At 41.9% G+C, this 72,089-nt stretch overlaps 2 protein-coding genes and 2 long non-coding RNA genes across 4 annotated transcripts in view; all 4 read left to right on the forward strand.

Annotated features, from left to right (window-relative positions):
• The first annotated feature begins 20,991 nt into the window (after positions 1 to 20,991).
• Positions 20,992 to 41,697, forward strand: LOC117518539 (collagen alpha-1(II) chain-like). Its single transcript, XM_034179688.1, has 17 exons — positions 20,992 to 21,025; positions 21,494 to 21,547; positions 23,560 to 23,667; positions 25,055 to 25,108; positions 25,665 to 25,718; positions 25,800 to 25,844; positions 32,750 to 32,803; positions 33,007 to 33,051; positions 33,174 to 33,227; positions 33,496 to 33,540; positions 33,645 to 33,698; positions 34,554 to 34,598; positions 34,728 to 34,781; positions 34,884 to 34,920; positions 35,125 to 35,178; positions 35,272 to 35,379; positions 41,643 to 41,697. The coding sequence occupies exons 2-15, from the start codon at positions 21,545 to 21,547 to the stop codon at positions 35,130 to 35,132; spliced, it is 660 nt and encodes a 219-aa protein (XP_034035579.1). The 5' UTR covers positions 20,992 to 21,025; positions 21,494 to 21,544; the 3' UTR covers positions 35,133 to 35,178; positions 35,272 to 35,379; positions 41,643 to 41,697.
• Positions 41,698 to 43,533: 1,836 nt separating this feature from the next.
• LOC117518540 lies at positions 43,534 to 57,228 on the forward strand. The gene is made up of 4 exons (XR_004563014.1): positions 43,534 to 43,578; positions 43,856 to 43,900; positions 44,791 to 44,844; positions 57,181 to 57,228. It is a non-coding gene; the product is annotated as an uncharacterized LOC117518540 (long non-coding RNA).
• A 119-nt stretch (positions 57,229 to 57,347) lies between these two features.
• LOC117518080 (collagen alpha-2(IX) chain-like) lies at positions 57,348 to 64,734 on the forward strand. The gene is made up of 11 exons (XM_034179144.1): positions 57,348 to 57,395; positions 59,372 to 59,425; positions 59,541 to 59,594; positions 59,718 to 59,762; positions 59,869 to 59,913; positions 60,710 to 60,817; positions 63,844 to 63,897; positions 64,058 to 64,111; positions 64,293 to 64,346; positions 64,426 to 64,533; positions 64,624 to 64,734. The coding sequence occupies exons 2-11, from the start codon at positions 59,393 to 59,395 to the stop codon at positions 64,732 to 64,734; spliced, it is 666 nt and encodes a 221-aa protein (XP_034035035.1). The 5' UTR covers positions 57,348 to 57,395; positions 59,372 to 59,392.
• Positions 64,735 to 64,786: 52 nt separating this feature from the next.
• LOC117518543 overlaps positions 64,787 to 72,089 on the forward strand; it is a 14,855-nt gene continuing 7,552 nt past the window's right edge. The window contains exons 1-2 of the long non-coding RNA XR_004563015.1: positions 64,787 to 64,896; positions 65,344 to 65,394. This is a non-coding gene — a long non-coding RNA (uncharacterized LOC117518543). The remainder of the gene's footprint in view (positions 64,897 to 65,343; positions 65,395 to 72,089) is intronic.

Below are 72,089 nucleotides of genomic sequence, written 5' to 3' on the forward strand. Positions count from 1 at the left end.
CATCTCAAAAAAAGAGTTTTATTTTCGTTTTCGTTCAGTTTTCGTCTGCAAAAATATAATTATGACGAAAAAAAATGAAAATATTTCGTCAATGAAATTAACACTGGTGTTAGAGCGCTGAACTTTAATTTGTACCTCTGTTACTGTGCACGTCCAGACTGCTCAGGGTTTTTAATGGAAATACATTGCAATCGGACGGGACATTTTATCCGATGTGAGCGAAAAATCTGTTATATACGGTGTTTATTACATGGAAAACAATACAAAAACTTTGGGCCTTTTTTGGTCCAGTGACTGTGAATATCTGATTTATACAATGATGATTTAGTTGAGTTTTGCTGTACATGGGGCTGAACAATAAATTTACCTCTCAAAACTTTGACGATGATGTTTGCTTCCATCCCACATGGCTGACTTTATTTTCCCAATTTTTTTCTTCTGTTCAGATCTGAAGGGAATCTGTACATCTTGAAACCCGTGTTGTGTATATTTGTGTCTCCAAATGCACGACAACCCGTCATTTTCAGTGAATAAATAAATAAAATAGCTGGATTTACATGCAGACAGATTAATAGCAAGTGCTATTTTGGAACCAAGATGGCACCACAAGTTTGTTTGTTTGTTTGTTTGTTTGTTTTTGACTCATCATGTCGCCACTCTCAATGAAGACACACTTGTGTAATCTTGCTGAATACAGTAAGTGACATCACTGCTCAGAACTGACTGACAGGTTTCCTGCTGCTCCTCTGATTGGTAGAATGTACTTCACACCTGAGTTCTATGCAAACTGCCAGCTGAACAATAGCACCTCTAGGTGCAAAGATGTGGAACTCCAGGCATGGTGAGGCTGCTGTTGGGAAGGATCTCACAAAGGCTTACAGTAAAGGCTGACACTCATCCACCCCAGCTCATCTCACACAGCATCGCCTTGATTTTGCGAGCTTCGTGTCACATTCCTCACCTGGCCTGCAGTCCTCCACTCTTTACCCTGAGAAAAGGAGATGGAAGGCTCAAGAGAAATTCAAAAGCAGCGACCAATCAGTCTTTTGGTGGAAACTAAGCTGTTATGTCATCAGCTTTTTAACCCATCTGCTGTCTGCTCTGTCAGTTATATTTGCAACCTTTAATAAACAGTCTTCTCAACAAAATGTTGATATATCGATATCTTTGGAAGGTTTACATTTTCTGGACCAAAATTCAATTTTGCAAAAATAAATTAAATACATGCATATATACATGCATCTTCACCCGCTTATCTGGGATCAGGTTGCAGGGGCAACAGTTCCAGCAGGGGACCCCAGACTTCCCTTTCCTGGGCCACATTAAGCACCTCTGACTGGGGGATCCCAAGCTGTTCCCAGGCCACTGTGTGGAGATATAATCTCTCCACCTAGTCCTGGGTCTTCCCCGGGGTCTCCTCCCAGGTGGACGAGCCTGAAACACCTCCCTAGGGAGGTGCCCAGGAGGCATCCTTACCAGATGCCTGAACCACCTCAGCTGGCTCCTTTCAACGTGAAGGACAGCGGCTCTACTCAGAGCACTCCTACGGATGACGGAGCTTCTCACCCTATCTCTGAGGGAGACATCAGCCACTCTCCTAAGGAAGCCCAGTTTGGCCACTTGTACCCGTGATCTAGTTCTTTGTCATGACCCAACCCTCATGATCATAGGTAAGGGTAGGGATGAAGATTGACCGGTAGATCAAGAGCTTCACCTTTTGGGTCAGCTCCCTTTTCGTCACAACAGTATGGCAGAGCGAATGCAACACCGCCCCTGCTGCACCGATTCTCCAGCCAATCTCACACTCCATTGTCCCCTCATTCATGAACAAGACCCTGAGGTACTTGAGCTCCTTCACTTGGGGAAAGACTTCATTCTCTGCCGGGAGTAAGCAGTCCTGCTGAGAATCATGGCCTCAGATTTAGAGGTGCTGATTCTCATTGCAGCCGCTCCACTCGGTTGTGAACCAATCCAGTGAGTGTTGGGTCACTGGTCGATGAAGCCAACAGGACCACATCATCTGCAAAAAGCAGTGATGAGACACTGAGCCCAACAAACTGAAGACCCTCCCCCAAACTACGCCTCAATATCCTGTCCATGAATGTCACAAACAGGACTGGTGACAAGGTGCAGCCCTGGTGGAGGCCAACCCCCACTGGAAACAAGTCCGACTTACTGCCAAGAACCCGAACACAGCTCTCACTTTGTAAGTACAGAGATTGGATGGTCCTGAGAAGGGACCCCTTCACTCCATACTCCCATAGCACCTCCCACAGTATCTCCCGGGGTACCTGATCATGCGCCTTCTCCAACTCCACAAAACACATGTAGACTGGATGGCATACTCCCAGGCCCCCTCCAGGGTCCTTGTGAGAGTGAAGAACTGGTTGGTTGTTAAATAAATAAATATTTGGTGCTGTAATAGGTACAACAGTATTTCCACATACTTGTTTTTTCAACTTGATCTAAAAATACCAAATCTTTCTGCAGTTAGAGTTTACATATTAAGCTGCATGACTGACTGAAGTTCATTCAGAGAGCTGGCTTGATGTGATCCTGAAATACCCATTTTGAAAAATGTTTTGTATAAACTTCTCTTTTTGTTGAAACATTTTCACGTGTTTATCATCACTGAATATCTAAAGTAAAAAAAAACACAAATTTTCCTGAAATTTTAAAATGTTTTCTGTTATTTGTTGCAAAGTAAATGATTTTTTTTTTCTTAGTCAAAACTAATCAGTATTACCTTTTGGTTACTGTAAAAAAAACACCCTTTAGGTCATGATAGTTAAAATTACTACAGAGTGTTTTTGCAGATGGCAAAGATAGAAGAGATGAGTTTTCCAAAGTATAAACATCCAAAGTCCAAGTCAACAGTAACTGTTCCCCTAACCCGTCACCACGCCCACCCAAATAAAGTCTCACATCTGCAGTGATCTGACAGTCTGACCCACACGGGGGGGTTTGCAAAGGACTCAGTGCAGCATCAGATGTGAGGCAACCTGCTGAGGAATACGTGGTGGACGCTGATCTAAGCATCTGGCACGACTGGAAGCAGAGGGATGCACCAGTGTGCAGTTTGTGTTCGCACCTTGCCACTGGATTTCATCGTGGCTCTGGGCCGTAAATATGTGGTCAGCCAGGCTGGGATCAGTCCTTCAGTGAAGGGTGTGTTTTCACTGAGACAACCAGAGAGCAACACAACACCTAGACGAGGCCACAAGTAAAGTTTATCTGAAACCATGCAGGAATTCTCTGTGCTGCTGCTGCTGCTGCTGCTGAGTTGTGTAAGTTGGAATCATTTATCAGTCTAGATAATGTATTTAAATCTTGCTGAGAGCATATTGGAAAACAGAAACAAAAAGAGACATCATCTGTATTTTAATTTATCAATAAAATATGACAAAAATGTTTGCAAAGTCCTGATTATAGTTTGTTTCACTGTCGCCATGATGCTTAAAGACATCATTAGAAGTATTTTTGACACTTAGGCATTTCAAACACTGTGTGCAATAGAAAATGTTGCTAAAAACAGAACTGCATAGAATTTTATTTGTAATTGTACAAAATGCAATGAAAATCTGTTTCATAGCTCTTCATATAAAGACAGAAAACACACTCTAAAACACTAAAAATGTCAGTTTAAAAGTGCAGGCAACAAAAAGTGACCAGTGAATATAAAGTCATAGGTTCAAACTCTTGCAGTTAATGAGGGGGGGTCACAGAGTCTACAGCTTTTGAAAAAAAAAAAAGTTTCCCGTTCTGTTGGTTCTGTGTTTGATGGCTATGTATCTCTTACCCAGGGGGGGGCAGACAGTGTCCAGGGTGGGATGCATCTTTAATAACGCAACCAGATTTCTTTTGCAGTCGGTCAGCATACCATATTTTGTGGAGTATAAGTCGCACGTTTAAAAAAAAAAAATGCTTCTTGAATAGAAAAAAGTCATATATAAGTTGCACTGGAGTATAAATCGAACTGGGGCACCTTTTTTCTGTATTATCGTCTCATTAATTTTAGAACTTTGTGCATTGTTGTGGTGTACTTTTCATTATTGTCATTTATTATTTTATTATTAGAGTTTATTTCATTTACTGCTTTGATTCCTGGAAAAGTACGATATAAGTCATCATAATTATCATTATTAACAACAAATGAATTATTTTTTTGTTGGTGCCCTAGTGGTTAAATGTGCTTGTTTTCAGTGTGGAAGGTTCCTAGTTTAAAACCACCCCTGCCCATTCTCCGTGTAATGTGAAGTTGCGTCAAGAAGGACATCTGGTATAAAACTTGTGCCAAATCAACATGCAGGTCTACCTCTGTCCTGCTGTGGTAATCCTGCGTGAAACAAGGGAGAAGCTGGAAGGCCTTAGTTTTACCAGTGTATAAGTTGCAGGACCTCCTAAACTAGTAAAAAAAACAAAAAAAAAACACATATTCTGAAAAATACGATAAATGTCCTCTGAGGATGGCAGTCTGAACCCAACCACATGCTGAACTGCCCTCACCACCCATCTCGGAACCTACTGCCTATTCTGTTCAGCTCAACTGCCACACCACACTGTACAGCAAAAAGTCACCAGGTTTTTGATGGGTGCACCATACAAGTTTACCAGCAGTTGCTGAGGCTGTAAATAGCCATATTAATAATACAAAGTTCTACTCATATGTCACACATTCGTGTTGAGATTATGGTTATGGATTATCCACCTCGTGTCTGCTGTGGCGACCCCGAGTTCAAACAAGGGAGCGGCCAAAGGGAGGTCAAACCAGAATAAATATGTGAATCAAATTTTCAAAATTTGTATGTGTATTTTAATTTTTTGTACATCATGATCATCTTTACCACTGTTGCCTCACAGTGAGAAGGTCCCAGGTGAGCTTCCCACCTAAACAGCCTGAGCAAATATTGTACAGAAACAACACGATTACATGTGAAGAAAACTTTACTTACCCAAGAACCTGAGACCCGAAGACTGCACATTCTCTCACAGTGGAATCCTGCTATGTATAATTCAGACACATGCCAGTAGGGGCGGTCCTGGAGGCAGGCCAACCGGGCAGCCGCCCGGGGCAACATCGCGGGGGAGGGTGGCACGTCCACACGGCAGTGTGGATGCTGAGCGTCCACAGAGTTCAATAGTGAAGCAAAGAGTGCAGCGCAACGAGATGAGTCATTGGATAAATGCTGGGCTTTGTCCCGCCCATCGGACGCTCAGCATCTCTGGGGGTCTATGGGGCAGTGGGCTGGCCTTGGCTGGCCCGGATGCTCAGCTTCTGCATGATGATTGGATGATCTGTCTGAGGCTGAATCCCTTTTTGATTGACAGCAAAATGAGCGAATCAGCGATCTTTTGGTGTAAACATCCGTGGGAGCATTTTTTAATTTTCATTCCGTTCTGAGTTGAACCGGAGACTTTCCGAATCCTCTTAGCGGCATTTTCATTGTTAAAAACGACTAGCGACAAATCGAGCTTCTATTTCTGGTGTTTGTTTTTTTTTGTAGCTGCTTGTGTTTGGAGACTGACTTCTATCACTTTTTCTGACTTCTATCACAGTTTCTGTCCCTACCGAGCAGCGGGTGCTGCTGAACTCCTCCACCGTCACAAAGCACTCACAGGCGGACACACTTCACACTAGCCTCGCGCCAGTCCCGTAGCAAGCTGCACATAATGGCAGACAATTTGAATGTTGTGGACCGGATTTTGGCGAAGCCATTTGATAATCTTCCTTACGAAGAAGCCATGGCTGCTGTCATGGCTTCAGCTCTCTGTGGTTTGCAGGCCAAAGTTAAAGCAATAGCCCCCAGTGCAATGTTTGTGCATTGCTATGCACACAGACTGAATCTGGTTCTGTCTCAGGGGGCTAAATGCTTATCTGAGTGCAGAATATTTTTTGCATCACTCTCTGGGTTTGCCACATTTTTCTCAAAATCCACAAAGAGGATGTCTTTTCTTGAGTCTGCAGGCTGCTCAAGGTTGCCCAGAAATGCTCCTACTCGATGGAATTTCACATCACAGATAGTGATCACTTATTTATATGGTGCGACTTTAATTGGAGGTTTAAGTCTTGTTCATTATGGTGAATGGTACTCTATGATAATGCAAAGTGCACTCTGTTGGTAAAACTGAATGACGTGCAATATTGTGACCATCGGGTGGTGCTGTGGGGGGGGTAGCACGCAGGGGGTTTCGCCCGGGGAGTAAATCACTCTAGGACCGCCACTGCATGCCAGAGCCTACAGGTAGCTTCTGACAGACAGAGAAAACAGATTTTCTGTAATCAAATCAAATCAAATCAATTTTATTTATATAGCGCCAAATCACAACAAACAGTTGCCCCAAGGCGCTTTATACTGTAAGGCAAAAGCCATACAATAATTATAGAAAAACCACAACGGTCAAACGACCCCCTATGAGCAAGCACTTGGCGACAGTGGGAAGGAAAAACTCCCTTTTAACAGGAAGACACCTCCAGCAGAACCAGGCTCAGGGAGGGGCAGTCTTCTGCTGGGACTAGTTGGGGCTGAGGGGAGAGAATCAGGGAAAAGACATGCTGTGGAAGAGAGCAGAGATCAATCACCAATGATTAAAAGCAGAGTGGTGCATACAGAGCAAAAAGAGGTGAATAAAAAGAAACACTGGGTGCATCATGGGAACCCCCCAGCAGTCTAAGTCTACAGCAGCATAACTAAGGGATGGTTCAGGGTAACCTGATCCAGCCCTAACTATAAGCTATAAGTTTTAAGCTTAATCTTAAAAGTAGAGAGGGTGTCTGTCTCCCTAATCCGAATTGGGAGCTGGTTCCACAGGAGAGGATCCTGAAAGCTGAAGGCTCTGCCTCCCATTCTACTCTTACAAACCCTAGGAACTACAAGTAAGCCTGCAGTCTGAGAGCGAAGCGCTCTATTGGGGTGATATGGTACTAAGAGGTCCCTAAGATAAGATGGGACCTGATTATTCAAAACCTTATAAGTAAGAAGAAGAATTTTAAATTCTATTCTGGAATTAACAGGGAGCCAATGACGAGAGGCCAATATGGGTGAAATATGCTCTCTCCTTCTAGTCCCTGTCAGCAATCTAGCTGCAGCATTTTGAATTAACTGAAGGCTTTTCAGGGAACTTTTAGGACAACCTGATAATAATGAATTACAGTAGTCCAGCCTAGAAGAAATAAATGCATGAATTAGCTTTTCAGCATCACTCTGAGACAAGACCTTTCTAATTTTAGAGATTTGCGCAAATGCAAAAAAGCAGTCCTACATATTTGCTTAATATGCGCATTGAAGGACATATCCTGATCAAAAATGACTGCAAGATTTCACACAGTATTACTGGAGGTCAGGGTAATGCCATCCAGAGTAAGGATCTGGTTAGACACCATGTTTCTGAGATTTGTGGGGCGAAGTACAATAACTTCAGTTTTATCTGAATTTAAAAGCAGGAAATTAGAGGTCATCCATGTCTTTATGTCTGAAAGACATTCCTGCAGTTTAACTAATTGGTGTGTGTCCTCTGGCTTCATGGATAGATAAAGCTGGGTATCATCTGCGTAACAATGAAAATTTAAGCAATGCTTTCTAATAACACTGCCTAAGGGAAGCATGTATAAAGTGAATAAAATTGGTTCTAGCACAGAACCGTGTGGAACTCCATAATTAACCTTAGTCTGTGAAGAAGACTCCCCATTTACATGAACAAATTGCAATCTATTAGATAAATATGATTCAAACCACTGCAGCGCAGTGCCTTTAATACCTATGTAATAATAAATTTATGCATGACACAGCTTATAGACATGATAAAAGGAGCAGAAAAATAAAAATGTGTGCTGTTATTATGTTGCATTTACAGGAAAATAGTCTTCTTCATATATCTTGAGAAAGTGGATGACCTGGTTCTCTGCAGAGAGAGAGAGAGAGCGAGACAGTACTGCCAAAATTTTGAACTGTCATCTAAATCCTTGATTACTTGCACAGCACCTGTTCTCACTGCAATTATTTCCCCTCTTAATTTGTATGAGGTGTTGTTTATGCTCCCTCCCTGTATTGCACATGGGGTCACCTCTCACAGCATGTGTGCTCTGACCCCTCAAGTCAGTTAAACATACACAAATCCAAGACCCAGTCAGATCAATACCAATACCAGGCTGAGCCCAATACCAGGATTGATCTGGGGTGCAGTGTATACCTGATCCTGTTAGATCTTAGAAGATAAGCAGAGCAGGTCCTGAAGAGTCCTTGGCCAGGAACTGCATGTTTCTCCATGTAAACCTGGAGTTGACTCAAGAAGTTCATCAGGTGTAAAACTTGCTCAGGTGACCCTCAGTACCAAGGAGACCTGTGAAGAACTCTACACCCTGAATGCAAGTGGAAAAAATATTTTTCTTCATGATGGAACAGTACCATAACCGAGTGTCAGGCTGTATGGACATTTGCCCCTGTCCATTGCACATTGGACAGTGCACCTAACCCGTTACACTCTTCTTGCAAGTGGTGAGCCCTTATGTAGGTGAGACCATGTTGTTTTTTCAGACCGAGCCCGCTCAAGACCCACAGTTGTAAACCCAGCCACCAGGCCCTCATTGTTGGGATGTCACGGCTGACAGGCTTATACACTGCTGCATGGGAGTTGGGGACAGTACCTCTGCGGTGGTGGTTTCCACTTTTAAAAAAGGGGACCGGTTACAGAAGAATCATACTTCCCAGCCTCCCTGAGAAAAACTTATGCCAGGGTACTACAAAGGACCATTAATCAAACCTCAGATTCAGGAGGAACAATGCGAGCTCCGTCCTGGTCGTGGAACAGTGGAAAAGCTCTATGTTGTGTCTGCGTCTGACTGCCCTGTCTATGCCTTTCGTTCCTGGTTTGTGTTCTGTCCTGTCTGTTGCCCATGCCCCCTTTGGTTTTCAGTGTGTGTGCGTGTGTCCTCCCTTGCCTGTCATTCGTATAGTGTCTATACCTTGTGTGTGTGTGTGTGTGTGTGTGTGTGTGTGTGTGTGTGTGTGTGTGTGTGTGTGTGTGTGTGTGTGTGTGTGTGTGTGTGTATGTGTGTGTGTGTGTGTGTGTGTGTGTGTGTCCTCTCTTCCCTGTCGTTCATATCGTGCCTGTGTCTTATGTGTGTTGTACAACTCCAATTCCACTGAAGTTGGGACGTTGTGTAAAATGTAAATAAAAACAGAATACAATGATTTGCAAATCCTCTTCAACCTATATTCAACTGAATACACCAGAAAGACAAGATATTTAATGTTCAAACTGATAAGCTTTATTGTTTTGTGCAAATATTTGCTCAATTTGAAATGGATGCCTACAACACATTTCAAAAAAGTTGGGATGGGGCAACAAAAGACTGGGAAAGTTGATGAATGCTCAAAGAACACCTGTTTGGAAACAGGTGAGTATCATGATTGGGTATAAAAGGAGCATCCCCCAAAAGGCTCAGACTTTCACAAGCAAAGATGGGGCGAGGATCACCACTTTGGGAACTGCGTGAAAAAATAGTCCAATAGTTTAAGAACAATGTTTATCAATGTTCAATTGCAAGGAGTTTAGGGATTCCATCATCTACAGTCCATAATACAATCAGAAGTTTCAGAGAATCAGGAGAACTTTCTACACGTAAGCGGCAAGGCCGAAAACCAACAATGAATGCCCGTGACCGTCGATCCCTCGGGCGGCACTGCATTAACAACCGACATCATTGTTTAAAGGATCTTACCGCGTGGGCTCAGGAACACTTCAGAAAACCATTGTCAGTTAACACAGCCCTTCCCTATATGTACAAGTGCAAATTAAAACAATACCATACAAAGCGAAAGCCATACCTCAACAACATCCAGAAACGCTGCCGCCTTCTCTGGGCCCAAGCTCATTTGAAAAGGACAGACGCAAAGTGGAAAAGTGTGCTGTGGTCTGATGAGTCCACGTTTCAAATTGTTTTTGGAAATCATGGACGTCGTGTCCTCCAGACAAAAGAGCAAAAAGACTGGCCTGCCTACAGTCCAGACCTGTCGCCCATTGAAAATGTGTGGCGCATTATGAAGCGCAAAATACAACAACGGAAACTCCGGACTGTTGAACAACTGAAGTCGTACATCTAGCAAGAATGGGAAAGAATTGCACCTACAAAGCTTCAACAATTAGTGTCCTTCATTCTCAAACACTTGTTGAGTGTTGTTAGAAGGAAAGGTGATGTAACACACCTTGAAGAGACCCCATTGAGAAAGAGACATCTTGTCTACCTTCTTATTCATTGTGATCTTGCCCTGCAGAAAATAATTAATGGACGTGAAATAATTTACTCCTTTTAGATCTCTGTCAGGTTTTCTGGCTGAAGACAGTGAACACAGACTTACAGCAAACAAGTAACAGTCATAGTGAGTATGCCTGTAATGTTTCTCCTTTTGTTAATCTTGTCCAGCAGGGAGGAGCCACAGATGAAGTAACCATTCAGATGAATAGCCAGTTTTTATCCAAACAAGAATATCCTTTGGGAGACAGGACTCTGCCGCGTACTACCTATGATCAGATCACAATTAAAATGGATGCAGTGGACCTGTCAGATGTTGACGTGGGATCTGGGTTAACAAGCAAAGTTGGTAGGTGCACCCAGAAACCAACAAAAAGCTCATCTAGCAACTACAAACTGCAGCCTGTGAGTGAGGAAGAAGTACAGAGCGGATCTCTAACTGAAAATGAGTGTTTTTCACTCTCACAAGCTGATACATTCAGGACAACAAAGAAGCCACGTGATCCAGGAGATAATGTCACAATGAGACAAGACTATCATTCCTCCAGTGCAACCAAAAAGGGCTTCGGAAAAAATGACAAACCTATGCTCGAAAAAGTTGAGACAACTACTTTCAGCTCAAATATGCAGCCTGAAGATCCTGCAGCTGGGGTTGTCTCATCTGAATCAACAGTGGGACATGATGTCACATCAGAAAAACCTCTGTCTACACTTCCTTCGCCTACAACCACAGAATTAGGGCTCCTGGGGTCCAGGAGGGTCCTCTCTTCTGAAGCAGGAAAATCAAGGGACAAAATGCAGAAAGCGCCATTTAACATCTCAGAAACAACAGATGCATCACTTGACGCAGCAGCAGAGAGGTCTGATCCCCATAAGGCTCTAAACTCAGGTGTGATAAATAAGATGGAAAATGTTTCAGCTGGAGAGATGAAAGTAAAAGAAGAAATAGAAAGCAGGGTGGATACTGTTTCTGTAGAAACAGAGAATCTGCTTGGCAGTGGGACAGAAGAAGCTGTGGAGGGGAAAGTGGAAAGAGACACAGCAATGGAAGAAGTCATCTTTGAATTAAATAATCAGTCATCAGTGGAAAGCATCACTGAGTTCAGTACTAAAAAATCCATCAGAACAGACACTGAACCCACATGGCAGACCGATCAGCTGACAGGCAGACATCAAGGAGCAGAACAGGCTGGGATCAGAGGTCAAAGGGTAAGATGACCTGACTGCACTTAATCGCAGATAAATTTACTCACATAGTAGTTTTTGAGATTTTTAAGTCTTGACATTCGTTTGTATGTAATGGTGTAAACCTTATCTTTTTTAGGGGTTGCAGGGTTCACCTGGGCCACCAGGACATCCAGGACCAAAAGGAGACAAAGTAGGATTTTTTATTATTATTTATTTATTTATTTATTTTTTACAAAAACCTTGTTTATTTGCTAGTACAAATAGTGTCTCAATGTTTGGTCATATTGTGCAAACTGAGATTTTTCCCCGTCATTTTACACATGTTGATGTTACAAATGTTGATTCAATTTAAAGATTGTAAAAGTTCCTCAATCCAGTCTCTATGCATGCACAGCCATTGCCTGTACATACTCTGGACAAACGCTCCATGGAATCACCCACGTGTGTTCTAAAGTTTTGATGCTCAAATGGTGCAACTCTGGAGTAACAATGTGTTAGATATAACCCAGTCTCATGGATTGTCGTCATTCAGCAGCACGAAATATACATTAATCTATTGGTTCGTCATATTGTCATGAAAAGTGCAAAATTTTCGTCATGACAACACAAATTCATTCTAATTTATTCTGTGATGGCTGCATGTAATTAAAAGTGCAGCACGGGGGTTGGGGGTGGCTATGGTTAGGGTTAGGGGAAGGAGTAGGGTTATAGAATTATCTGTTTAGAAGTATCCGGAACCTGGTCCTAACTGGTTCAAGGTCTCAACAGAAGAGTTAGGTTTCACTTCCATCACGCATGTGCAAGTTTCAGATAAAGGGAGGGCTTCCCTCTGTCTGTGGGGAGTCAGTAACATTAGGTTTGTGAGACTAAAACCCACCCACTGTACTGCCTACACTGTTTTGTATAAAAGCATTTTGTCAGCCATGTTTGAAGTCTTTCAGAAGATGGAGTCCATGTGGGCTGTGTCTCTGGGGACCTGGGCCTGATTTTCAGCATGACTTTCAATAAATTCAAACTGAGGAATATAATGATTTTGTTCTTTGTAAGGGGCAGTATATTACAAAAAGAACTGGGAGGAATTACAAATGAAACTAATACCACAAAGCTAACGATTGCTGCTAATGGTGCTAACATACAAAATAAACAACACAAAAATTTCACTTGACAGAAACACTGGAGCACAAACTTCTTAGCTGGTCCCTTCATTTATGGGCCATGTTAATTTATGAGCCATGTTAACTCAGAAATTTGTAATAAAATGCTCAGAAAGGACAGACAAGGTCACTCCACAGCAATGAGCAGCGAGGGTCTGCGAGGGTCTGGACTTGGCTCAGCAGCACGCTATAGCTGTCACAAAAAGTGGCCAATCCCCTAATTATTCATAGATTTATGCCTTAAAATATCTTAAACTGATGAGTTCCATTCATTTTCTACACCTGCTTACTCCAACTGAGGATCATGGGGGGCTGGAGCCTATTCCAGCAGTCATAGAGTGTAAGATGGGGTACGCCCTGGACAGGACGGCAGTTTGTCAGACAGACAAACACATTTACACTCACATGCACTCCAACAGTCAATTTCCATCTCACCTAACCCGCAGGTGATTAGATGAGGGAGGAAACCGGAGGGAACCCACACACAGACGGGAAGAACATGCAAACGCCACACAGAAAGAGCAGGAATCGATCCCACAGCCTCTTGCTAAAAGGCATCAGTGCTAACCACTAAGCCATCACAGCCCAGTCTCATGCTTTTTGTTTTCGTGCTCCCTAGCCATAACCTAACCCTTTCCCTTTCCAGAACCCTAACCATAACCCACACAGAATGTGTCACCCCACATTTCACGCTCCTGTCACGAAATGAATTCATACTCCCGCCAGAAAAATGCAGCACTTTTAGTGAGAGTTTCAAGAACCATAGATTAATTTACTTTTTGTGGTGAAATAGTGTGAGATTGGGTTGGCCACCATGTTAAACTGAGAAGTTATTCAAAAAAAAAAAAAAAAATCAGCCCATACAGTTGTTATGAATGGACTGACATACCTATAGAGACTAAACCCGTTTTGGGGCCAGGCTATAAACATGTTTATTTCTGCTCTAAAGATGGGCTTTTTAACATAGGGTCAATGAGGAGCAAATCCCTTTTGGAGCCAGGCTCAAGTGTCCATTCAAGGAACCACAAGATATTCTTGTAGTTCTTGATATTCTGTCACCTGGCCACATGGATCATCGACTACCTCACCAACAGACAACAGTATGCAAGGTTTCATGACTGTGTGTCTGATGTGGCAGCATGCAGCACGGGGGCCCTGCAGGGTACAGTGCTCTCTCACCCTTCCTCTTCACACTATACACATAAAACTTCAGCTACAAGACGGGCAGTTGTCATCTCCAGAGGTTTTCAGATGACACAGCCATTGTTGGACGTGTGTCTGAGGGGAACGATCTGGAGTACAGGGAGGTTATCACCAACTTTGTGGCCTGGTGTGAACGGAACTACCTGTGCATCAATGCCAGCAAGACAAAGGAGGTGATGGTCGATTTCAAAAGGAAGGCTCCTCAGACTGTGCCTGTGAACATCCACGGCTTGGACATAGAGAATGTGGGTGTTCACCTTAACAACAAATTGGACTGGACACACAACACAGATGTCCTGTACAAGAAGGGCCAAAGTCGTCTTCACCTGCTGAGGAAACTGAGACCCTTTGCTGTGTGCAGGGCACTGCTGAAAACCTTTTATGACTCTGTGGTGGCATCAGCCATACTTTACATTGTGGTCTGCTGGGGCTGTGGAAGTTCTGAGAGGGACAGGAAGAGACTCAATAGATTAGTCAGAAGGGCTGACTCTGTCCTGGAATACACTCTGGACCCCAATGGTGGTGGGTGAGAATAGGATGTTAGCTAAGCTGATATCAATTATGGACAGCCCCTCTCACCCCTTACATGAGACTGAGGCAGCCTTAAAAATAACAATAAGATCAACTTTATTTATCCCAAAGGAAATTATTTTGCCAGAGTACCGAAACAGTGACAGTAAACACTTAACAATTTTTTTAAAAGACATTTACACAAGATGTTCGACAATATTGCACATGACTCTGAGTAACTGAATAACTCTGTTCATTACGTATTCATCCTGCAGAGGGGGGAGGAATTATAGTCTAATAGCCACAGGTACAACAGACCTCCTGTTCTGTGGTTCATAACCAGTTCCTTCAGTAATAGATTGCTGCACCCTTGGTGCAAAACAGAATTCCTCCATAGGTCATTTATTCCAACTGCACTCAGACTGTATAATACGTCAAAATGTTTCTAGCACCATAACTCAACTACATGTACCATCGCCTTTTGTGCTTTATTACATGCACAACTGTGCAATTCACCCTGTGGAATTTTACCATATCTACGTATATATACTTATACTCACTATATTCTATTTTTCACATAATCTGTTCACATCAGTATTGATGCACCCACCAGCAAACATTGCAATATACATCAATCACCTTTCTTTAATGCAAATATTATTCTTTACTACTCTACCACTGCAGCACCAAGTGATTTTCCCCACTGTGGGATCAATAAAGTTTATCTTGTCTTATCTTTGCTTCATTTAACTGGACCTCAGGTTAGGGTTTGGTATAAGCCATCCCTGCTTAAACAAAATTTAGACTTGAAGTATTTTGGTTGTGACATAGTCACGGAAGTCCTTTTGGGGATCTCTGTCTGCTCTGTGTGACACATCCACAAGTCTGCTTCTCTCATGTCCAGGCCACCACCTCCCCATATAACACAGGATTATCAGAAAATGCAGTAGATTCAGTAAAATCATGTGACCTCTTGTGGCAGTGAGATGATTTCTACATGATGTGGTATATTCAGTGTAACCTGCAGCTTTGCGTTTAACAAACCATCATGTATTTCTTGTCAGGGCGATCCAGGTGTTATAGGCAGGACCGGGGAGACAGGATACAGAGGTCCTATCGGCCCTCCTGGGAAGCCCACCATCATTGTTTTCAAAACATCTGAAGAAGAGTGGGAGACTTTTAAGGTTGGCTCCTGTTGTGGATCTGCACAAGTACTTGAATACTCTATATCTGGTTGCGTTTATGCTGCTGCGTTCATTGCGCCTCCGTCATTTCAATGCATCAGTATAGCGACTCACCAATTATTGCCTCGTTTCTGCTTAAAACGGCCTTGTTTCTGCTTAAAACTGACTTTAGAATGATTTAAGAGGTTTTACCTCATCATCTGATGGTTAATAATCACATTATTCCATTTGATCACTTTGGGTGAAGAGATTCAGTCTCAGATGAGTCGCTGAGGTCCCAAATGACGCATGCACAGTGAAGGCAGAGCAGACAAATTTTTAGGGGGGGTGGGACCATTCGGTCTGCAACACTGGTCCACCCACAACTCTAAAATAATTATCTTTCATTATAGCCAGGTTAAACATGTGGCATTACCCAGGACCCAAAAGACATGGACCTTTACTCTTCTGCAAGATGTCAACATCACCAACACCTCTGTCCAGCAATTTCATATTACTCCTGTATACAATATTTTGGTCAGTATTTGCTATATCACTAAAAACTAAAGTGCAGGATACTGGGCTCGTTAGCCTTTCTTAGCAGCCAGTTTAGAAGAAAACAAACAAAGAACAACTCCTCTGGAACAGCACAGACTGTAATATGAAACAGATGAGAGTCCATAGCTCCCCCTGGATGATACACCAGTCCATTGCAGGTTACCCCCAGCCAAGGTCAGTACTACCAATGAAGGGCTCTGTTTTGACAGCAGGTGGGTAATGGGTGACACACATGGTTTTGGGGTGCCAACACATTAATATTTACACAACAATAATTCTCAGTGCAAACCAGGACACTGTGTGCAAAGGGGGTGCATTAAGTCATCACATTATTCATGAACGTGTTGTGAACATAATGTAAATATACATAACACTGGATGTTGCTATGACAGTCGAATTTGAATATTGCATCTTTTAAAAACTATTTCATCTTCTATATCTAAAGGGTTCACTGACCACTGTGCACGGCTATGCACGTAGGTACAATTGTTTCAAATGACCTTTGATATGGACTTCACACACAAATTCCCGAGTGAATAGAAGTCTGAGATCCATTGCCTGCAGTACTCTTTAAAGCAAGTTACAAATTGCTAATTCTGTCTTAAACTGTTCTTAAGCTGTTGTGCTCTCTGTTGCGTGTGCCTTTGTGGGCATTGACATGCACACTGTTTGCTGTGATGCCAATGGAGTGACCTTTTTTCTATTAAGTTTGGAGTGTGCGATTCATGTTTGGGTTGTGTTTTACTATCAAAGCACAGGTAGTTCACATATTAATGATGTATTGTTAGCACTGCAGTCTGTATTTTCATTTCAAACCATATTATCAGCCTTTGAGCTCAAGAGAAGAGCTTACAGAGTCATGAGCTAAGTGGATAGAGGTACTTGATAATACTGATGCCTTGTAGAAAAATGAGTGCTTACAGTCTTACTGAATGGTTGTAAGATAATGATGACAACCAGTGAGCTAAAGCAATGACTGGCTGTGTTTAGTACTTGGTTTCTTGAGAACATTTGGGTACAGCTGAAATTATTTTATGTCAAACATAAGGGCCCCCACACACATAGTGCGACAAGTTTGGTCGACATGCACACGAAGCAGGAATTTTATGCAAAACGTGTGGAATCGTCGCTGCCTCTAACACCTACTGCTACAACTATTTGCGCACACCAGCGGCTGAAAGACAGAGTGTGCGCTGTGTGAACCCATCGCACCCTCTCACGGCAGGTGTCGGCGAAATTCCAGGTGACACACACGAACATCTAACACCTCTCGCATCGCACTGAGAAAATGTGTGGCCAGTCGCACCCTTGTCACAACAGCAGACTGCAGGTGACCACTGCCATACTGCTGTGAAATTTGTCTAAGTTCCACACTAGTGTGACTTTGCAAACACACACACTGACACGTGGGTGCAAGCGAGCGCATGCACGGAGCGGACATTGACAGGCTGCCAGGTTGAAACAAACCGTCAGATCAGAACACGCAGTGGGCAATCTGACCATCACGTCACCCACATGAGCGCTGTTCCACATGACGTGGTGTCAGTGCTGTGGTGCGCCGTCCACAAGACACACATGTTGGGCAGAGCACACGTGCAGGCCAGTTGGATGCACCTAACCAGTTGATGTGGACATGATCAGAGCCCACTGCTTCTCATTCACGTAATTTCATGACTGTATGTCAGTGACCATGGGTCATCTACAGAGGAATAGGTCCATATTTGTGGGTGATTCTTTAACTACGGGCACTATTGGCCTTGTAAATGTAATTTCCACCACACCATTGCCTTACAATATAAAGCACCTTGGGGCAACTGTTTGTTGTGATTTGGCGCTATATACATGTGCTCTGATGTCACTGTTTATCTCCATAGAAACTACCCAAACAATCTTTCATACAAACTGTTTAAAGGGATATTACAGTGTTGTGGTGGAAATTACGGCAATAGTGTGGGACAACTACATTTTGATTAAAAAAATCACAACAGTTGTATGACACTGAATACCCCAATTATGTTTTGATTATTTTACTGATATTTTATTCAGAGATATTTTAAAACATTAGAAAAAACGTTTCTTTACCATTCATTTTTATCATTGAAGATCAAAAGTCTGGGTGTGGGACAAGCACAAAACGGCAATATTTGCATATAATGATGCTGAAAAAAGGTGAAAAAGTCATCATAGACTACTAGAACAAATTTCTTAACACACTTTCATTGTAAAAATAACTATAAAAGTGTGAAATTTCCCCTTTTTTCTGTTTTTCATACAATATGATCAAAGGACATAATAAGTGCCCGTAGTCTAAGAATCACCCTTGTATTGCTTGCTTGATAAATGCGGTGTTTTTATATGGTGTGTGATTTAATTTTTTTTTTTTTTTTTTGGAATACTTCCATGCCCTTCCTGATATAAGGCAGATTCCCGCAGCTTTCAAAGAACAGCTGTGTGGTAAAGTTGCTGACTGTTAATCAGAGATTTTGGAAGGCACGGGTTCACGTCCAGTGGGTGGTATGTGTTGTTGTTGTTTTTTTTATTCCACATAAGTGGCACGATATGGTCCCACAGGTATCGGCTGGTTTTATTTTTTATTTATTCCACATAAGCGGTGCGATATGGTCCCACAGGTACTGGCTGTTTTTTATTTTGTTTTTTGTTTTTTTTTCCACATAAGCGGCGCAATGTGGTGCACCTCGCACTGTTCCTGCTTGAAAGACACCATCGCGTGCATGAACTCTCACACCGGGATCGTGCATGCCTGTCTGTCGGTGCAATGTTTTGTGGTGCGCAAATTCAAATTGTTTTGCATTGTTTCACCGTATTTGTCCAAACGTTGGCCAAACTTCGCACTATGTGTGAAGTTACTTAGGGAGACTCAGAAGGAACATAATATTTGCTTTTGAGGGAATGTTGGCTTTGACACTATGACCAAGTGGTATCACCTGTCACACCTTGACAATTTAGCCAGTGTATGCCGACCATATTAAAAACACTGGCATGCGCTGCCTTACATCTAATAAGTTCTGAGTAAGTTTCGTTAAGAGCACACTGGTATACAGCAAGTACGTAGAAAAATTTTGAGTGTGCACAATGGTTTTGATGTATGGCTGATATGTCCCGCATATGTGGGACATAAGTTGTCGGCAAGTTATGCAATTGTTGACACACGTTTCTTGTAAGTTATTCGTAAGATGAAATACATCCACTGATCCTGTCCATTGATTGGCTGAACAACTGAAAGCTGCAGTCTTCATGCGAATAGTTCACAGGGGAGGTGATGGTCTAGTGGTTAAGCACTGGGCTTGAGACCAGAGGATCCTTGGTTCAAATCCCAGCCTGACCGGAAAATCTCTAAGGGGCCTTGGGCAAGGTCCTTAATCCCCTAATTGCTCCTGGTGTGTAGTGGGCCCCTTGCATGGCAGCAGCCTGACATTGGGTGAATGTGAGGCATTATTGTAAAGCACTTTGAGCATCTGATGCAGATGGAAAAGTGCTATATAAATGCAGTCCACTTATTTCACACCTTCAAATATTATAACCATTCACACACTGAGTAAATATAAAGTCTTAATCTTGCCTGTTAGTTTCAGTCGGATTCATCATCACAGCCTGACAAAACTTATAAAGCGTCCTGATTTTGGAAAACAACGTCTGAAAATACTTGAGTTACTTGTCGTGGCTGAAGAAACATAGCATTTTAAAAGAAGTCCCTCTGTGTTTTGTGCGTTTTTCAGCCTGAACCAAAGAATGCCAGCACTTTGTGCCACAACAAAACAATTAAATTATTTTAAATGCAGAAAGAGTCACAGCATCTCATTCATTCACATTCACAGCATTTAGACTGCAGTCGATTCTTCAGCATTGTGCTCTTGCATGGAAAGAAAATTTAGTTCAATGCGCCAAGGAAGATGACGAACATTTATTTACACTGCACACAACCCTGCTCTCTCTCTTGCCTTCCACCTACTTCTGCACTCTGCTCACGGCAGTCACAACCTTTGATAGGGGCGCACGGCGCCCTCTGCAGTACATATAAATCATTAATTTAGACACCACATGTGTACACAATGAAAATAAATCCCATGATTGAGATGATCCACCAAGACAAAAATGAAATTCAAAAAATATTAAATTACTCTGGCCTCCGTGTGGAGGGGAGAGGCCATGCGACAGCATATGCATGCTTGACGATGTGCTTGTCAATATTTACGTGTTCTACCTGCCAAACAAAAAGGTTCTGTCGGCAGTAGAAATGCAAACCAAACCAGACTTAAACATTCCGACCTGTCCATACCGTGCAGTACCGACCTGGACAGCTCGGTGGAAATGGGGCTGTCAGCATACCCTGGCCAAATCGTCAAGGTGTGACTGCTGCAGAATTTATTCAACATATCCAGCGTAATCTTGGCATTTTTCATACGTCAGCTTACACTGGCTAACTCGTCAAGGTGTGACAGGGCCCTAAGGTTCCTAAAGGAAACCCATGTGTCACCTGGCTGTGTCAGATAAAGATTTATTGAGGGTCACCTGTTAATAAATTCTGTAAATTGGTGAATAAAAAGTAAAGTTTTTTTTTGTCTGTTGCTTCTTGGCAGAAAAAAAAAATCTACAAGAACTTGGTTTCAGTTTGGTCGGTAGGTATTTGTTTGAAAGCATTTCTTACTACAATCATAGTTTTGATCACTTGTCTTCTTTTTTAACCAGTTTTTCAGTGTTTACCGTATGTTTTAATCATGTTGCTTGTGTAGCTGTAAGGTGATTATTTGGAAACCTGCTTGTTTTAAATTACAACTACATGAGATGACAAGAACACTATCCAACTGTTTTGTTTGATTTTTTTTCTTTGTTTATTTGTTTGGGTGGTTTCTGAGATTCAAATAATGTGCATTATGTGACAATGTGTATTATAGTTTATATAACACACTGTCCTATTTTGTCTACAGAAACTTAAAGGACCTGCAGGGCTTCCTGGCCCTCCAGGAGATGATGGCCCAACTGTAAGTACAGTAGAACCGAGACCAGAAAACTTTATGACTTAATGGAAAGTCAAATATCTGTCTCACTCGCTGTGCCATGGAGCACCCAAATGCAATCAGTCTTCATAATTCCTCAACCTCTGAACTTGACTAATAACTGAGTCTTTCCTCAGCACTTTATCATGGATCTGTTTGCACTTTGCTCTTTGTATCACTGCACCACTTGTTTATCAGTGTTTTTAGATGCCGGTATATTCTGTTTATTCTTCATGCATGACATCTGCACACTGCATCCCTATTACATACATCACTTTAACATCATTGTTACAAATTTATACTTTTAATTGCACTACCTGCACTGTTGCTTTGCGTTATTGTGTATTTCTGTCTGTCTAACATCCTCTTGCACACTGTGACAACAGCAAAACCAGGGAGAAGATATTACCGATGGACCATAAAAAGACTTCACTGACTGACTTTTTATTCCAGGGACAACCAGGAGTTACTGGGAAGCAAGGACGAAAAGGAGTTCAGGGAGAAATGGTTGGTATCTGACTTATTTCTACCAGAGTGTGCAGTGAAGATTTCATTGCAAACCTGGCATAAGTTCCAGCAGCTCAGAGTCTGTGCCATAACTCCTGTATGGAGCCTCACAGGTCTACAGTTTATTACAGAGATATCTATTGGCTCACTGCACCTGGCACAAACACATAATCTGTCAGGCAGGCCAGAAAATCCAGGAGCAGACAGAGACTGAGGCAGAATTAAGGTCGGATTCATTATTATACTGTGAATACTTCCCAAATGGTGGGAAGTAATGGTGAAGAGAGAGCTGAGTAGGGGGGCAAAGCTCTCAATTTACCGATCGATCTACGTTCCGATCCTCACCTATGGTCATGAAATTTGGCTCATGACCGAAAGAACGAGATCGCGAGTACAAGCGGCCGAGATGAGTTTCCTCCGCAGTGTGGCTGGGCGCTCCCTTAGAGATAGGGTGAGGAGCTCGGTCACTCGGGAGGAGCTGGGAGTCGAGCCGCTGCTCCTCCACGTCGAAAGGAGTCAGTTGAGGTGGCTCGGGCATCTTTTCCGGATGCCCCCTGGACACCTCGCTGGAGAGGTGTTCTGGACACGTCTCACTGGGAGGAGGCCCCGAGGAAGACCCAGGACACGCTGGAGGGACTACATCTCTCGGCTGGCTTGGGAACGCCTTGGGGTTCCCCCGGAGGAGCTGGGGGAGGTGTGTGTGGATCGGGAGGTCTGGGCGGCTTTGCTTGAGCTGCTGCCCCCACAACCCGACTCCGGATAAAGCGGAAGAAAATGGATGGATGGATGGATGGATGGATACTTCCCAAATGCTCTGTCGACCTCAAACCAGCTGAGAGATATAATTCTTTCAGCGTGGGTGTCCTCCCAGTTGGAGGTGCCTGGACCTCCCAAGGGAGAGAAACGGGCGGCATCCTCACCAGGTGGCTGAATTATCTCAACTGGTTCCTTTTGCTGTGAAGGCCCAGCGGCTGTAATCTGAGTCCTTCCCAGATATTCCGGCTTCTCATACTCTTCCTGAGTGTAAACCCAGCTACACTGCAAAGTGTAGCTGGGTTTACACACTTGTTCTTTTAACACTTTCTTTTTAACACTGGCATCGCTTTCTCTTGTTCTGTGTTTCATTGTGTGTTTACCAAACAAGATGACTCACTCACTGTAAATCAATTTTACCCAAGGGTATAATAATAAATTGAATCTTCAATCTTGAATCTTGAAGGAACCTAATTTCTGCTGCTTGTATCTGCAATCTTGTTTTTTCCGTCATTACCCAATTCAGTTAATTTTTTTTTTTATAGAGCCAAATCACAACATACGTCACCCCAAGGCGCTTCACAAGGTCTAACCTCACCACCCCACCCCGTTATCCAGAGCTCATGTCCCTAGGCGAGGATAGGAGCATAAATTGGCTGCTCAAACAACAGCCAAGCCTTCTGGCTCAAGTCTTTCTTCACCATGACTGTCTGGTACAACGTCTGCATTTCCTCAGGCCCAGCACTGATCCATCTATCGAGCTCACGCTCCACAAAAGTACACAAACAATAGGTTCAAATAAAGTCTGTGGATAAACAGGGAACAAACAATGATGTGAATAAACAATCACATTGTAAATGAAAACATGGAGAGACATTTCCACTATACACTATGTGGTCCTGTGGTATTTGTACTTCCACGACCAAGCCCAACAGCCAAAGGATGAGAGTAATCAAAGGTGTGACTTTTATCAAATTCATGTTTTTTTTTTGTTTTGTTTTGTTTGGAGTTGTTGTTGTTTTGTGTCATAATGCACAAATGAGAATTATAACTTATAGAATGCATTTAAAGGAAACTGATACAAACTAAAACTGATTGGATGAATTAAAACTGTTTATAATACATAAGCCAATGCTTCAAGTTTAGTGTCTGCAAAGTCAGACAGACCAACAGAGGTGAATGTATAGCCTCTGCTCTCATCTATTGATTCCTGTAATTGTGATGGTTGTTGCAGTGTTATATTTTGTGCTGTACTCCAGGGTCGTGTTGGACCACAAGGTAAGCCTGGTCCCCAGGGCCGACCTGGCAGAGATGGGACCACAGGTCAGAGTGCTGAACCAGGCCATCCAGGTTTATCTGGACAAAAGGTGAATCTGTTAAATCAATTCTTGGCTGTAATTTTTACGTCCGCCAAGGACGTAATAAAATAACCTGCGTTTATTTGTCTGTCTGTCTGTCCATCTGTCTGTTAGCAGGATACCTGCATGGATTTTGATGAAATTTTCCCCACAGATAGATATTAGGCCATGGAATAACCCATTAAATTTTGGCGTTGATCCGGATCTGGATTCTGGATCAAGTTTCACTTCATATAGGCTTTGAAGGATTACTGTTAGCAGAATTACGTCAAAACTACTGCACAGATTTTGACAAAATATTCAACACAGATACATATTAGGCCATGGAAGTCTCCATTAAATTAAGGAGGTGATCTGGATTCTGGATCAAGTTTCACTTTATATAGTCTTTGAAGGATTATGTCAAACCTATTTCCCAGATTCTCACCAAAGTTTCACCACAGATAGATATCAGGGCATGGAAGACTCCACTGAATTTTGGAGGTGATCCAGATCTGGATCGGGATTCTGGATCAAGATTCATTTTATGTAAGCTTTAAAGGATTATGTCAAAACTACTCACGGATCCTCACCAAATTTGCACCACAGATAGACATAAAGGCATGGAAGACTCCATTAAATTTGGGAGGTGGTCTGGATCTGAATCCAGATTTTGGATCAAGATTTCACTTTATACAGTCTTTGAAGGATTATGTCAAAACTACTTCAGAGATTCTCACCAAATCTTCACCACGGATACATATTAGGCCATGGAAGACTCCATTAAATTTTGGAGGTGATCGGGATCTGAATCCGGATTCTGGATCAAGATTTCACTTCATATACACTTTAAAGGATTACAGCAAAACTACTTAAAGGATTCTCACCAAATTTGCACCACAGATAAACATTATGGCATGGAAAACTCCATTAAATTTTGGAAGTGATCCAGATCCGGATTGGCGACATCACAAATCTCTGTTTGCTCTTGTTCAGATATGCATTTAATATGGGTTTATACATCATTTCCATCTATATTTGTAAATGCAGTCAATAGGATTTTGATCAAAATGGAATTATATATATATATATATATATATATATATATATATATATATATATATATATATATATATATATATATATATATATATATATATATATATATATATATATATGTGTGTGTGTGTGTGTGTTTGCATACTTGTGTAAAAACCAATAAACTAAAATAAGTGGAGTTGACTGCTTAAGAGATTACCACATTTCATTGTGTTAAATGTCAAATTTAGATTATTTTTGCAAAGAAAAAACAATTGGTCACTTTCTATTGATTATGAATTGTTGTGTCTAAGATTTCAATAATGTTACTCAGTCATAACTGGAATGCCATAAACATAATCCATATTTTTGCCTGTAGGGTCCTAAAGGGTACAGAGGGGAGAAGGGCAGCAAAGGGGACCTGGGTGAGTGGGTAAGAGAGACCTGGAACTTTAATGTTATGAGACATCAAATATCTGGAGTCCTTTTAACAGCTATACATCTGTCTGCTGTATTCTTCATTGATTTATATTTTTATTTATTCATTATTTATTAACTTAGGTTTTATTGTTGTTTAATTTAAATTTAAATTCTCCCTTAGCTGTTTTGTGAGTTTTGGCATTTTGGCCATATGGCGTGTTTCACTGTGAATGATAGAGCACATACAGTAGTATGAGTGCTGATGGCCCCCAGTAGCTGGAGAAGGCCAAGGGGCTGGTCATGCTTAACCTGATTGTGGCAGTTAAACAGGGGTTCATCCACAACACCAGGGTGTTGTGGATGCGGGGAACCAAGGTACCAGTACATGCACCCACACGTGACTCCATAGATAGATAGACATGCAGCGTAAAATTTATGCTGTTATGTGTACCTCAGTTAAACATTGGTATTTTATTTAGATCCAATATGATGCTTGTACGTCTGTCATATTGTGGAATTTCGGCACTTCCTCTGAGTTCATCAGTGAAGTCACATTATTATTCTTTTAGGGATATCAAGGGGAGGCTGGAATTCAGGGAACCAAAGGGCCAAAAGGAGACAAGGTTAGATTAAACATCTCACACAAACTTAATCTGTTGTGGCATATATATTTTTTCTACTTTCTTTTTCTTTGTTGTAACCAGGGATATAAAGGAGACCGTGGGCTTGTTGGGTTACCGGGCTACATGGTAAGTGCTTTACTACAAAACTACATATTATTGAAGCTTCTTGTTGGCTAATCTGCATTCATGTTGGACAGTTAAGAGCTGAAAGGTCAATTTACAGAAACCAATTATTTTCATGTGTACAGGGCTATTTAACATAACAGGCAGCAAGATACAGCTTCTACTTCATTAGTTGCGACCAAATACTTTTTTACTTTCATAAGATGGCAGCCAGTCACCAGTGTGTCCTCTCTGGGTTTTTATTATTATTAATTAATTCATGTTCTATAACCTGGACTAATAACTGTCCATTTAATTAAACAGCCAGATTCCCCTGGTCCGCACCAGTTCTAAGTCAGCTGCTAGGTGTCAAGTACCTCTGGGTCTTGTTCACGAGTGAGGGGACAATGGAGGGTGAGATTGGCTGGAGAATCAGCACAGCATGGTTGGTATTGCATTCGCTATGACCTACTGTTGTGACGAAAAGGGAGCTGAGCCAAAAGGTGAAGCTCTCGATCTACTGGTCAATCTTTGTTCCCACTCTCACCTATGATCATGAGGGTTGGGTCATGACCAAAAGAACTATATCACGGGTACAAGCGGCCGAAATGGGCTTCCTTAGGAGGGTGGCTCGTGTCTCCCTTAGAGATATGGTGAGAAGCACGGTCATCCGTGGGGAGCTCGGAGTAGAGCCACTGCTCCTTCGTGTTGAAAGGAGCCAGCTGAGGTGGTTCGGGCATCTGGTAAGCAGTGGTGGGCACAGTTCCAATAATCCGATAACACATAATTATCGAAGATAATGTTTTCATTATCGGATTATCTTTTTAGATAACTTTAAAAACCATTATCGGACCAATTATCTTCCGATTAACTTTTGTCCGATAACTTTTAGACCGATAAACAAAGCTTAACAGCGACAAGCATTTCTAAAATTTAAAATCAGTTTAGCATCTACCTGTTTTGTAACAGATATACAGTTATACCATCTGCAAACAGAAGAGAGCTGCTTCTATGAAAAACGTCTCTATCCTCTGCAGACAAAATAGAAGTGGTCAAAAAAAAACCATTTCCTTTAATACCATACCAATATGCTGGCAATATCACCTAAGTCATCCAGAGGCATACATTTTTAACTTATGGTTCAAATTTTAACCAAACTAATTTTGGACAAGTTATTTAAAATTACTGTCGTGTCTGAAGTTTTATAAAGTGAAAATATCAGATATATGTTTTAGTTTTAAAGTAATGTGCTAATTTTTAAGGTTTTGTGAGCACATGCTGAGCCCAGCGGTGCATTATGGGTAGGATGATGTAATCTCACATTCACGACAGGACACATGCATTTCAGACACTATGTTCAGGCTCCACGGACAACAGCATTAAACTCTAGTGCCTAAAACTCTCTTGAATATATTCTCTGGGTTTATAGACGTTGTTATTGTATTTGCGTTTGTTAAATTCCACGCATTTTAAATGTAGCAGACAGGGATTATCTGGAATTTTGTTTTCAAGGCCTCTGCTGCCATCTACTGGCCAGTAGTGTTCATGGCAGTATTCGCCCTAAGTACTAAGCATCTGGGAACCAGTAGACGGCAGTGTTGTATTTGTTTTGACCCCGGTTATATCAGATGATTGTCAAATCAATTTTTTGGCTGTGCAAAGTTTTTTTTTTTTTTTTTTTTTTACAAATGAAGTTTAAAAACAAAACAAAACAACAGCAAAAAATAATAATAATAATAACATTACAAGACAGCTCTGCAGTGTTTGCACAGGCACAGTGCAAGCGGTTGGATGTTTGTAGCTTTTCAGCAGGAGAATAACCTCATAACGGCCGACCACAATAATATGAAACAGGGCTGATTTTCATTGGACCATATGATCCGCGATCAGGAGGTGGTCCTGAGATGTTAAACGCAGCTTGTTACTCCATGTACACCACACGATGCAGGACGCGCGATTAACCTGAAACTTGGTCCAAAAAATTCCTGCTTGAAAAATCATCTTGCACAGTGTAAAGCACGTTTTACAACATCATAAAACGTGCGCACATTCTCTCCACATGCAAAACATTTTGCGATGACACTTCCAGGGCTCCGTAAAAATGCCTGTTTTTACAAATAAAAAATGGACACCAACACACGACAGACGTCACATTAACGTGTTGGTTTACATAATGAATGACTGAACCAATCAGTGTTTAGCAGAGGCACTTTTACCCAGAATCCTTTGCGATTTGTCTGTGTTTGTTACAAAACCTCAGAATTAGTGCATTATTCAACATTAAAAGATATATGCTATATTTTAACTTTGTACAAATGACAGAATTGACATTAATGGAGTTATTCTATCGGTATTAATGTTATTTATAAATCAAAACCATAAGTCAGCATGACTTTATTTTTCAAGACCTCCGCCTGACCGGAGCGTTGTAATTGATAGAGAGCTTAATTTTTTGGTTATCTGTGCCTACCATTGCTGGTAAGGATACCCAGGGCCGGATCCAGAGTGAAAATCTGACAGATGCATTTTTGCCCAATGATAAAATAAAAATTGTACGTGTCTTGTTATTCAATAATCTTCATTCTTTTATTTGTGTGCAACATACACTGTCACACTTCTTTTAATATATTTATTATACTTGATGGACCATAGTGAACACTTATTTGTATAAATATGATGTCCTAAAAAAAAAAACTATAACAAAAATTGACTGTAAACAGGATCAAATTTGTTGCCAAAATCTTTCAATTATACCTGAATCAATATATGATTTTTTTTTTCAGTTGATAAAATCAATAAAAATATGACTGCATATATTCTTAATAATACTGAGATACAGACAGTTCACAGAAGACATTTTCCATTGATACCAATCAAAATTAGAAACAGTCCAGCAGGTAACAATATTCATCATGTCCATGACTAAATATACTAAAACAAATACATCACAATTGTACACATATCACAGTTGTGATATGTGTACAATGTGATATATGTACAATTGTGATGTATTTGTTTTAGTATATTTAGATTTTGTTGTGATTTGGCACTTTATAAGCCGATTAAATTGAAATTGAATTGAAATTGAACTTTTTATTGAGTCTTAAGGTAAAGAAATATGAAATTGTCACTGGATCCTTAAACTATGGACATAATAAACTCTACATGGTGAATCCTTGATCTCTGGACATAAACAGGAATAAACAAAATCTGTAGTTTTTGTCAAAAGCATTTCCTTTCAGACATTATTGGCATGAATGTCTTTCCATATATCTGAGCTGATTCTTACAGCTGCTGTGCTTCACTTCAGGAATTTGTAAAGAAATACAGCACGTTTAATTTTGGGAGGAAAAAACGTTTTAGTCGATTGTAGTTTCTTGTCTGTATTACAACGTTTGGAAAGAGGTGCCATTTAGCGGCAATTCATTTTGAAGTTATTCCGACCGGACTCTGATCTCGGCAGAGAGCTGCTCAGTGTTTCGAGCTGTGTGAACGGAACGGAGGACGATTCTCGTTTCTTGACACCAACAAGACAAGAGTCCCAGTTAGTGACTTTAATACACACAAAAGTGACTCATGATATTTTAATGGCTTTGCGAGGGGTTAAGAAGCAGACTTACCGCTTCTGAAGAGCAGCGAATCAAAGAACCACGAGCCATTGAATCGAAGCATTGCTTCAATGGTTCACGGCTTCAAAGTGGAGTCGCGCTGCAGAAACGGTTCATTACAGAGCCGCTGCAGACCAAACCCTGAATATCCGACTTTATTTGTACGTCCGTATGACTCTGAAACTCGGAAAAATCCGTATAATTTACGGACTATAGGTTGACATGAAAACCAAAGCTGTGTTCTGGATTATTCAAGTTTTCAACCCCAAATCAGAAAAAGTTGGGAAAAGCTAATTAAAAACACTGATTTGTACATTTACTTGGGCTCTTATTTCATTGCAGACAGTATGAAAACCAATATATTTCATGTTTTGTGTGGTCAGCTTCATTTCATTTGTTGATATACTTGTACATTCATTCTCATTCATTCTCGCTTAAGGCCTGCAACACATTCCAAAGGAGTTGGGAAGCTAAAGCATTTACCACTTTGTAATGTTGCCATTCCTTCTCACAAAACTTGTTTTGGCATTGAGGAAACCAAGTGATGAAACATTTCAGGCGTTATTTTGTCTTTCATCCTGCAAACACATCTTAGGGTGTGCAACAATACGGGGTCGTCATTGCATTTTTTGTATTCAAAATTTCTACACTTTCTCTATTGGGGCCGGGTCAGAACTGCAAGCAGGCCAGTTCAGTACATGTACAATTTTCAATTTAATTTAATTCAGTTTATTTCATTTATATCGCACCAAATCACAACAAAGCTGCCTCAAGGTGCTTCACACAAGATCTAACCTTACCAACCCCTAGAGCAAGCACACAGGCAACAGTGTACCTACTGGTACAAGAAACCTGTACCTACTTCATCCACAGCCATGCCTTTGTAATGTGTGCAGAATGTGGTTTTGCATTGTGTTGTTGAAAAATGCATGGGTGTCGAAAAGATGGTGTCTTGAAGACAGCCTATGTTTCTTTAAAATTTCAAAGTACTTTTCTGCATTAACGCAGCCGGTCTGCTCTGTGTCAGCCTGATCCCATCAGATCTCAGAAGCTAAGCAGAGCAGCATCTGGTTAGTACTTGCATGGGAGACCTCTCTGGAACACCAGTGGCTGTGTGTATTTCTCCAGATAAAACTGGAGTTGCGCCAGGAAGTGCATCCGGCGTAAAACGTGTGCCAATTGCCAATGCGGATCGGGCTGTATCCGCTGTGGCGACCCCGAACAAAACCGGGAGCAGCCGAAGAACAACAACTTTTCTGCATTAACACTGGCATCACAAAAGTGTAAATTATCTTTCCAACTAGTGGACAAATGGCCCGAGTGCTGTCACTCACCCACTCATACACCGATTCACTCATCCACTTACACCCTTGCAAGCACTGACCTGAGCAGGACATAGCGGCAGCAGGATGGACATGCATTTTCCACACATGATGGACTGTCAGCACCGTGCCCACGGACACAGCACGGCAACGGTGATGTTGTCAGCAAATGGAGTGCACGGGACAGCTGTGCTTCTTGCTGAGTGGTTGGATCGACAGCACGTGGCACGCCACAGGACAGCTCATGACATGAGATATTTCAATGCTGCAATGAACGGGGCATTTTTGAGCCAGTGTCATCAGCTCAGGCAGGGCAAGAGGGGCTTCCCTGGTCATTTTCTGTTCTGCGCTGTGAAATGCATCTGAGGCTGTACCGGAGGCGAGTTCACATGTATATTCATGGTGTCATGGGCTGGCGAAACAGTTGCACCGTCATTCCTCTGACAGAGTTAGATGGTAAATATGTCATAATCTGTTATGTGTCGACGCAGATTGAGGAGCGAACCTGCGTCAGACAGGACCCAGCACTAAAAATAACCAAGAAGCGGTTCCATCAACAAAAAACAATTTATTTTTCACCTGTGCCTAAATAAATCATACAAAAAAAAAACCCCAACCCAATGTCCTTCAAGAGGAGTGACTGCTGGCACGCTCTCCAGTGTTCACGGGGAGAGAAGTCCGATGCTCCTGGACTCACTACCATCAACAGACACCCCCCAGGTGGACACGACAAACTGATTCTCTGTTGAAGCACAGAAGATGTGAGGCACGTTAGCTATTATAGCAATTTCTTTCACAAAACACATGCTATCAGCAACACATCAAGGTTTATACTTTTTATCTTTATGCACATGAGCAGCTTCTCACAATAAGTGGAGGATCACTTATCCTGCACGCCACAACAGTGAGAAGCAAGCCACACCATTCTCATCACAATTTCACGTATACTATGTAGCAAAACATCAAGTTATTATCTACAATTAATCCAACAGTTAATTACCTTTACTGTGTGCTGACAGCATGTGTCCTCACCCTTCCTTGCTTCACAGGCTTAATGTGTCAAACCCAGGTGCGGTCCTCAGCGTCTCACAAACGAACATCACAAGGTCGAGTTCCCGGCAGTTCTGCTTGGCTCACACCTGCCTTAAAAGCAGAACGCCATCCAATTATCTGCTACAGCTGAAAGTCTTTAGGGCTGCACGTGAGCACCAGTCCCAGGTGCCTCACATGATGTTGACGAGGGTGAGGATTCTTCAGCCAGCACCTTCTTTTCCACAGACAAATCAGCTTCCATGCCACCTGAGGAGCAAAGAAAAGAATACAACACCAAAACCTCCAGCCACACCCCCCGACACACAACATAATCTGTGTATTACGGGACATATCAACATTTCCTTTGCACTCCCTGGCTGGGGTCCAGTGGAGGTGGACTTAAGTAGCACATGCCGGCATTCATTTTTGATCCTGTTTTGACGCCATCAGAATATGTACATTGTGGTGAGATGGCGCTCAGACTGCACATAGACTACCGTCGGATGGTTCTCCCACCTCAACGGCGCCCAGACTGTTTTGAACATGTGCAACACACTAGGGGAGCCAGATGATTGGGACCGACTGTGTAGACTGCTCTGAGACTGCCGCCAGACGTTTTCAGACTGCACCTCAACACTTTTCGGATGTGGGCCGATTCTTCATTTTGAGGCCATTCAGCCTTATTCGTACTATGTGTGACATGGGTCTTAACAAATGAGATTAACCATAACAAATTAAGTTAACCATATAAAACATGAAATAGCTTTTGTTCATACTGTCTGCAGTGAAACAGAAATCAAAGTAAAAGTAGGGATCACTACTACAGGGTTTTTTTTGTTTTGTTTTGTTTTTTCTTTGGTTGTGGTGGGGGGTGGGGGTGGCTAGTCCATGCCGTCCCATATTTTTCTGACTTGTGGTTGTACATTTACGGCTTCATTTCTGCATCTGAAACTTGGTGTGTTCACAGGGACGGCCTGGAGCCAGAGGTTCTGCTGGATTTCCAGGACCATCAGGACCTCCAGTTAGTGACACATTCACTGGGTGACATTTTTACACAGTCACTAAAAATGTATTTCAGCTTGTCCAGAGTCACTGTTTTGTTTTTTCCTTTTAATTAAACTGGATCTCAAGCGTAACACACTGCAGGGGGTGAATGTGGGATGTCGCCATATATCAAAAGTTGTAGCCTGCAGTGTCGCTCATCAAACTACTGATTGTTCTCAGGGGGAGAATGGTGTTACTGGGTTTCATGGACCACGAGGCATGGCTGTGAGTTACACGAAACACCACACAAAATCCTTCTACTTAATTTTTAAAAGTTACATCACATTTTATAAACAGCTACTGCCCTTTTTAATAGTTACACTGAATAATATGTGTTGTCTTTTCAGGGTAAAATGGGCCCCAGAGGAATAAAAGGTTTTATAGGAGTGAAAGGACCCCCTGTAAGAAAACAAGACAGTTATACAATAGTTTTTTTCCCTCTGTCATTCCATTTTATTACACATAACTTAATTTCTGTAGTTATTTGTTTTGGTTTCTTTGCATGTGTGGATTACTTGGTTGTTACTGACATCTGGTGAAAATTTCATGTTAATAGCAGTTTTAGAAATATATTTATTGATGAAACTAGTGACGTGTTCCCACTTATTTTACCTGATGTAGATAGTAAATACAGATAAGAAATATTAAAATAATTGTTTATTCTGTCAGGGTCAGCATGGGGACGTGGGGCCCAAAGGAGCAGCTGGAGCACAGGTGAAAGATACAAATGTGCATTTCTTTTAATAATAAATGACAATGAGCAGGTTTTTATTGTAGTAGTTGTCAACTTTGCATACTTTACATTTTTGGGAATTTAGGGAGATCCTGGTCCTGATGGAGTGATTGGGTTCCGTGGTATCCCTGGCCCTCAGGTAGAGCAAGATTATATGAAACATCTCTCTCTCTCTCTCTCTCGCTCTCTCAAGAAGCAGCTTTAAATGAAGTATTATGAATAAAAAGTAGATCAACAAGATTCACTCTGTATTTTTCCCTCCTGAAATGTGTATGGAGTGTCATCAGATAATATATATTGTACAAATAAGTTATGTAAATGCTGTGTACTCTGGACTGAATTTTATTGTGCATAGAACTTTTCTGTTACATCACTAGTGATGCAGCACCATGAAGCTGTGACTGCTGAGTCAATACTCTAAAAGTTCTACTGTGCACTGTTTCTCCATTCACAGCCTCAGAGGCTTTTAACTTCTTCAATTGTGATGGGTGTCTTGGTGGCTTCCCTCACCAGTCTCCCTCTTGCATGATCACTCAGTTTTTGCAAACCATCTATGTCAGTCAGATAAGCCATAATATGCTGTTCTGCTTATATTTTTTAAAGATTTATGTAATTGAAGTCCAAGATATATCCAGTGACTTGGTAATGTTCATGTATGCATCCCATGACTTCACTTAACTCTTGAGTGTAGAAGTGATGGCTTGTATTGACACTATTTAGTTTGTCCAATTATTTACTGGCTCTGAAAATGGCGGAACTGTATATAAATGGCATTCTTCATTCATAGTAATATGATTTTTTAACCCCTTGAATTAAAACCAAATGACTACACAGATTTATTCATTTCAACTCCATTGTTGTAATGTACAGAGGCAAAATGGTACAAATTGTGTCACTGTCCAAATGCTTATGGAGTCTGACTGTTAATTAGACTTTTATCATTTAATGACTTTGTATTATTAATAATGGGGAAACTGCACATCTTTTCCACCAGGGAAATCCAGGACTGGATGGACCACCAGGTCTTAAAGGAGAGCCTGTAAGTCTATAAACAAGAAAATACAATCAGTATCATACTGACAACAGATCAGTAACCCAAAAAAAAAGACATGTGTGATGCATCTGCAGCCACTCATCCATCATTCACTTTATCTTTGTATTTTACCAGGGTGATCCAGGAGATAAAGGTTGCACTGGAGAACCTGGACTATTTGGACCCATTGTAAGATCAGTGCTTTGCATAATCAGAAGTGAAGAAAAGCAGTTAGTTGTGTCCTCAATTTGTGTTAAGGTGATGATATTTGAACTCTCTCTCTCATTTCAGGGAGCCAATGGAAAACTAGGAAAGCCTGGACCCTCAGGTGATCCTGTAAGATTACTTAAAGCAATTCAACTATTGAAGGTTTTATAAGTTTACATTGTTTACTGCAGTTCTATCCCATGATATTTATCCATGTCAGTCATTTGAACAAGCTGGTGATTTTATTGCTTTAGTCTGTTTGTGCTTCCAAACTACTAAGTTAAATGTGTCAGAGGTTTTGTGTGTATGCACATTTCTGCAACAGGGGGTTAGTGGCAAGCGAGGTGACAAAGGTAACCGAGGACTTCAGGGAGACATGGTGAGTTTGGTCCTGTATCTGTTCAGCTGACGATCAATCACTTCACTTAACAGGTTAATGAATCATTCAATATCATTTTTTGTATGTTTGCAGGGACCTCCTGGGTCTCCAGGGAAAAGCGGATTTAAGGGCCGCAGAGGCCTGTCAGGAGTAGAAGGACTTTATGGACCAACAGGATCACCGGGACCTCCTGGAACCAGTGTGAGTGACATTATAACTGAATAGCAGACATTTTATTAAGGTCAGGCTTTAGAATATTTGATGGTGCTACACATAGCTGTATCTTTCAACTTATGGAGCTGTTTTGGGTACCATTTGGGAACTATCCATTCAGACCAGCAGTTTATCCTTAGCCAGGTAGGTAGCAATTCAATTTTTTCAATTTATTTTCATTCATATAGCGCCAAATCACAACAGAGTTGCCTCAAGGTGCTTCACACAAGTAAGGTCTAACCTTACTAACCCCAGAGAAACAGTGTAAGGAAAAACTCCCTCTGAGGAAGAAACCTCAAGCAGACCAGACTCAAAGGGGTGACCCTCTGCTTGGGCCATGCTACAGACATAAATTACAGAACAATTCACAAAACTAATATACAGGAAATGCTGTTGGTGCACAGGACAGGAGGGTCTCCAGCACAAATACTACACCCATCTCTGGATGAAGCTGCACCTTAAACAGAGAGAAAAAACAGAATCAGACATCAGAAAGACAAGAAATACAGTATAATTTGTCAGCATTAAACAACAAGAAAAAGAGAAAATACTAAGGTGATCGCCGGCCACTAGCCCTAAGCTTCACTAAAAGACCCAGAATTTAGGTAAATTTGAGGCCACGGCACGCTCCGTTTCCTAATAAAAAGAATTTAAAAGAGTAAAAAGCGTAGAACTATACTATGCCAGTATGCTAACCATACGAAAGGGAAAATAAGTGCATCTTAACTCTGGACTTGAAAGTCACCACAGAATCTGACTGTTTTATTGATGCAGGGAGATCATTCCACAGAACAGGGGCACAATAAGAGAAAGCTTTATTCTTATTCTTATTACTTCTTATTCACCCTAGGGACACTAAGTAGACCTGCACCCTGAGAATGCAAAGCCCGGGCCGGTACGTAAGGTTTAATTAGGTCAGCTAGGTAGGGAGGTGCCAGTCCATGAACAATTTTATAGACTAGGACTCACTGGGACAGGAAGCCAGTGAAGGGATGACAAAATGGGTGTAATGTGGTTGAACTTTCTGCTTCATTTCACAAATCTGGCAGCAGCATTTTGAACCAATTGGAGAGCCCTAATGCTGGATAGCGGTAAACCAGAAAATAAAATAAAAATAAAAGAAAATAAAAAGAAAATAAATAAAAAATAATAATAATAATAATAAAATAGGTAGCCACCCCCTTAGCCTTGTTTCATCCCTTGGTCTTTAAGAAAAGTTGACCTTGTGGTGAGTGATAATCACAAAAAAAAAAAAATGCCACATGTCCATGGTTTCACAGATGATATGTCAACACAATCCAAGTATCATGACTATAATTCTAAAGTGTTACAGTGGTGTAATTTCACAATGTGCCTATTGTAACATGGTAGAGTTTCTTACTGTAATACTATAACAGTATTGTCCCACTGTTAAATTACATTACGCAGCTGTGGCTGCCAGACTAATTCTGTTAAAAACAAAAAAAACCAGTATTAAAATTCTGTGAGATTTTTCTATTTTGTTCGGCATCACCACAGGAGGTTCAGTTTGAGATCCAGGTGTTGCTTTGGGTTTTCTAACAATGCTTCTTCTGTTCAAGTAGAATGGGATGTGGCCAGCTTTAAACCAGGGATATTTTGTTTGAGCATCAAGCAAAGACTCTGGTTACTGAGAAGTAAGCGTCTTACACTGAATTCTACTGAGAACAACGCTTGCCAATTAATCACCGGGTATGAAGAGCAATATAATCTAGTAGATGTGGCTATCCAGGTGGGAAGTCTTTCCTTTTTAGAGAGAAACAAGTCATTTCTACCAGTCTGTTGGAATTATACCTACCTGAAAAACTGAAGCAGACTGCTCATCATTTTAGAAGATCTGCATCTCCACTCACCTAAAGGAGTTCAGCAACGATACCAGAGATCCCCACAGTTTTACCCACCCTCTGCTGTTTTACTACCTTTGCAAGCTCAATCTGTTGTGTGTTGGGGGGTGTGGCTGGACATTTTGGTGTTCTTTTCTTTTCTTTGCTCTCCAGGTGGCATGAAGACTGATTTGTCTGTGGAGAAGGTGCTGGCTGAAGAGTCCTTCACCCTCATCAACATCATGTGCAGCACCTATGAATGGTGCTCACGTGCAGCCTTAAAGACTTTCAGCTGAAGCAGATAATTGGATGGCGTTCTGCATTTAAGTCATGTGTGATTCAAGCAGAATTGCCGGGAATTCGACCTTGTGATGTTCGTTTGTGAGACGCTGAGGACCGCGCCTGGGTTTGACACATCGAGCCTGTGAAGCAGGAAGGGTGAGGGACACATGCTGTCAGCACACATCAGAGGTGATTAATTGTTTGACTACTTGTTGATAGTAACTTGGTATTTTGTTACACAGTATATTTGAATTGTGATGAGAATTGTGCAGCTTGCTTCTCACTGCTGTGGCGTGCGGACAAGTGATCCTCCACCTGTTGTGAGAAGCTGCTCATTTGCATAAAGCTTAAAATACAGACCTGAATGTGTTGCTGATAGTGTGTGTCTTTTGAAGGATATTAGTTGTAACTGCTGACTTACCTCACCTCTTCTATCCTTCGCAGAGAGTCGGTTTGTCGTGTCCACCTGGGGGGTGTTTGGCGGTAATAGTGAGTCCAGAAGCGCCGGGCTTCGATCCTTTTGGGCGCTGGAGAGCATGCCAGCCTTCACTCCACCAGAATGACGCTGTTTTAGTTTCTACACTTTATTATGCACCAGAGGGTGAAAAATAAATTGTTTTTGTTATTGGAACCGCTTTCTGGTTATTTTAGCGCTGGGTTACGTCAGACACAGGTTCGCTCCTCAACCCGCGTCGACACATAACAGTAGTTCCCGGCCATTCCATAATGAACCCAGCGGCAGAGGCGGTTCCTTTTGCCAGAAAAGTTCAAGAACACTTGGAGAAAATATGGGAGCAATTACAGCTTCTCGCAAACCAAAGTAAACAAACAGACACCCGTGTTACGGAGCTTGCAGCGCAAGCCGTTCCGCTTCCTGCTGCTCCAGCTGCGGCACCATCGATACCGGTGCAGATAACTCCGTCACCCAGAGATTCAGTGTCCGAACCGAGTATTTGTCATCCGGAGCGTTATGCGGGAGACGTTGAAGCCTGTGCTTCGTTTTTGATGCAATGTTCTCTGGTTTTTGCTCAGCGACCGGCTTCCTTCTCTTCTGATGGGAGCCGTGTTTCATATGTGACAAATTTGCTCCGAGGTGACGCCTTAGCTTTGGTCACAGCGTTGTGGAGTAACAACTTGCCATTGTTAGGATCCTTTAAGGATTTCTCCCGGGAGTTCCAACTGGTTTTTGACCATCCGGTGAAAAGGTATACCGTTGCCCAATGGTTGCTGAATCTCAGGCAGGGGAGGCGGAGTGCGGCGGAGTATTCCGTGGACTTCCGGATTTTTTCTGCTCAGTCAGGTTGGAACGCGCAGCTTTACGAGGAGTGTTTGTAGATGAGTTAAATGAGTCATTAAAAGACGAGCTGGTAGTCCGTGATGAGCCAAACGATTTAGATGAGCTAATATCGTTGGTGATTCGTCTAGATGATTGGATGAAGGAGCGTGGACGCGAGAGAGGGCGGCCATCAGAGCGGGTTTTTTTCGTCTCGGGGCTTTCCCCGACACAGATCTGGGCCGCCTCTTCTTCGCCCCACTGAGGCTCCTCCGACGGGACCTCTGGCTCCTCTTACTGACGAGCCCATGCAGCTCGGACAGGCAGAGACCACTGTATTGCCCCAACATATAAGCGTCAAGAAAAATAATGGTGACGTATCTCCAGGTGTTCTGGGACAGGCAAAATAACACACACACAAAAAAAAGAAAAAAAAAAACTTGTATGGGTTAATGTTTTGTTTTCTTTGAATAGGGGTTATAATTTGTTTGGGGAGTCAGAGGCGTGTCTGGTGGAGTGAATGTTAGGCGGTTGGAAGCCCGTCTGGGCTCACTTGATTGTTATTTTTTATGTGTTTTTAGGTACTTTCTGTTTGGGTTGTTGGGTCGTTTTATTTTGTTGTTTTTTATTTCCCTACATCCCTAACCCCAACCTCACTTGCCCCAAGACCGTTCGTCTTGTGGGTTGTGGGGTGGTGCAGGTTGGTCACGCTGAGCGTTCTCAGAAGACCTCTGCACCTGGGGGGGGGGGGGGGTGTTAGGGGTGTTTTTCTTGGTTTGGTTAGGGCCCGGTTCCACTCCAGCCTCGGTGAGCCTTTGTACCGTTTGTCATTGGTGTTGCCGGGGTGTGGTGCAGCGGAAACATACCTCAGTCGGAGGGGTGGGCCGATCTGTTGCCGTTCGCCATTTCGGTAGTTCCATCCCTCCCGAGAGGCTGGGGTATGGTCGAGTTGGGGCACCGGACGTATTTCCGGTTTTCCGCTGCGCCTTGGGGTTGGGGCTGGGTTAGTTTTTCCTGTTCCCTTCCCCGGCTTAATGTTTTGAGCCGTTCGCCAAAATTGAGCCGCCGAGGGGCTCTGGGAGGGACCTGGGGTCTTTCGGGGTGCCGGGGAAGGTAACAGGGTTTACGGTTGTTTTATTTGCCCCCGGGGTTGTTTCTGGTAGTCCTCCGGGGGTTGGATTTTGATTTTGTTTTGTTTCCTTCCGGGTTCCACCTCCAGGGTTGATGGGACAGTCCTCTGGGGGGGAAATTGACTTGTGGGGCCGACTAGCCAGGTGTAGCCGGGTCTGGGGTTCCGGGGTTGTGGGGAGGGTGCCTCCTGGGGTTTGATGGTACGGTCCTCTGGGGGGCGCCGTTTGCTCCATGTATACCTGGGGACCTTTGTGGGATTCCGGTTCTGGCTATTACTCCTAGAACCGGCGGTAAAGGCCTTCTGGGGGGGGGTTGGGCTCTGCAGGTCGTTCTGGGGGGGTTGTTTGTTATTTTTCTTTTATGCATTTATGTTTGTATTGTGTTTGTGGGGCTGTGTTGGGTTTTTGCGTTTGGGAGTTTTTCTTTTCTTCCCGGGGTTAGATGGGACGGTCCCCTGGGGAGGTTTTGGGTGGGTTTTATGTTTTTTCTTGTGTGTTGGATTATACTAGGGACTGTTTTGGGGTTTTTGTTGATGCCAGCCGGCCTTCCAGCTGCGGTGCCCTGTCCTGCTGTCTGTGGTGGACCTTGGGAGCGTTGTGCTGTCTGCTTCCTGACGAGGACCCCGGAGGGAGGTGCTGTTCTCGGGCCTGGTCTGTTCGGTCGCCGGGAGGCTTCCCGTTGAAGGGGGGTACTGTTGTGTGTTGGGGGGGTGTGGCTGGATATTTTGGTGTTCTTTTCTTTTCTTTGCTCTCCAGGTGGCATGAAGACTGATTTGTCTGTGGAGAAGGTGCTGGCTGAAGAGTCCTTCACCCTCATCAACATCATGTGCAGCACCTGTGAATGGTGCTCACGTGCAGCCTTAACGACTTTCAGCTGAAGCAGATAATTGGATGGCGTTCTGCATTTAAGTCATGTGTGATTCAAGCAGAATTGCCGGGAACTCAACCTTGTGATGTTCGTTTGTGAGACGCTGAGGACCGCGCCTGGGTTTGACACATCGAGCCTGTGAAGCAGGAAGGGTGAGGGACACATGCTGTCAGCACACATCAGAGGTGATTAATTGTTTGACTACTTGTTGATAGTAACTTGGTATTTTGTTACGCAGTATATTTGAATTGTGATGAGAATTGTGCAGCTTGCTTCTCACTGCTGTGGCGTGCGGACAAGTGATCCTCCACCTGTTGTGAGAAGCTGCTCATTTGCGTAAAGCTTAAAATACAGACCTGAATGTGTTGCTGATAGTGTGTGTCTTTTGAAGGATATTAGTTGTAACTGCTGACTTACCTCACCTCTTCTATCCTTCGCAGAGAGTCGGTTTGTCGTGTCCACCTGGGGGGGTATTTGGCGGTAATAGTGAGTCCAGAAGCGCCGGGCTTCGATCCTTTTGGGCGCTGGAGAGCGTGCCAGCCTTCACTCCACCAGAATGACGCTGTTTTAGTTTCTACACTTTATTATGCACCAGAGGGTGAAAAATAAATAGTTTTTGTTATTGGAACCACTTTCTGGTTATTTTAGCGCTGGGTTCCGTCAGACGCAGGTTCGCTCCTCAACCCGCGTCGACACATAACACAATCAAAAACTTGATGGTTCACAGGTGACTGGGGAAGCAAGCACGATAACCTGGCCTTCACAGCACTGTTGCTCAGCTCCCTTCACAACACTGAATTTTCACCATATATCCACTGTGATAGTTTGTGAAGCACAATAACCTTCTATCTTTGTAGGGTTTTGATGGCATTATGGGGGAGCAAGGGAAGCAAGGAAGAGATGGATCAAAGGTGGGTTTGAAAATATTTTTGGAATGATGGCTTGCTTTTCTGTACACAGTCTCTGTACTGTATATGAAAATATGGGGGAGGGGTCTTTGCAGGGAGACCGAGGGCCTGCTGGTGTTCCAGGAATATGTGGATCTCGAGGTGACAAGGTAAAGCATGGATACTGAATGAGAAAAGTCATGTCTGGAGTACTATATGTTGTACAATATGCACTATGATGCTGAAAATTATATTGTACCAGGTCTAGATGGTACATTCAGGTTAATTCAGGGGCCTATCTTCCACTTTGCACATAGTAGAGCACAGCACATTGGTAGAGTGATAATAGTTTCCAACTGACACAGTTCTTTAAACAGTCTGTACACTTACACTCATGTGGTCAGTTGTAGAGCTGGTGGGTTCATATTCAGCAGAAAACATTTGCATCTTTGAGTAGCAAAAACTTGGGCTAACATCTGGTGAAGTCTATTACATGTATTGAAAAGGCTTGAATCATATGTCTATACTGTTTTCTTCCTCCCATTGGTGGGTAGATGAACAGGACGTGGGGAGGGCTTCATCTTTCACAGTCATCTGTCAGAAATCTTACGAGGAGCACCTGGTTGTGGCTGGACTATGGTGAAATTATGTTCTTTGCACTTCCAGATTATGGCCCCAACAGTACTAACTGGAACATTTAGAATGTTAGAAATCCTTCTGTAATCAGTGCCATCAGTATGTTTTGCAACAATAAGGTTGTGAAGATCTTGAGAGAGCTGTTTGCTTTTACCCATCATGAGAGGTTTCTTTTGGGACACCTTGGTTGTGAGACACCTTTTTATAGGCCATCATTTGCGACTGAACCAGCTGATATTATTTTGCTCTGACAAGGGGCAGGATTTCTTTTTAATCGCTGATAGATTTCATCTGGATTAGAATGGATATTATGTCCTAATCATCATTGTTCCTGTCAAAGGGTCGAGAAGGCCAAACAGGCTTTTCTGGATCACCTGGTCCTGTTGTGAGTATGAATGTACACAAATTGGTTGTAAATGTTCTCATTTGCACACCTGCTAAACTGAACACTCCATTTTAATACAATAATTAAGTTAATGTAACTCAAACTTTGAAAAACGCTATAGTCACTATTTCCATTAATTAAACTAACTCAAAAATGAATTGTTGTCATCATAACTCAGTTCCTTTAAGTGCATTTAAAGTTTTGGGGCATTTAAGTGTTGGTGATGTATTTCCAGTGTATTCCCTTCACTCATTTTAATTGACTTTATGTAATGGAGGCCAGCAGGTATCACTGTGCATATGTAGTTAATAAACCTCACTCCCAACAGCTCAAAATAATTCTCTGGTCACTAGGCCAGAGCCCTGGGTTTTAGCCTTCTGGTTAGAGAGTCCGACTTCCATGCCGGAGATCGTGAGTTCGCGTCCTGAGGGGAGCAAATGGGCAAAGTCATAAGAATACAAGGCAGAGTCAACAAGTAAACCAAAGAATGCATCAAAAAATCTAATCCAAAATGTAATGCAAATTTTTTAGGCAGAAATGTATGTCACTTTTTATTGAAAAACATAAACTAGATTTACATAAGTTCAATTAAATATAAATTAAGTTACTAAAACTAACAATTGCATTTTTGAAAATTATTTTATTTAAGTTTATTTATGGTTTAAGGCAATCGGTTTCCTCAAATGGTTTGAGTTCAACTAACTCATTGAGTTTTACAGTGTATGGTAAACTCTTATCCTGAACAACACTGTTTCTTGAATGAAAATATAATATTTATTTGTTTATTTTATTTCATCCATGGAAGTGATCTGATTTGTCTTCTGTTGCTAGGGATTGATGGGAAAGTCTGGAGACACAGGGCCTGAAGGAGAGCCTGGTATTAAGGTTCCTAATACTTTTTAAACTTTTATCTGTTTTAAACATGATTTCATGCCTTGCAGTATAATACATATTTGAATCTTTTGCGTAGATTGATGATACAGCCTCTTTTACTAGAATTTATCTGACGTTTCTTCCAAAGAAATACATTTTAAATGTGAATTTTATTTTCATGACTTTTTAAAATTCAAAAGCAATACTGTGTGATTGTTCATGTTCACTGTCATGTTGCTAATAGTGTGGATATTAATAAGGGTATGTGTTTTTATATGTGCCTGTGTAGGGGATGCTTGGAGTTCCAGGGGTGACTGGACGTACGGGCACAAAGGTGATCAGCAGTAAAAATGATATTGTCAAATATTTAACTTAAAATTCAACTGTAGAACAGTTCCCTGACAACAAGACATTCAGATGACTGTAGTAACTTGTTACCACCAGGTAATTTTTAAACTTTGCTTGGTGTTATCATGTGATATCATTGATACCAAATATACAACATATTTGTTAGGCCCAGGAGAGCAGAAATCTATCTCAAACCATGTTTCAATATCTTGTCTAGTTTACGAGATGTGGTTGTTAACTGACCTCTGATTTGACCTTTGACTCTTGCAAGAGGATGGGCCACTGAGTTTATCCGCTAAGTTTGACCAAATTTGCTGTTTGTGTTTTGAAGATATCACCACAGACCATTAGACAAATAGACATGGCCATCCCATAACCTCTTTCCCTTTGGTCACAAGGCCAGAGTCCTTTCGTTGATTTTAAATATTTGGCAGTTATATATCAGTAATATTTCTCTATAGTAATTCTTTAATGTAAATAATTAATTTGCAAAAACAGACTAGTGCCATGTAGTGAACAATTTTTGAATGACTATAGTAAATCCAGAATATTTCTAAAATGTTTCATTTTAAATACTCTGTGCAATACGATGATATGTGTTGGTAAAATGTGGACATCCACTTTGCCGTCTCCAACCATTGGTGTCCTGAACACTGAAACACCTGCATATTGGATTATGCACAGAGAAATGTGTCACAGGACTTAAGGATCCTCCAAAGAATCCACCAAAAGAACACACACACACACACACACACACACACACACACACACACACACACACACACACACACACACACACACACACACACACACACACACACACACACACACACACACACAAATCTCACACTGTGTACTGTGTATTCTATATTTAAGGGACCCCAAGGATATATGGGAAGCAGAGGACAGGATGGCCCTCATGGAGCTCTGGTAAGAAGAAACAATCACGCATGTCAGTGGGCTGGACAAGACCTGTCTGGTGGCAGAGAAGCCATAACTTTAATGCTTTATTGTGTTATCCTCTGCAATTTTGTATTGCTTATTTTAAGTACATGTATGTTACTGCTAAATAAATCAACTCAAATCCAAAGACACACACCCCCAAAGTGCTGCTGCACATCGTGCCATCACAGAGACATGGCTATTCCACCAAGTCAAGGAAAGATTTGAGCGGAGACTGAGGAGTGGAGGACAGTATAAGTGGATGATCACATACTGGTCAGTCCCGGGAGGAGAGGACAGTGGATCCAGCAGGGACAATAAAATTGAGGAGATGCAGCTCCTGAACATCATTCTGCAAGTCAGTTAGTGTGCTGTCCACACTTTTCTTCCTGATTTTTTTCTCCTTTGTGGGACCACACTAAGCTTGTTTTATGAATTATTAATTATTTATTATTGTTACTTTATTATTTATTTTATTATTATTTACAGGACTGTGCCTTCCGTGGCTACAGTATGGGGTTATTTCTGCAGCCTCATTTCACATAATAGCAGCCCACAGTCATCCTGAGCACTTTCTTTGCAAACGTGTCATCATTTCAGCCACGTGAGTGGTGCTCGACATCTACAAGAGTGACACACGGCATTCTCGCACAAATGTGTGCACCTGCAAAGGACGCACAAGATCCACTTAACGTTCACAAGAATGCCATGTGGCATTAGAGGAGCACTCGCACTATTTATGTGGACTACTGATTTTTTTATTTTTTTTTGCCCTATTTTTGCTGCCGTATAACATTCAGCCAACATTCAGGCAACATTCAATAATGTGTCGTGTCAATCAGTGAGATTCCACCTGAAAAACTGGCACTAATTTGCATGATTTGTCACAAATTTGTTTTTCTAACTACTCCCCCCCAACAGTCGCAGCCCAGTGAGATATTTACCTAAAGGAGTTGAGAAGAATATCTTGGAATGGTTTTCATGAAGATAGATATAAAATAACTGCATTATTTATGGAATGTAACAATGAGAACAGCAAATCACAAATATGCAAAACAGAAGACTAGAGATCTGTGAACCATGGGCGTAGATCCTGGGGGGGATGGGGGGGATACATCCCCCCCTTCAACAGGGGTGAGGGGGATGGACAATGTAATCATCCCCCCCCCCTGCTGACCTCGAGTTGGAATCTTTTAACCAGTAACCTGGTATGTTTTTGTTTTTTTTTTCAAAATATATACCACCAATACATCTGAGAGCTTCTGAGAGACTGACTCAGTGTCACTCCCATCACTGGGCCATCAGAGAGTACCAACTCTCTGCTCCCATCGTCCCTTTGGCTCCTTCCCTAAAAATGGCACACCCCTATGTCCATCCCCTTTCCTGAGAATGGTACATCCCTATGTCCTAATTAATTAAGTCACAGTGGTCACTCAGGTCACTCACCCCTTGAAGAAGCTTGGTGTGGCAAACACTGGTAAGTTTACTACATCAATTTACTTTTACCTGCATGAAAACTGAAAAGTGCTTACTGTACAATTGCATCAAACAGTTGCAAATGCAAACTATGATGTAATATACATTTAATAGTTAACATTTAATAGTTATTGATTATAAGAAAAGTCTGAGATTGAATCTGAGGTCTACAGTATGAAAGTAAAGTAATATAATATATTATATATTTGTCACAGCACAACAGTTCCTTTGCAATTTCAAAAAAGTGTTGCAACTTATCTGGGGTAGACTGTTAATTTGTTAGTCCCTGGAGACCAGATATTATAGCAAGCTGAGATTTTGATATTATCAGTGTTTGTAAACACAGAATGCTGAGAAATGTGTTGCTGAAAACTACAGATTAACTGTGTTTGATCATTGCTAAATGTTAAGATTGAGAATATTCCATTTTGTACAGAACTACAGTAATAAAATTGCATTTGTATTACATATATTTATTGTTTAATATTCAGACAAAAGTGTAGAACTGCTTATAGCTCATATAAGAAGACATTTTCCTATTGCAGATGTCTTTTTTGAACCAAACAAAAACTGTTTTGACCACTGCATTGTTAAAAGCAAAAAAAGTTAATACTCAACAAAAATATAAACGCAACACTTTTGGTTTTGCTCCCATTTTGTATGAGATTAACTCAACGATCTAAAACTTTTTCCACATACACAATATCACCATTTCCCTCAAATACTGTGCACAAACCAGTCTAAATCTGTGATAGTGAGCACTTCTCCTTTGCTGAGATAATCCATCCCACCTCACAGGTGTGCCATACCAAGATGCTGATTAGACACCATGATTAGTGCACAGGTGTGCCTTAGACTGCCCACAATAAAAGGCCACTCTGAAAGGTGCAGTTTTGTTTTATTGGGGGGGATACCAGTCAGTATCTGGTGTGACCACCATTTGCCTCATGCAGTGCAACACATCTCCTTCGCATCATCCGTGAAGAGAACACCTCTCCAACGTGCCAAACGGCAGCAAATGTGAGCATTTGCCCACTCAAATCGGTTACGACGACGAACTGCAGTCGGGTCGAGACCCCGATGAGGATGACGAGCATGCAGATGAGCTTCCCTGAGACAGTTTCTGACAGTTTGTGCAGAAATTCTTTGGTTATGCAAACCGATTGTTTCAGCAGCTGTGCGAGTGGCTGGTCTCAGACGATCTTGGAGGTGAACATGCTGGATGTGGAGGTCCTGGGCTGGTGTGGTTACACGTGGTCTGCGGTTGTGAGGCTGGTTGGATGTACTGCCAAATTCTCTGAAACGCCTTTGGAGACGGCTTATGGTAGAGAAATGAACATTCAATACACGAGCAACAGTTCTGGTTGACATTCCTGCTGTCAGCATGCCAACTGCACGCTCCTTCAAAGCTTGCGACATCTGTGGCATTGTGCTGTGTGATAAAACTGCACCTTTCAGAGTGGCCTTTTATTTGGGCAGTCTAAGGCACACCTGTGCACTAATCATGGTGTCTAATCAGCATCTTGATATGGCACACCTGTGAGGTGGGATGGATTATCTCAACAAAGGAGAATTGCTCACTATCACAGATTTAGAGTGGTTTGTGAACAATATTTGAGAGAAATGGTGATATTATATTAGTGGAAAAAGTTTTAGGTCTTTGAGTTCATCTCATACAAAATGGGAGCAAAACCAAAAGTGTTGCGTTTATATTTTTGTTGAGTGTAATTCCTGAGGTAAATTATTAATTAAAGCTTTTCCTAATCACTTCAGAAGAAAATCATGTCAAGAAAAAGAAGTGATACTGGTGACATTGAAAAATATTTCAAGAAAATATGAAACACAACACCAGTGAATCCTGAACTGACCCAGGATGAGGAACCTCCAACACAAGAAGTGAATCCTGAACTGACCAAGGATGAGGAACCTCCATCACAAGAAGTGAATCCTGAACTGACCAAGGATGAGGAACCTCCAACACAAGAAGTGAATCCTGAACTGACCAAGGATGAGGAACCTCCATCACAAGAAGTGAATCCTGAACTGACCAAGGATGTGGAACCTGCAACACAAGTAGTGAATCCTGAACTGACCAAAGATGAGGAACCTCCATCACAAGAAGTGAATCCTGAACTGACCAAGGATGAGGAACCTCCAACACAAGAAGTGAATCCTGAACTGACCAAGGATGAGGAACCTCCATCACAAGTAGTGAATCCTGAACTGACCAAGGATGAGCAGCCTATGGCCATCAGTTCTACACAAGATGAGCTCTTGAGCGATACCCCTTCTGGTTCTCATCAACCTGAGGACAGCAAATTAAATGCTTCAAATTTTCCTGCCAGGCCAAACCAGCCAAACCCAGAACAAATTCCCTCAATGAAAACCAAAAGTCAGCAAGTGTTTTTCCAGTCAAAATGGTACATAAATATCCTTGGATCCATTATGACATGGCAAAGAAGAAGGTACTGTGCTTCACATGCATGAAGGCAAGTCAGATGGGTCTATTTTCAAGGAAGCCATATAAACCACTGGAGCCAACGTTCATATCAAAGGGCTTTGACAACTGGAAAAAGACAAGAGAAAAATTTGGCAACCATGAATCCTCAAGCCAACACAAATTGGCCACTACCCAGCTTGCATCTGCCAAAGGTCCCAGTGTGGATATCCTAATGGATCAAGGACACAAAAAGGGCCAGGAAGCTGCTCGAAAATGCCTTTTGAAAGTGTTTGGATGCCTCAGGTACTTAGCACGGCAGGGTTTGCCTGTCAGAGGACATTCACCAGAAGAAGGCAGTTTCATCCAACTGCTCAAGTTAATGGCTTATGATGACCCTGATCTAAGAATGTACATGAAGAGATCAGGGTCTTTGATGTATTGTTGCCTATAGACAGTTATACATACATAAGTGAAGCGTGGCACACTACATCATGGCTTGACCATTGTTTCAGTACAGCTGATGGTCATGCTGCCATTGAGAAAATGGATATTAAATATGGGGTAGCGCTAACAGATCACATACCTTTGGCCTTCACTATTAATGTTGCAGAATTGCCATCTATAATTACCAACATTGATAATGTTAGAGGTAATGTGTCTACTAAAATAGACTGGTCAACTCTTTCTGACGAGGACTTGGTAACATATCAAACACACACAGAACAATACCTGAATGATATTCATCTCCCCAAATAAGCCATTTTGTGTAAAGATGTTCACTGTCAAAATGAAGAACACAAGAATGACCTATGTGCCATGTATGATGCTGTAGTGGCTGCTCTGTATGAAGCTGGAAAACCGCTTGCTAAAAACAAGAGAATCAGGGAAAATAAAGTAAGACCTGGATGGCATGAACATGTGGCCCCATATCATGCTGAAGCCCGGGAAACATATAAGCTGTGGGTCCTGGCTGGGAGACCTAGGCAGGGCCCAGAGCTTGTGTTGTGTGGGCCGCTGAAGAGGAGGTACTGCTGGCCCACCACCACCAGATGGCGCCCTGCTGGGAGTGCGGGCTCCAAGCACGAGAGGGCGTCAAAGCCGCTGGGAGTGACAGCTGTCACTTATCAGCACCAGCTGTCACTCATCACCATCACTATAAAGGCCGGACTGCAACTCCACCTCCTCGCCGAGAAATCAGCTACCAATCGAGGTAACCTTCTCTGCGATTGATATTATAACTAAACATTGTTCTGTGTGCAGCCGTGTTCCTGCGGGCTCTGTCTGAAGCTGGATTGGCGGATAGTGGGAGTGCGACGGTCTTCGCCTCTTACTCCATCCAGGGAAGAGACTAACAGGAGCTGCATGGGTGAAATTGTTTCTGGAGGTGGAGGTTCTCCCTCCCGGAGGAACTAATCAAGGGACGATTACTGGGTGTGTCGTCACACACCCACCATTAACTGTTTCTGTTTCTGCCAGCAGTACCTGGTCTGACAGCTGGAGACAGTGGCCACCTGGGACTCGGGACTTGGCGGCTCCGGTGTTCTTCAGATCCGCTGGCTGTGGAAGCCGTGTGGGATCCGGCTCTTCTTTGGACAAACGTCTTCTATCCTCGAGCCTGCCCACACGTCACCTTGTATACAATTGACTGTACTCCTCTATTGTTTTTGTCTGTATTCCGTTGTGCAATTCACAACATTAAATTGTTATATTTTGGCTCATCCATTGTCCGTTCATTAACGCCCTCTGTTGTGGGTCTGTGTCACTACACCTTCCCAACAGCTTGAGAGTAAAAAGCTGGCTAATGCCAGATATAAGGACGCTGTTCGTTTTATCTCTAGAAATGAGCAAGCCATGAGGGCCGACTCTATGGCTAGTAAAATGATGGGTAACAGTATTACTGACTTTTGGAAAGAGGTGCGGTCCCTCAATAATTGTAAATCTTCCCTTCCTTGTACTGTTGAAGGAGTTTCTGGTGAAGATAATATTGCTGAACTATAGAGAAAACATTTTAGTTCTCTTTTTAACTGTTTACAATATGACCCGTATGTGGACCCATGATGAATCAATGACAATCCTGACACACGAGGTGTATGAGGCTATACAGAAATTACCAAATAGTAAAGCATGTGGCATGGACTTCATAAGTGCGGAACATCTGAAACACGGCAGTCAGAGGCTTTCCCTTCTTCTAGCACTCAGTTTTACTGGACTGTTGATACATGGCATATTGCCAGATCGTATGCTATCCATTCTGCTTGTACCGGTCATTAAGGACAAAACTGGAAAGGTTGGCTGTCTGGACAATTATCGACCTATTGCACTGGCCAGTATATTGTCAAAGGTGATGGAAAGAATTCTCCTTGACAGAGTGAATGTATATATCTCTTCCCTTGGCAATCAGTTTGGGTTCAAGCCAAAGCATGGCACAGATATGTGTATTTATGCTTTAAAAGAAATAGTAAACTTGTATAAATCTAAAAATTCAACTGTTTTAATGTGTTTTATAGATGCTTCCAAGGCATTTGATCGCGTGAATCACAAAAAGCTATTTATAGTAGAGAAGCTTGAATCTTCGACTGGACTGGGTTGCTTGACGCGCGGACTTTTCGCTTCAAATCGCAGAAGCTTCCTCAGCTAAAATTCTTGCTCTGGAAGTCTGACTTCTGTCTGACTCTTGTAAAGAAGAATAAAACAGAAGCCAACAAAAGCTGGAGTTTTAAACCTAACCAGACCCCTCCTACTGAGAGGCAGACTGCTATAGGCTAGTGACTAAACAGTAGCTCTAATTAGCAACTATTGTGCTGTAGTTAGCACACCTAATGGCAGGACAGCTGTCCCTCTAATGATGGGATGGATGCCTTTCTGATGGCTCCCTTGATGATGTGAATGACTCATTATCATGAACAAAAGACTGAAACTCCTTTGACCTGAGTACCCCATTGTAAACAGGGGATAAAGTGTGTCTCAGACCCCCTCCCCGGTTAAGGCTGGGTTTCAAACGTTTCACAAAGAATGCCTCCTTGACCCCTCTCTCAATCCATTTCTTCTCTCTGGCTAATATTTTAACTTCCTTGTCCTCAAACGTGTGGTTAGTGTCTTTAAGGTGGTGAACCGCAGACTGAGGTCCACTGGCGCCCTCTCTGCGGTGCTGGTATAGCCTTTTGTGTAAAGGTTGCTTCGTTTCACCTATGTAGTGTTCGTTACACTTTTCCTGACATCTGATAGAATACACTACATTGCTCTGTTTGTAACTAGGGATCATGTCTTTAGGGTGAACTAATTTCTGTCTCAAGGTGTTAACCAGTTTAAAGTAAACTGGGATTTTGTGCTGTCTGAAGATCCTCTGTAGTTTTTCCCCTCTGTAGCTTTCCGGACACGTTGTTGTTCTTTAGCCCTTCCCTCTGCAGTTGTGGGCACCTGTAGGGCTCTGTTTTGAAGCGTCCTGATCACCCCGAGCTTGTGTTCAAGGGGGTGGTTTGAGCCGAAGATCAGATATTGGCCAGTGTGAGTTGGTTTTCTGTAAACCCCTGTCTGGAGCTGCAGGCAGGCAGCTCCAGACACACTGACCAATATCTGCTCTTCGGCTCAAACCACCCCCTTGAACACAAGCTTGGGGTGATCAGGACGCTTCAAAACAGAGCCCTACAGGTGCCCACAACTGCAGAGGGAAGGGCTAAAGAACAACAACGTGTCCGGAAAGCCCTCACAGTATGTGGGTACCCACGATGGTCCCTGGACAAAGTGCAGAAGTCCCAGAGAACAAAGAGACCAGATAGACAGGAGACGGAGACAAGAAGAAGAGGAGTGTCTCTCCCTTATTTAGCAGGAGTAGGGGAAAAACTACAGAGGATCTTCAGACAGCACAAAATCCCAGTTTACTTTAAACCGGTTAACACCTTGAGACAGAAATTAGTTCACCCTAAAGACATGATCCCTAGTTACAAACAGAGCAATGTAGTGTATTCTATCAGATGTCAGGAAAACTGTAACGAACACTACATAGGTGAAACAAAGCAACCTTTACACAAAAGGCTATACCAGCACCACAGAGAGGGCGCCAGTGGATCTCAGTCTGCGGTTCACCTCCACCTTAAAGACACTAACCACATGTTTGAGGACAAGGAAGTTAAAATATTAGCCAGAGAGAAGAAATGGTTTGAGAGAGGGGTCAAGGAGGCATTCTTTGTGAAACGTTTGAAACCCAGCCTTAACCGGGGAGGGGGTCTGAGACACACTTTATCCCCTGTTTAGAATGGGGTACTCAGGTCAAAGGAGTTTCAGTCTTTTGTTCATGGTAATGAGTCATTCACATCATCAAGGTAGCCATCAGAAAGGCATCCATCCCATCATTAGAGGGACAGCTGTCCTGCCATTAGGTGTGCTAACTACAGCACAATAGTTGCTAATTAGAGCTATTGTTTAGTCACTAGCCTATAGCAGTCTGCCTCTCAGTAGGAGGGGTCGGGTTAGGTTTAAAACTCTAGCTTTTGTTGGCTTCTGTTTTATTCTTCTCCACAAGAGTCAGACAGAAGTCAGACTTCCAGAGCAAGAATTTTAGCTGAGGAAGCTTCTGCGATTTGAAGCGAAACGTCCTCGCGTCAAGCAACCCAGTCCAGTCGAAGATTCAAGCTTCTCTACTATGGAAACCACCTGGACAACTGAGAGCCTACACAGAAAAAAGCTATTTATTAAATTAAAGCAAGGAGGGGTGCCTGGATACATTGTGAGGGTACTTGCCTATTGGTATGCACACCAGAAAATGCGCATCAAGTGGGGGGGTAGTATAACTGACCCTTTTAGTGTGGCCAATGGAGTTAGGCAGGGTGGCATTTTGTCCCCTGTTTTATTTAATCTGTATATGGACGAGCTGTCTAGACGCTTGAATGACTGTAACACAGGTTGTATGATTGGTGGTGTACTAGTCAATCATCTTATGCATGCAGATGACCTTGTGACCTTTAGTCCAAGTAGTGCTGGGCTGCAACAGCTTCTTAATGTATGTTCTGACTATGGTTTGCAATTTGACATAAAGTATAATTCCAGCAAAAGCGCTGTTCTAATATGTAGAACTAAACAGGATAAAAGTCTCAAATTTTCTGTGTTCAAACTGTCTAATAATCCTCTTGATGTTTGCAAAAAGATAAAATATCTAGGGCACTGTATTACAGATGATATGAATGATGATGATGACATATACAGACAGTGTTGTAAGTTATATGCGCAGGCAAACACTATAGCCCGTAAATTTACATTTTGCTCCACTCAAGTTAAAGTGGTTTTGTTCAAGGCATACTGCACATCACTCTACACTGCACACCTCTGGTCTTCTTACAAAAAGTCCAGCATGCAGAGATTACAAGTAGCATACAATGATGCTTTAAGAATTTTACTTAAGGTTCCCAGAGGAGGGAGTGCGAGCCAGTTGTTTGTGTCTGTAGGAGTAAGCACACTTCATGCACTTTTAAGAAATTTAATGCACAAGTTTATACAACGCCTGGATGATTCTTCCAATAATATCATGGTGGCACTCTCAAATCCAACTGTGAGTAGCGCAAAGTATACATCCAGGCTGAGAGCGCACTGGATAAAATGTCTGTATATATTTTAATTATTTTATTTTGTTCTTTTTTATGTTGTTTCTGTTTGATTGTCCTGGTCTGTCTTGATGTGTTTTTTTTTTTTTGTTTGTTTGTTTGTACTATCAGTATATGTGGATTTGGACAAGTGTCTGGCGAATAAACAGAATTGAATTGAATTGAGATCAACAAATTTTCTGTCTCCCCAAGGGCAGAATGAGATTCTTGAAATGTTTTCAAATTCAATTCTGAGAAAGCTAGTACAGGAGGTGACTAACAACCATATGTTTGGAATAATGGTTGATGGAACCCAGGACATCTCTGGACAGGAGCAGGAGTCCATCTGCTTGCGATATGTAGATGACAACATGAATCCTCACGAAATTTTCTTTGGCCTGTACAATTTGACCAGCACCACAGGTGAAGCTGTTGCTAACATGGTCTTTGATGTTCTGACACGACTCAACCTGCCAACTGTCACACCTGAGAGCCCAAACATATGATGGCGCAGCCAATATGAGTGGAGCCTACAAAGGGTGTCAAAGCAAGGTAAAAGAGAGAGAGCCCTTGGCACTGTTCTTTCATTGTGGGGCACACATGACCAACCTTGTGATGCAACAGGCTGCCACATCATGTAACACCATTAGGAATGCCATTCAATGTGTTCATGATCTTGGTGTGATGATTAAATCATCAGGAAAATACAAGACACATTTTATTGAATTCGTTTCTGCTTCAACAACAGAAGATGAAGATGACACAGACCACAATGAAGCCACTGCAGGTGCAGGTCCTGTTAGATTAATTCGACCTCTCTGCCCAACCCATTGGCTATGCAGGGCCACTGCCATTGACAGAGCCCTAACTCAGTATGAGCCAATCACTGAATCTCTAAATGAAATGGGAAAAGGAAAGGGAGAGACTGCCTCAAAAGCCCAAGGCTTGTGCAGAAAGCTTGAAGAAGGCACCACGCTACTTGGACTGCTGATGGCACAGACACCATTTGCTATACTAGAACAATTAAACAGGTCTCTTCAAGCCCAGTCTGCTGATGTTTCAGGCATGATTGAAGCCACAAATGTTGTTAAATCACAGCTTCAAAATTTGAGATCAGAAGAGTCCTACAGCAAGCTGTATGATTTGGCTGAGGACAAGATCCAAAAGATGGATTTGGAGCCTATAAAAATGCCCAGGAAGAAACAAATTCCACAGAAGTTTGAAACTACTGTTGCAGCTACATATCAAACTGCCAAGGATTACTTCAGGCCTCAGTACTTTGAATTCCTTGACACCCTATTAGGTCAGCTGAACAACAGATTTGATGCCTCAAACCAAGATTTACAGAGGTACCTGGAATTGGAAGCCATGATTGTCAGTGGCACAGTGAATGAAGGCCTTGTACTGCAGTACCCTGAATGCAAACTGGACAAACTCAAGTACCAGCTACCCATGTTTAAAGGAACAACAAATGCAACAACAGTCCATGAAGCAAGAACGGCATATCAGGAAATGAATCCAGCATGCAGAGCTTTGTTTTCTGAAGTGGCTGTGTTACTCAAACTGCTGTTGGTATGCCCTGTGTCAAGCTGTGAGTGTGAGAGAAGTTTTTCCACACTCAGACACCTGAAAACCTGGCTGAGAGCTACTGTGTCACAGAAGAGCCTCAATCACATTGCAAAACAGAGCTTGACAACCTTGATCTGTACATGCTGGCAAAAGAGTTTGTTGAGCGGTCACCACAAAGGTGTTCAATATTTGGTGTTGTCCCAACTTCAACTTGAGTCTGACTCTTAGATTAAGTACTGTGTAGAACACTGCTGTCTGCCATACAAACAATTTCACATAAAACAGAGCTTGACAAGTAATGACAACCTTGATCTGAACATGTTGGTTGAGTTGATTGAGCAGTCATGTAAAAAGTGTTCAATATTTGGTGTTGTCCCAACTTCATCTTAAACTTGAGTCTGACTCTTAGATACAAGTACTATGTAGAACACATTGCTGTCGGCCATACAAACAAAATAGAGCTGAACATGTTGGCAAAAGAGTTTACAGTGTCATTCAATATTTGGTGTTATCCCAACTTCAACTTCAACTTGAGTCTGACTATTAGATATAAGTACTGTGTTAGTGTGTAGAACCTTAAGTATTAGAAGTTAAGAGCATTCCCATACTGTGACATAGATTTCATCTTGCATGAAAACCCTGGGCAGTATGACATTTCTTCTCATTTGTTGATACAAAGTTAAATTTTCTTGTTCTTTATAATATGTCATTTCTATTTACAGCTTTATAATTGCTGTATTATTGCTATTATGATATTTAATGTCATTTATAGTTAAATAAACAGGAGTGTTGTGCTGTTCAGTTGTTAATGTTGACCTGTTGTAATTCTTATTATAATTGAAAGAACAACCAGTAGTCTGCAAGTAATTGTTTTAGCTTTAAAATAGTTATTTAACCAGAACTATATTAGGCTAGCTCCTCATAAAATGGTGCTAATTAAGGGTTTTTTCTAAATGCCATGCATCCCCACTATTTTTATTAATAGCCACTAGGCTTGGCCAGAATCATCCCCCCCCCCTACCTTGGGAGAAAATCTACGCCCCTGCTGTGAACAAGCTCAAAAATGATACCCCTACCCCCCACTACCACAGTGCTTTCACATATGAATTATATATCAGTGGTAGTAAATCTTGATGATTCATAATGTGTATATATACACTCCCATGTTTTTGTTTGTTTGGGGTATAAGGTAAGACGTGAGATAAGACACTGACTGACAGGACTGAGGCAAATACATGGTAATAAAAAATAACATCTCCCTCTTAGGGACCCACTGGTATAACTGGACTGAATGGAGGCGTTGGACTGCCTGGACGTAAAGTGAGTTATTTTCTGTGAAACACTGAACATGTTTATCAGCTGACACTGTCACTCACAGAGTTGCAAGTATGTACAATATTTGATATTTGGATACACATTTTCCACAGGGATTGTCTGGTAAAACAGGAGCATCTGGCATCCAAGGACCAGTAGGGAAAAGTGTAAGTGTCAGGCACTTTCCTTTCATGAAGGAATTTCTTAAAACTTTTATCTACGTAATTAAAGGATGCCTGGATATATTTACTGTATATTGAGAAGCTACAACCCCTGGCAAAAATTATGGAATCACCGGCCTCGGAGGATTTTCATTCAGTTGTTTAATTTTGTAGAAAAAAAGCAGATCACAGACATGACACAAAACTAAAGTCATTTCAAATGTCAACTTTCTGGCTTTAAGAAACACTATATGAAATCAGGAAAAAAAAATTGTGGCAGTCAGTAACGGTTACTTTTTTAGACCAAGCAGAGGGAAAAAAATATGAAATCACTCAATTCTGAGGAAAAAATTATGGAATCATGAAAAACAAAAGAACGCTCCAGCACATCACTAGTATTTTGTTGCACCACCTCTGGCTTTTATAACAGCTTGCAGTCTCTGAGGCATGGACTTAATGAGTGACAAACAGTACTCTTCATCAATCTGGCTCTAACTTTCTCTGATTGCTGTTGCCAGATCAGCTTTGCAGGTTGGAGCCTTGTCATGGACCATTTCCTTCAACTTCCACCAAAGATTTTCAATTGGATTAAGATCCGGACTATTTGCAGGCCATGACATTGACCCTATGTGTCTTTTTGCAAGGAGTGTTTTCACAGTTTTTGCTCTATGGCAAGATGCATTATCATCTTGAAAAATTATTTCATCATCCCCAAACATCCTTTCAATTGATGGGATAAGAAAAGTGTCCAAAATATCAACGTAAACTTGTGCATTTATTGATGATGTAATGACAGCCATCTCCCCAGTGCCTTTACCTGACATCAATGACTGTGGAAATTTATGTTCTCTTCAGGCAGTCATCTTTATAAATCTCATTGGAACGGCACCAAACAAACGTTCCAGCATCATCACCTTGCCCAATGCAGATTCGAGATTCATCACTGAATATGACTTTCATCCAGTCATCCACAGTCCACGATTGCTTTTCCTTAGCCCATTGTAACCTTGTTTTTTTCTGTTTAGGTGTTAATGATGGCTTTCGTTTAGCTTTTCTGTATGTAAATCCCATTTCCTTTAGGCGGTTTCTTACAGTTCAGTCACAGACGTTGACTCCAGTTTCCTCCCATTCGTTCCTCATTTGTTTTGTTGTGCATTTTCGATTTTTGAGACATATTGCTTTAAGTTTTCTGTCTTGACGCTTTGATGTCTTCCTTGGTCTACCAGTATCTTTGCCTTTAACAACCTTCCCATGTTGTTTGTATTTGGTCCAAAGTTTAGACACAGCTGACTGTGAACAACCAACATCTTTTGCAACATTGCGTGATTATTTACCCTCTTTTAAGAGTTTGATAATCCTCTCCTTTGTTTCAATTGACATCTCTCGTGTTGGAGCCATGATTCATCTCAGTCCACTTGGTGCAACAGCTGTCCAAGGTGCGATCACTCCTTTTTAGATGCAGACTAACGAGCAGATCTGATATGATGCAGGTGTTAGTTTTGGGGATAAAAATTTACAGGGTGATTCCATTATTTTTTCCTCAGAATTGAGTGATTCCATATTTTTTTCCCTCTGCTTGGTCTACAAAAGTAACCGTTACTGACTGCCACAATTATTTTTCCTGATTTCTTATAGTGTTTCTTAAAGCCAGAAAGTTGCCATTGAAATGACTTTAGTTTTGTGTCATGTCTGTGATCTGCTTTTTTTTCTACAAAATTAAACAACTGAATGAACATCCTCCGAGGCCGGTGATTCCATAATTATTGCCAGGGGTTGTATATGTGTTAATTAGCAATTGAACAGGTGTACCTAATAAAGTGGCCCGTGTGTGTGTGTGTGTGTGTGTGTGTGTGTGTGTGTGTGTGTGTGTGTGTGTGTGTGTGTGTGTGTGTGTGTGTGTGGTAGTAGTAGTAGTAGTAGTAGTAGTAGTCACTAAATTGCATAAGGAGCACATTAGCTCATCAAATTGTAAATTTGTGCAGGGAGAAGCCGGTGGTGCAGGAATGAAGGGGAGACCAGGAAAGTCTGGAGTGAGAGTAAGTTACAACTTCATCAACTGTTTGCAATTTTTCTGATCACGTGATAATTTGAAAACCAGCTTTGAATGTTGCCATGGTGATAGTGAAAAAAAAGGCAACTGCTTTCCTTCAGGGGAATAAAGGTAAAAAAGGCTTCAGAGCACCTTCAGGATTTGAAGGATTAAAGGTATTATTTGTGCATTTTGACAGTATTTTTACACATTCATCAGACATTATTGCTTTAAGCTGCCCATTACTTCCTATTTTGGCCACGTTTGCACATTTAGTTGGTTTCTTATTTGTAATGAAGGGTCCAAAAGGAGAGGAAGGATCAAGGGGGAAACCCGGCCTTCCAGTGAGTAAATTTGTCGAGTATCTGACTTGTTTGTAAGGTCTAAATGTTAAAGTTAAAATTCTCAGTATTTATTAATGTTTCACTAAACTGTGCTTTGCGGTTGTAGGGCGAGAGGGGTGCACTTGGACCACGGGGGTACAGAGGCGCAGCTGTAAGACTTCAGTTCTTCCTTCCTTCCCCTCATTCATTGCGTTCACTTCTGCTCACTGCTGAAATGACAAAGACAAGGCAGACTTGTTTTTCTGTTGGTTTTATTTTGTTGACTTAAATGCTGATAAACTCAAGAGGATACTGCCACTGACATACAACATCGTACACTGACATCGTACTTGGCTTTGCATTTTCCACTGGGTTTTTTTGTTTGTTTGTTTGTTTGTTTTAGTAAGTGCCTTACTAACATCACTCACAGTGTCAAATTAAACTTGAACTCAACACAACTACACATGAAAACTAAATGGTAATGGTAAATGGACTGCATTTATATAGCGCTTTTCCATCTGCATCAGACGCTCAAAGCGCTTTACACATCAGTGCCTCACATTCACCCCGATGTGAGGCTGCTGCCATGCAAAGCTCCCACTACACACCGGGAGCAACTAGGGGATCAAGGACCTTGCCTAAGGGTCCTTAGTGATATTCTGGTCAGGCTGGGATTTGAACTGAGGATCCTCTGGTCTCAAGCCCAACAGTTTTACCACTAGACCATCAACTCCCCTCTAGGCAAGCCATTTTTCCTATTTATGTGGTCTTTTCTCAGTACTTACTATTCAACCAATGACAACATTACTCTTCCATATGCAGATGATACTTTAATCTTCCAAATTTGGGTTTGGCCTTCAGCTGTTGTAAATAAGGCCTGTTAAGACCATGTGATGTTGGATGTTACATCTGCAGTATGAAACTGTTGATTTTGTTTTGTGTTGTTGGTAAACACGTTTTTCCTCCAGGGTATTCAGGGTAATATTGGACCATGGGGTGAGATTGGAGTTTGTGGCCCCCCAGGTGAACAGGGACCACCAGGTCCAGCTGGCTTTCATGGAGTTACAGGTTACCCAGTAAGTCTATCTATCTATCTATCTATCTATCTATCTATGTTTTATTTGTAGAAGTGGTAGTAGTACAAGCTTTATTTTTTTATACCCTCCACCAACTATAATTTGGAGGGTTATTAAAGATTCACCCTGTAAGTGTGATTCCACATAAAAGGGTTGTTGTCAGGAACCGTGACGACATGGCACAACAGGCAGGTGGACACAAATGCAGACTCATTGCTCAGAGGTGGAATTTAGAAAAAGGTTTAATCAAAAACAGGCTCAGGTCGATACACAGGGTGACAAGCAGGCAGGCGGAGGTACAGACAGTCGTGAGGCGGCAGCGTGGTCAGTAACGAGCAGAGTTCCAGCACGGGCAAACAGGTGTATCAGAGGAGGCAAAAACGGAGTCAAAAAACAAGCAGGGTTCAGGCACAGAGAAGCAGGTTAACTGGCTCAGGCAAAAGGCAAGGTCAAAACAGGCGAGGGTCATACACGGCGAGAACAACAAGATGCTTGGAACGAGGCAGTATGCGCAATGAACTAACAGTGAATGGGGGAAGACAAAGGGTTTAAAAGCAGAGGATAATCACAGCGTGATGAGATGCAGGTGCAGGAAAGAAGGCGTGGCTGAGTGAGACAAGAGTGGAGTGACAGGTGGGCGTGTCAGACAAAAGCAGCAAAAAGAGGAATGTGACAGTGACAGAACAAATGTTAAATAATTAGGAAATAAACTAGATCTGGAACTGATCTAAACTAGATGAGAACTCAACATGTGGCAGGAGTGTAGAAAAAAACTAATGTCCTCAAAACAGAGTGACTAAATAACCAGAAAATAAAAGACAAAGACTAAACTCAATAAGTGGCTGACGTGTGACAGATAATTCTCGAAACCTAACTTGATAACACAGAATGACTAAATAAGAAACGGAGACTAAACTAGAACCAAACTTAACGTGGACAAAGTGTAAGAAATGAACACTCAGGGCCGGACAGAATGACGGACGAAGACTTGGGGACAAACGCAGATTGTGGGCAGGTCCAGGGCTAAAACATGACAGTTGTGAATTTCACTGAAACTTCCCACAATGGTAGCACACCATATGAAGATGTCCAGTCACTTCTGGGAGCCTGCCATTGTGGCACACTTCACCGTATACACAACACCACAAAATCACCTTGGGTGGTGGATGGTACCAAGGCATACAACAGGTTCATCCTTATATCGTGAAAAGTAATCATTCATCTAGGGCTGCCACAACTAGTCGACCAGTCACGACTACGTCGACTATTGAAACCGTCGACAACTAATTTAGTAGTCAATGAGTCATTTGCTTTGAATCAGCGGATCGAAGCAGTGCTTCGAGGGAAGAAGTGCTTCGATCCGCTGCTTCATTGAATCTTTGCTTTGCTCTTCTTTAGAAGTATGTCAATCATGAGTCACTTTTGTGCGGATTAAAGTGACTAACTGGGACTCCTGTCTTATGAGAAAGAAACGAGAATCATCCTCTGTTCCGTTGCTCCAAACGTTGCGCCGCTGAGTCAAGTTAGAAAGAGTCTGAGAGAGTCTGCTCGGAATTAATAACTTCAGAGCGAATTGCCGTTTAAATCAAATGACACCTCTTTCCAAACGTTATAATACAAACAATAAACTGCAATTGATCAAAATGCTTTTTTTTTTCCCTCCCAAAATGAGATGTCTGGGCTGATGTGCAGCAGCCCAAGACTGTATAGCTGCAGACCTGCAGACTCCAGCAGCCAGCTGAGCTCACCTGAGATATATGGAGAGACTGATTTTTTTTTCTATCTGTGTCCAGAGATCAAGGATACATGCAGTTTATTTATGTCCAGAGATCAAGGATCCAGTGACCAATTTCATATTTATTTACTTTAAGACTCAATAAAATGTTGTTGACATGGAAAACCTGTAAAGCCTACTTTTAGTACACAGAAAATTCACAAGTGGTATCGACAAGGGAATCGATAAGGAATCGGATTGATAAGCGGAATCGATAATGGTATCAATATTGATAAAATGCGATAAGCTGCAATTTATTCAATCAACAATCAATCAATCAACATTTATTTATAAAGCGCTTTACAGCACCGACTGGTGTCCAAAGTGCTTAACATTAAAAACACAAATTTACAAAAATAAAACACATATAAAATAAAATTTTAAAACAACACATAAAAAAGAACATCAAAATAACAGAACATGTCACCTCCCCACTAAGTGTTAAAAGCCAGTTTAAATAAATAAGTCTTTAACTTAGATTTAAAAAGTGCTAGGTCAGGAATAGTACGTAACTCAAGAGGTAGCTCGTTCCACAGTCTGGGGCCGGCTACCGCGAAAGCATGATCACCCCAGCGTTTATATCTTGACCTTGGAACATCTAAGTAAAGCTGGCCAGACGACCTTAATGTCCTACTGCTTTAAAAACAAACATTAAAATTTTAAAATCAATTCTAAAACGAACTGGAAGCCAGTGGAGTGAGTACAGGACGGGTGTAATATGCTCATGTCTAAAAGTGTTTGTTAAAAGACGAGCAGCAGCATTCTGCACCAATTGGAGACGTGCAAGAGACGACTGATTAATGCCCGAATAAAGTGCATTACAATAATCAAGTCTGGAGCTGATGAAAGCATGAATGGCTGTCTCAAGATCACGTCTACTGAGAAAGTGCTTTATTTTAGCCAAAAGACGAAGTTGGAAAAAACTAGCTTTGACAACAGAATTTATATGTTGATCGAACCTCAAACAGCTGTCAAATATCACTCCCAAATTCTTAACAGCTGGTTTTACATAGTTAGCCAAAGCACCAAAATTTGGTGTTACCACATTTGGTATGCCAGAGCGCATACCAAATGTATGCGCTCTGGCATACCATATTCGACTAATATTCGACGAATTGCAAAAATAGTCGTTTGTGGCAGCTCTACATTCATCTGATTTACTAGATTTAATCTATGCAAATGGCTAGTATGGTAGAGTAGGGATATAATTTTTGAGGTTTTGCTCACTGTTGCATTTATCTCTTCCCAACAGGGTAAAGATGGCCCTCAGGGTGAAGAGGGATCAGCTGGAGTGAAAGGAGATAAGGTAAAGCTTGGTTTCTACATGTACTGTATCTGCATTTTTTTCCCCTCAGTTTTAATGTATTTATAATATTGTAGAGTAGTTTTGCTTCATGATGACATTTTTTTATGGAGCTGCTACAGTGTGTACTGTGCTTCACCTCACTTCTTCTTTGTCTCTTCAGGGAACCAGAGGAATGTTGGGGCAGAAGGGAGTTGCTGGTGTCGATGGTGAGGAGGTAGATTGATTAGACTGTTGGTCATGGATGTGATAAAATAAAAATTCTTGTGTTTATTTAAATTAAATGCAAAAATAACTCATAGAATGTTATAGTCTTTCAAATACTGTGAAAGAACATATACTGCATATTTGTGCAGCTTGACCTTGTGTAAGTACAGTCCAACAAAACTGCACTTTAGGGTGAAGCAGGACTGAGGGGTCCACAGGGCTCAGCTGGACAAAAGGGCATGTCTGTGAGTAAATGCATAATCTTGTGTATGTTTATTGGACTCTGGAACATGCAAAATACAAGAAACAAAAGTTGAATTTCAGGGTAATAAAGGGAACACAGGAACTCCTGGACACAAAGGACCACATGGCGCTGAGGGTGACAGAGGCAACCAAGGCCCACAGGGTGCAATGGGACCACCTGGGACACAGGTGAGGAGATTGTTTTAATGTTTATTGAAATAATGTGAGAATGATTTTATATTTGGTGTGAAATTAGTGACTGTCTGCTGTGTTTTAAAGGGGCACAGAGGTGCTCCAGGAGACAGAGGGATACAAGGGTTTCCCGGGCCCAAGGTGAATCATTTCACCTTCAGTCTGACAGACACAACAATGAAGCCTGCATGTCATTGAAAGAATAACATGATACTTACTTTGAGGGTAACGATGGAGATTTTGCTTTTACAGGGTGAACCAGGTACCAGGGGCCAACCAGGCATGCCTGGGCTGTTTGGACCAGGAGGCAAAACCAGGATGAGAGGAGCCAAAGGCCAGAAAGGACTGTTGGGACACAGTGTTAGTAATCATGCCTACAATCTCAAATAATATGCAGAATACTATGGGTAGTTTATATTACTTCATAAAGTCTTATGACCAAAGGGTCGGCAGTTCAAATCCCAACCAATCAAAAAAAATCTGCATATTGCTGTTGTGTCTTTGGGCAAGACACTTAACCCACCTTGCCTGTGTATGAATGAGGTTGTGGTTGGAGGGGCCATAGGCGCAGAATGGCAGCCATACTTCCGTCAGTTTGCCCCAGGGCAGCTGTGGCTACACTAGTAGCTTACCACTACCAATGACTGAATGAATAATGCAACTTGCAAAGCACTTTGGGTGTCTTGAAAAGCACTCTATAAATCCAAGTCATTATTATTATTAAAGTGATTTCTCAAAATTGCATGCTTTTATGTTTATGTGTCACTTGGCAGTGTAAAGGGTCAGTTTTATCTTTTCTCTGTACAGGGTCCACCTGGCAGTATTGGCCCCCCTGGAGAAATTGGACCAGCAGCATTGGTATACTTTATTTCACTTTCATTTGGTCAATTAATTACATATATTTACAATGTACAGTTGATTACCATATTTAAGTGTTTGGACAGTGATACAGTTTATGTGAATTTACATCTGTACACCATCACAGTGGATTTGAAATGAAACAATCAGCGTGTGCCTGTTGTGTAGATGTCCTGTTGACTGTAATAATCCATAGAATTGTTTAAAAAAAACAAAGCATTTCACTTGTGTCTATGGTGTGAAGGTTTCAAACTATGTTGCTGCACTTACAACTGTGCCAGGATGTTTCAAATATTAGATATCAGCAAAAAACACTGATTTATTTGTCTATTCGGTATCACTAAAGTTGTTTAGGTTTCAATGTGCTATATCCAAGTGATGATACAAAGACACCCCCACCCACCCACCCCCCCTGCCAAAAAAAAAAAGAAAAAAGCTGTTAAGAGTCACTGGTCACTTGAGTTGGGGTATGAGTTGCCATTGTTCTTAGCTTCAGCAGAGGAGTAGTGAGAATGATATTTGGGTCTTTGGTTGGTACAGATGAAAGGACAGAAGGGAGAGAGTTGGTCCCTCAGCCCTCCACCCCTGCTGAGAGAAGGTTTCAATAAGATGACTGGTGTGTGTGTGTGGTTGTCCCTCAAGCTCGAGTTCTTTCCCTGAGGCCTGTAAGGGTTCCGCACAGTGTCTATGCTGCATTTAAATGTAGGCAGGATGCTTTACAAATGTCATATTTGCGCCAATCTTGGCACATTCCTGACATTCTTAACATGACTTAATGCATCTGAATAGATTTCTTAATAGTGCGTGTTGGTGCGTGATATTCATGATTTTCATGGAGGATGTTTTTGGCTGTCAAAAAATCTTCCATGAATGTCACGCACCACCCTCATTTCACCTCATGTTGGGAAGTCACGTTGATCCGTCTTGATTAGTGGTGATCATTAATAGAGCGTGACAGCCTTCTTCTCTGACATGCACACAATTAAATCCTACTGCACCTCATTCAGTTTCATTGCTGCTGAAGAAGGACAGTGACACCAAGTTGGCTAAAAGTTTTGTTCCGATGCTCCTCAATGCGCTCCTGCAGGTGTTCCACCTGCTGCTGCTGTGCCTGATGTTTGGGAAAACGAGCGAGATGAGAGCCGCGTGGAGCCACACCTCTGGCTCTCTCAGTCTCCTTCTCCTTTCTGCACCACTCCATGGCACAGAGCCCAACTAAGCATGCAGTGACAGTTCTTCTGCTGTGGATTTTGAGGAGCAAGCTGGAGCGATCTGAATTGTTCAGCAGCTGATGGATGAATATATATATATATGTGTGTGTGTGTGTGTGTCTGTGTGGAGACAATTCGCCTCATTCACAACATGACAGAACGATGCGATGTTACGCGCAATAGTGCGCAACATTATTCTTGACTGTGCGTAATGGTTCCTGATAATTCGCCAGCAACACATGCCATTAATCGCAATGCGTGGTAACAGTTTGCAGCAGTTCCTGAGGACACCTGATGCCTCTGCCTCAAATCGTCACATTTATGATGAGCGGCCAAGAATGTATATTTAGTGTCATTCGTGACTTGTCGTTGTTATCTGTAGCTCTTCCTGGGACTGCACTTCCAGACAGAGTCTGGACAGACAGAGCCTGTGTGTATGGCTTAGATCGTGGCCAAACTGGAGACAGCCGACACTTGCAATTTGGTATGCTTATGTATTTTGGGTCAAGGAAGGATGAATGCTTCGAAAATGGAAAGTTGACAGGACTAAGGTTTTTGCTGAATTTAGGAATATTAGATAACAACAGTGAACAATGGAACTTGGTAATTATATTCTGGGCCCATACACCATTCCAAATCATTATACAATCCCAATTCCATTGAAGTTGGGACGTTGTGTAAAATGCAAATTAAAACAGAATACAATGACTTGCAAATCCTCTTCAACCTATATTCAACTGAATACACCACAAAGACAAGATATTTAATGTTCAAACTGATAGACCTTGTCATTTTTGTGCAAATATTTGCTCATTTTGAAATGGATGCCTGCAACATGTTTCATAAAGTTAGGACGGGGCAACAAAAGACTGGGAAAGTTGATGAATGCTCAAAGAACACCTAACTGGAAACAGGTGAGTCTCATGATTGGGTATAAAAGGAGCATCCTCAAAAGGCTTAGCTGTTCACAAGCAAAGATGGGCGAGGATCACCACTTTGTGAACAACTGCATGAAAAAATAGTCCAACAGTTTAAGAATAATGTTTCTCACTGTTCAATTGCAAGGAATTTAGGGATTCCATCATCTACAGTCCATAATATAATCCGAAGATTCAGAGAATCTGGAGAACTTTCTACACACAAGTAGCAAGGCCAAAAAACCAACATTGAATGCCTGTGACCTTTGATCCCTCAGGCGGCACTGCATTAAAAACCGACATCATTGTGTAAAGGATCTTATGGCATGGGCTCAGGAACACTTCAGAAAACCACTGTCAGTTAACACAATTTGTCGCTACATCTACAAGTGCGAGTTAAAACTTACCATGCAAAGCGAAAGCCATACATCAACAACATCCAGAAATGCTGCCACTTTCTCTGGGCCCGAGCTCATTTGAAATGGACAGACGCAAAGTGGAAAAGTGTGCTGTGGTCTGATGAGTCCACATTTCAAATTGTTTTTGGAAATCATGGACATCGTGTCCTCTGGACAAAAGAGAAAAAGACCATCCAGACTGTTACCAGCGCAAAGGGTGTGTTAGTGCCCATGGCATGGGCAACTTACACATCTGTGATAGCACCATCAATGCTAAAAGGTACATCCAGGTTTTGGAGCAACACATGCTGCCATCCAAACAACATCTTTTTCAGGGACGTCCCTGCTTATTTCAGCAAGACAATGCCAAGCTACATTCTGCACATGTTACAACAGCATGGCTTTGTAGTAAAAGAGTGTGGGTGGCTTGCCTGCAGTCCAGACCTGTCGCCCATTGAAAATGTGTGGCGCATTATGAAGCGCAAAATATGACAAAGGAGACCCTGGACTGTTGAACAACTGAAGTTATACATCAAGCAAGAATGGGAAAGAATTCCACCTACAAAGCTTCAACAATTAGTGTCCTCAGTTCCCAAATGCTTATTGAGTATTGTTAGAAGGAAAGGTGATGTAACACAGTGGTAAACATACCACTGTCCCAGCTTTTTTGAAACGTGTTGCAGGCATCCATTTCAAAATGAGCAAATATTTGCACAAAAACATAAAGATTATCAGTTTGAACATTAAATATCTTGTCTTTGTGGTGTATTCAATGGAATATAGGTTGAAGAGGATTTGCAAATCATTATTTACATTTTACACAGCGTCCCAACTTGATTGGAATTGGGATTGTAGAAACTTTGCATAATTTATTACCACCCTTGAAAAATGTCAGCTACCTACAGTTGTATGCAAACATTTGGGCACCCTTGATGATTTCCATGATTTTCCTTTATACTGTAAATCAATGGTTGTTTGGATCAGCAATTTCAGTTAAATATATCATGCTCTTGCTTGCCTCTACTGGTGGTTGCCTCTCACTGCGGTATTGTATCACTTCCTGTTCCGGAGCACAGCGGTGTTTTGCTGTATCTGTTAGCTGTTTAATCTGCGCAGTTAGATTGATCTAGTTAACTAGATAACGATTTGCTTCACAATGTAATCTTCATGTGCCTTAACTAAAGCACTCCCTCTGCTGAATCACCTCTAAATTATTTACACATTATTCACTTTGTGTGTTTTTAGGAATCCGCTAGCTTAGCGCAGCTACTAGCTCTTAGCCGGTTTAGCATGGCGGCTTCTCCTATCTCTCCCGCACTTTTCTGCTCTGGGTGTGAAATGTTTAGTTATTCCTCGGCCTCCTTTAGCAGTAATGGTACTTGTAATAAGTGTAGCTTATTCGTAGCTTTGGAGGCCAGGCTGGGCGAATTGGAGACTCGGCTCCGCACCATGGAAAATTCTACAGCTAGCCAGGCCCCTGTAGTCGGTGCGGACCAAGGTAGCTTAGCCGCCGTTAGTTTCCCTCTGGCAGATCCCGAGCAGCCGGGAAAGCAGGCCGACTGGGTGACTGTGAGGAGAAAGCGTAGCCCTAAACAGAAGCCCCGGTGTACACCGCCAACCCGTTCACATTTCTAAAACCGTTTTTCCCCACTCGGCGACACACCCGCCGAGGATCAACTCTGGGTTATTGGTGACTCTGTTTTGAGAAATGTGAAGTTAGCGACACCAGCAACCATAGTCAATTGTCTTCCGGGGCCAGAGCAGGAGACATTGAAGGAAATTTGAAACTGCTGGCTAAGCTAAGCGTAAATTTGGTAAGATTGTAATTCACGTCGGCAGTAATGACACCCGGTTACGCCAATCGGAGGTCACTAAAATTAACATTGAATCGGTGTGTAACTTTGCAAAAACAATGTCGGACTCTGTAGTTTTCTCTGGGCCCCTCCCTAATCGGACTGGGAGTGACATGTTTAGCCGCATGTTCTCCTTGAATTGCTGGCTGTCTGAGTGGTGTCCAAAAAATGAGGTGGGCTTCATAGATAATTGGCAAAGCTTCTGGGGAAAACCTGGTCTTGTTAGGAGAGACGGCATCCATCCCACTTTGGATGGAGCAGCTCTCATTTCTAGAAATCTGGCCAATTTTCTTAAATCCTCGAAACCGTGACTATCCAGGGTTGGGACCAGGAAGCAGAGTTGTAGTCTTACACACCTCTCTGCAGCTTCTCTCCCCCTGCCATCCCCTCATTACCCCATCCCCGTAGAGACGGTGCCTGCTCCCAGACCACCAATAACCAGCAAAAATCTATTTAAGCATAAAAATTCAAAAAGAAAAAATAATATAGCACCTTCAACTGCACCACAGACTAAAACATTTAAATGTGGTCTATTAAACATTAGGTCTCTCTCTTCTAAGTCCCTGTTAGTAAATGATATAATAATTGATCAACATATTGATTGATTCTGCCTTACAGAGGCCTGGTTACAGCAGGATGAATATGTTAGTTTAAATGAGTCAACACCCCCGAGTCACACTAACTGCCAGAATGCTCATAGCACAGGCCGAGGCGGAGGATTAGCAGCAATCTTCCATTCCAGCTTATTAATTAATCAAAAACCCAGACAGAGCTTTAATTCATTTGAAAGCTTGACTCTTAGTCTTGTCCATCCAAATTGGAAGTCCCAAAAAACAGTTTTTTTTTGTTGTTATCTATCGTCCTCCTGGTCGTTACTGTGAGTTTCTCTGTGAATTTTCAGACCTTTTGTCTGACTTAGTGCTTAGCTCAGATAAGATAATTATAGTGGGCGATTTTAACATCCACACAGATGCTGAGAATGACAGCCTCAACACTGCATTTAATCTATTATTAGACTCAACTGGCTTTGCTCAAAATGTAAATGAGTCCACCCACCACTTTAATCATATCTTAGATCTTGTTCTGACTTATGGTATGGAAATTGAAGACTTAACAGTATTCCCTGAAAACTCCCTTCTGTCTGATCATTTCTTAATAACATTTACATTTACTCTGATGGACTACCCAGCAGTGGGGAATAAGTTTCATTACACTAGAAGTCTTTCAGAAAGCGCTGTAACTAGGTTTAAGGATATGATTCCTTCTTTATGTTCTCTAATGCTATATACCAACACAGTGCAGAGTAGCTACCTAAACTCTGTAAGTGAGATAGAGTATCTCGTCAATAGTTTTACATCCTCATTGAAGACAACTTTGAATGCTGTAGCTCCTCTGAGAAAGAGAGCTTTAAATCAGAAGTGCCTGACTCCGTGGTATAACTCACAAACTCGCAGCTTAAAGCAGATAACCCGTAAGTTGGAAAGGAAATGGCGTCTCACTAATTTAGAAGATCTTCACTTAGCCTGGAAAAAGAGTCTGTTGCTCTATAAAAAAGCCCTCCGTAAAGCTAGGACATCTTACTACTCATCACTAATTGAAGAAAATAAGAACAACCCCAGGTTTCTTTTCAGCACTGTAGCCAGGCTGACAAAGAGTCAGAACTCTATTGAGCCGAGTATTCCTTTAACTTTAACTAGTAATGACTTCATGACTTTCTTTGCTAATAAAATTTTAACTATTAGAGAAAAAATTACTCATAACCATCCCAAAGACGTATCGTTATCTTTGGCTGCTTTCAGTGATGCCGGTATTTGGTTAGACTCTTTCTCTCAGATTGTTCTGTCTGAGTTATTTTCATTAGTTACTTCATCCAAACCATCAACATGTCTATTAGACCCCATTCCTACCAGGCTGCTCAAGGAAGCCCTACCATTATTTAATGCTTCGATCTTAAATATGATCAATCTATCTTTATTAGTTGGCTATGTACCACAGGCTTTTAAGGTGGCAGTAATTAAACCATTACTTAAAAAGCCATCACTTGACCCAGCTATCTTAGCTAATTATAGGCCAATCTCCAACCTTCCTTTTCTCTCAAAAATTCTTGAAAGGGTAGTTGTAAAACAGCTAACTGATCACCTGCAGAGGAATGGTCTATTTGAAGAGTTTCAGTCAGGTTTTAGAATTCATCATAGTACAGAAACAGCATTAGTGAAGGTTACAAATGATCTTCTTATGGCCTCAGACAGTGGACTCATCTCTGTGCTTGTTCTGTTAGACCTCAGTGCTGCTTTTGATACTGTTGACCATAAAATT

Source organism: Thalassophryne amazonica, chromosome 10 (genome assembly GCF_902500255.1).
Source record: "Thalassophryne amazonica chromosome 10, fThaAma1.1, whole genome shotgun sequence".
NCBI classification, from domain to species: domain Eukaryota; kingdom Metazoa; phylum Chordata; class Actinopteri; order Batrachoidiformes; family Batrachoididae; genus Thalassophryne; species Thalassophryne amazonica.

Bases quoted from the DNA above. Each gene is read 5' to 3' on its own strand.
- LOC117518539 (XM_034179688.1), top strand. The intron at 23,668-25,054 runs GTGAATCTGTTA...TTTTGCCTGTAG, and splicing joins CAGGTTTATCTGGACAAAAG to GGTCCTAAAGGGTACAGAGG. The intron at 34,782-34,883 runs GTAAGATCAGTG...CTCTCATTTCAG, and splicing joins CTGGACTATTTGGACCCATT to GGAGCCAATGGAAAACTAGG.
- LOC117518080 (XM_034179144.1), top strand. From the start codon at position 59,393: ATGAAGGGGAGACCAGGAAAGTCTGGAGTGAGA. The intron at 63,898-64,057 runs GTAAAGCTTGGT...TTGTCTCTTCAG, and splicing joins CTGGAGTGAAAGGAGATAAG to GGAACCAGAGGAATGTTGGG. The intron at 64,112-64,292 runs GTAGATTGATTA...ACTGCACTTTAG, and splicing joins CTGGTGTCGATGGTGAGGAG to GGTGAAGCAGGACTGAGGGG.